The sequence below is a fragment of the Ruditapes philippinarum genome, unplaced genomic scaffold (genome assembly GCF_026571515.1).
Source record: "Ruditapes philippinarum isolate M1 unplaced genomic scaffold, ASM2657151v2 ctg1406_1_1_1_1, whole genome shotgun sequence".
Taxonomy (NCBI): domain Eukaryota; kingdom Metazoa; phylum Mollusca; class Bivalvia; order Venerida; family Veneridae; genus Ruditapes; species Ruditapes philippinarum.
In genome coordinates, this window is record NW_026856946.1 from 63,016 (window position 1) to 124,413 (window position 61,398).

General features: G+C 31.8%; 4 protein-coding genes and 2 non-coding genes across 10 annotated transcripts; 3 read left to right on the plus strand and 3 right to left on the minus strand.

Annotated features, from left to right (window-relative positions):
* Positions 1-3,622: 3,622 nt before the first annotated feature.
* Positions 3,623-23,397, plus strand: LOC132748217 (solute carrier organic anion transporter family member 4C1-like). 5 transcript variants are annotated; one of them, XM_060737779.1, is made up of 13 exons: positions 3,623-4,100; positions 8,890-9,269; positions 10,131-10,241; positions 10,711-10,881; positions 11,374-11,544; positions 13,932-14,034; positions 16,918-17,039; positions 18,778-19,041; positions 19,532-19,727; positions 20,158-20,311; positions 20,671-20,831; positions 21,252-21,316; positions 21,656-23,397. In XM_060737779.1, the coding sequence occupies exons 2-13, from the start codon at positions 9,083-9,085 to the stop codon at positions 22,009-22,011; spliced, it is 2,061 nt and encodes a 686-aa protein (XP_060593762.1). In that variant the 5' UTR covers positions 3,623-4,100; positions 8,890-9,082; the 3' UTR covers positions 22,012-23,397. The 5 variants fall into 5 exon arrangements, with proteins under 5 accessions (XP_060593762.1, XP_060593764.1, XP_060593763.1 ...); XM_060737781.1 differs by having other exon boundaries at positions 3,638-3,744; XM_060737780.1 differs by lacking the exon at positions 3,623-4,100 and adding an exon at positions 4,850-4,985.
* Positions 23,398-25,715: 2,318 nt separating this feature from the next.
* Trnas-aga (transfer RNA serine (anticodon AGA)) lies at positions 25,716-25,797 on the minus strand. The gene has a single exon. It is a non-coding gene; the product is annotated as a tRNA-Ser (tRNA).
* A 1,324-nt stretch (positions 25,798-27,121) lies between these two features.
* Positions 27,122-27,203, minus strand: Trnas-aga (transfer RNA serine (anticodon AGA)). Its single transcript has one exon. It is a non-coding gene; the product is annotated as a tRNA-Ser (tRNA).
* Positions 27,204-36,717: 9,514 nt separating this feature from the next.
* Positions 36,718-48,054, plus strand: LOC132748215 (angiopoietin-related protein 4-like). Its single transcript, XM_060737777.1, has 5 exons — positions 36,718-37,175; positions 38,520-38,671; positions 46,261-46,366; positions 46,685-46,840; positions 47,589-48,054. The coding sequence occupies exons 1-5, from the start codon at positions 36,854-36,856 to the stop codon at positions 47,789-47,791; spliced, it is 939 nt and encodes a 312-aa protein (XP_060593760.1). The 5' UTR covers positions 36,718-36,853; the 3' UTR covers positions 47,792-48,054.
* Positions 40,491-43,213, plus strand: LOC132748214 (endothelial zinc finger protein induced by tumor necrosis factor alpha-like). Its single transcript, XM_060737776.1, has 3 exons — positions 40,491-40,572; positions 41,122-41,231; positions 41,590-43,213. The coding sequence occupies exons 1-3, from the start codon at positions 40,547-40,549 to the stop codon at positions 41,742-41,744; spliced, it is 291 nt and encodes a 96-aa protein (XP_060593759.1). The 5' UTR covers positions 40,491-40,546; the 3' UTR covers positions 41,745-43,213.
* On the minus strand, positions 43,239-44,961 carry LOC132748213 (uncharacterized). Its single transcript, XM_060737774.1, has 2 exons — positions 44,878-44,961; positions 43,239-43,742 (listed from the first exon to the last, which is right to left on the minus strand). Exons 1-2 carry the CDS (start codon positions 44,901-44,903, stop codon positions 43,346-43,348), a joined length of 423 nt encoding a protein of 140 aa, XP_060593757.1. The 5' UTR covers positions 44,904-44,961; the 3' UTR covers positions 43,239-43,345.
* Positions 48,055-61,398: the final 13,344 nt, after the last annotated feature.

The following is a 61,398-nucleotide window of genomic DNA, read 5'->3' on the forward strand; positions in this document are numbered from 1 at the left end:
CATAAAATAAGTCATAAATGAGCCGCGTCACGACAAAACCAACATAATGGGTTTGCGACCAGCATGGATCCAGACCAGCCTGCGCATCCGTGCAGTCTGATCAGGATCCATGCTGTTCGCTTACCAACTCCATAACAAGTAGAGAAACTGATAGCGAACAGCATGGATCCTGGTCAGACTGCACGGATGCGCAGGCTGGTCTGGATCCATGCTGGTCGCAAACCTATTATGTTGGTTTTGTCGTGACGCGGCTCAAATATATTAAGGTTAAATCCCTGTACAGTTACTGGTGAATGTCAACTGAAGCTTGAGGCCACAAAAAAATGTTTCTTTCGTTCATGACAAGGTCACTATAATGTCGTTTAAAATACTATTTTCACTGTTACATAAGGTGACCAGAATATGCAAAAAAGAGAGTATGAAATAAACTTGTTTTCTACACTAAAATGCAAATACAGGTACATGTCTATGTATGTTGAATTGCTGTGTATAATTATCCCAGAAATATCACTAGCAATAACCATAATGAATTTAAATGAAATTTCGAAGCCATTGAAGAAATATGTCAATAAATACTGCAAAATCAGACATTAATCGCATATATCATGTAAATCATTAGTATATCTTTTTACTTTCCTTAAAGCGTCAGTTCATTTTCCTCCAGTTTCACGGGGGGAGGAACTGTTACACGAAGGATGGAGTTCTTGTGATAACTTGTTCAGGAGTTCTTGTGATAACCTTTTGATAACTGTCACGGAGTTCGTCGGAAAACATCTGTATATACTACAAAAACACTCGTCAAAATGGTTATTTTCATCTTACAAAAATGAGTTTTAGGTGCTAAATTAAACTTTAATGATTAAGCTCAATTGTCTTACATATTGTATAATGTGTCAAATGAGTAAACTTTCCAATTCACAAGTATGGACCGTCTTCATTCTTGCCATACATAATTACGTAATTAAAATGCAAAATTGCAACTAACAGATTTATACCCGATTTTTCAAATGTTCTGCAGTTCTTGTGATAACTCTGAAGATGTCACAGATTTCTTATGATAATTTTTGTTATTGCTAGTGTGTTTCTTTCGCTAAATCACGGCACGTTTTAGTGTTTTTTACTATTCAATGAGATTGAATAATCGTTATAAAATGCAGTACGAACATCCTTTGCACAAAAATGTGGATAGAACGTTGGTCTTAAGTGTCTGCAAAGGAAAAACAGGTGATAGGCTGTCATCTACAGAAAAATTTGAATCAGCGGCCACTGATATTTAGCAGTATCATGGCTTTAACCGCAAAACAAAAGTGGCTCAAAATGTACACGTTGTTCTCAGTTTCACATGTTTTAGTAAGCAGACAATATAAAGGTATGCTTCCCTTACCTAAGGTCTAAGTAATTTGTATCATTTTATACCATAATAAACAAGTATATAACCAGGATAATTTCCACACCTGTCTCAAAAAAAGTACGATACATGATAAAAACTCAACTTGGCTCTCGACAAATTTGCACGTCCCACAAGTTTGACTATCAATTACAACAAAAAGTAGCAGAGTTTCCTCCACTAAGATTACGTAGGGCAATACTCATCAAACATCGACAGAAAAATATACATGAAAATAACATTTTTGAGTATGTCAAAACGCATTTTATCACGGAAGTCAATCCTCAACATAAATCATTTTTCCTGACTACAAAATCTGTGTATAAAAAGAAACGGGGGTAAGAAATAATGTCTCTTGAACTAAAATACACTCAAAACCAACATTATTTATCCCCATGTTTGTGCAAAGCATGAGCGTACTATACATTTCATAATAATTTACAACCTCATTGAAAAATAAAAAACGCTAAAACGTGCCGTGATTTAGCGCAAAAAAACACTGGCAATAAGATATCATAAGATTTTTGTGACATCGTCAGAGTTATCACAAGAACTCCGGAACATTTTAAAAATCGGGTATATATCTGTTAGCCGGTGCTTTATGTTTGCAATTTTGCATTTTAATTACGTAATTATGTATGGCAAGGATGAAGACCAGAAATAAACTTGTGAAATGGCAAATAATATGGAAATTTTACTCAAAACTATCAGATTTTAAGCGAGAGGCGATGAAAAATGGCCTATGAATTAGTTTTTGACACATAATACAAGATGTTAGACAAGCTTAATCATTAAAGTTTAATTTAGCACTTGAAACACATTTTTGAAAGATTAAAATAATCATTTTTGACGAGCGTTTTTGTAGTATATACATGTGTTTTTCGACGAACTCCGTGACATTTATCACAAGAACTCCTGAACAAGTTATCATAAGAACTCCATCCTTCGCGTAACAGTTCCTCCCTCGTGAGTTTGATTTTCTTGAACTATGTGTTGTGTAAAATAAAAAATGCTATACGTCGATATTTACGGAGTGCGAGAAAATGTTGACATGTTGTATGTTATTTCTGTGGAAAATAGCTTACGCTAGGTAAAAGTCACCTTATGTGTTCACTTGGCTACATTTTTACTCTTTAAAAAATCGGGAGGCATGCTGGCAAAAATCTGAGTAGGTTATGTGTTTTCCCGGTACGGACAAAAAGTCACAGTTAAAAATTTTAAGATAGCCGTTTAAATTGCAATTGCAGAAATCAAGTCTTTCCAGCCATTCACGCCCCTTGTAACCCTCCCACCCCCTCCACAGCGCCCAACTTAGACATAAAGTATACGTTTAACTTGGTAATTCGAAACCGGTTCCGTCGCGCATACAGTTAAAGCTTCTTGAATCCAGATGAGCGAAAATATTTCAATAAATCAAACTTGTGAAAAATATACTAAGATTTTTGGCAAAGTAGAAAGACTCAAGTAATAATTTACATGTTATGAGCGATTAAGGGTGTATTTTTCATTAAATGTAACTAAATGTCTACTGCGTTACTAACGCAGTAAGGGTATTTTTTTTTTTGCATATTTTGACCTCTTTTTGTAATAAACGTGGGTTGTAAGTGCCATTAAAAATGTGTAAAATGATTCCTTTTGGTTACTATAATATACATTAAATTTCATTTTCAAAATTTTCATGAAAATAATTAATCTGGAGGCGTGCTGCTTTAAGTTTTGATAATGAAATCACTGGGGTCATCATTGCAGTGACGCCCAGAGGCTTGCATATTAGAAACTTGCATAAAAACCGGCATTTATTTAATTACACGTGAAGGATTAATATAGAGCAAACATGCAACAGACTTTGGTTTCCTGAAGTTTTCTGGAACTAGATTCCATAGCTTGTCAGCTGTATAATTTTTCATTCTTTGATTTGACTTTTCTTTCAGTTTTTTATGCTTCGTGCACGTGTATAGATAAACGCTTGAGATATATTTTGTTATGGTGGTCTACAATCTACAATGTCAGGAACATAAGAAACACTAATGTTTAATGCTGTTGCAATACTTTTTCCAAGAAAAGGTACATTTTTCAAAAGGGTTCCTGGTTGGTCTTTAAAAGAATACAAATGTACCAAAGAACAGTTCGCTGTATCCTTTTCAGCGCTTTTTAGCTTGATACTAGTGAAAAGGTCTTGGTTGGTCTTTAAGTGTGATTATTGTCGATAATACGTCAGTCAGCTGAGTTTGCTCTATCTTTACACAGTATTTTCATTCACTGTTGAAATAAATTATACTGAAGCGCGAACTGTAAAGGTGAACAGCCGTTTAACGTAAAATTGAGATTAATTTAAGACGATTACTATTCCATTTAACGTAAGTCGTGTGTTATTTTGTTTTTACAATTTATAATTGGATAAAAAAAGAAATGAGGTTAACCTTACGAATACATGCGTGACGTTTGTCCATGCTTGATTGAACACGAAAACTGTTAATATATAATACAAAATATGATATCTGAAGAGTGTTTATAGAAATATAACCTACAGCAGATGGATATAACATGTATATCATTCTGCTTTCCTATGAAAGGCTGTGATATTTGAACTATTTATGATATAATATACATGTTACATTCAAATATTTGATGTTTCATTGATAAATGACTTGTGATAATTTCTTGATCGTGAGAATATCCAACAAGCTGAGTGAAAGTTGTGGATTTATAGCAGGTTTGTTTAATTTATTTTTATTTTCGTTTATTGATTAGTCCAGTTTGCATATACACAGATACCAGAGCATGATCTTGAAACACCCTGACTAGAGCATCTGTAATATAGAACGTAAAACAAGAGTTCTATTCTGTTCTGTTCTAGATCTCGTGTATGTAAATAAAACACATAAAATCTTGAAGGTGAACGACCCAATTTCATACACACTTTAACCTCTAACACATGCTTCAATATTTCTTTTGTTTAACCGATTTTCACATTTTAAGTTGATCAAACTGTATATTTCTCTATTTTAATTCAGTGCAGACAAGAAACTTGTTAAAAGTCGCGTTTAATATCAAATTGATAAAAGCGTTATTTGTTCTGCATTGCCATAAAAAACATAATAAAATTATTTTTACATTATAGAACATACAATTTTACCAATATACATCACCGCTTTGTCAATTTAAGGCCAGCCAATTAAGTGCAGCGTTTTATGTCCAGTTACATACAGAATACGCATTTTCGAGTGAAATTGCTCCATCCATTTATTTTCTTAAACAACTAAACTAAATCTCCTGTCATACAATGTTGTTATTTATACTAAATGAAAACTTTGAAAAATACATGTAAGATAAATTTGAAATACTTACATGTTTATTTTAATTGCTGTGGCCTAAAATCATTAAATTATTAAACTGTTCAGTGTTGCATTTCTGAACTTCGTGAGAAAAATGTTTACGCATGAAAAATTTGGTTTTGATTCATATGCCGTAGGGCCATTTCGTAACGAAATGTCAAGACAAGAAAAATTGTTTACGTTAGAATGAATATGTAGTTTGTAATATTGTGAATGAGAAATTTACATATTTAGATAAACTTTGTTTAATTTGCTTTATTCAGGTAAGTAAGTTTTATATATGCACGTATACGTACAGACGTACGAGTTACAAGTACTTTCTTAAATCCAACAATTACGATTATATATTTTTCTAGTAGATTAACTTGTTAATATATATACAATGTTTTCATACCGAAGGATATATCTATTGTATAAGGTATTTAATTTTTACATACACAGTCACAATAAAATTATTTCTGTAAATCTGTAAGAGATATTTTGAATGATAAAAGTGACGATTTTCGCGTCAAATAAAAAGAATGAATGGTACCCTTTCACGAGATAGGTTACCTTTATATTTAAAGAGTTTTTCACATTTTTTATAGTGCATGCATATTGCTGATTTAAAATGATTTGCCTGTTTTACCAAAAAAAAAGTGTCGTCCGTCAAGGTTATATAACCATGCATAATGTATGCGTTTTTATTTTTCGAGGACGCTCTAGGATGGCCCGACTTGAGTGTACGGTCGCCCATATGGGCTTTCCAGCGGCGACCTTAAATAAACGCATTAAAATGCGTTTTTATTAGATACACAAACCAAGTAAAGTGCCATTTTAAGTATTCGTTAATTTTTCCTTTTAAACTGTACGTCCTTAAGCATTAGCTGTGTGTCTGTAAGGACAATTCAAAGTGATAGTCTTTTTTCTTCGTCCGGAAGTGACCCATTTCTGAACTTTAAGGAAATTTCAGATCTGTGTTATTTTTCTCTCTCCACTTAAGAGATATGATTTAAACTATGACGACAATGTAGCAATATTCGCACAAGAGGCTGATCAAGTATTAAAATATTTCATGATAAGTTTAAAAAAAGGTTTTAGTGATTTAATAAATCAATTTATCACTTTATTCTGAAGCACCGTAAACCAATTGCCCCGTATGTTGTGCTGTTCTTAATAGGTTTTAATCTTTTCAGACATCTTTTGAACTACTTCCGCACAAAATGCTGTACAAGTGTCATCAATCTGTGTTAAAGATTTCGAATACTTTGATATCTTTACATTGAGACGAATATTATTACAGACAGACAAATAAAGTTGTTTTGTGAAGCCGTTTCTTACAGTAACACGACGATTTGTTGACGTTTCAAATTAATATTAGTTTACTCGCCTCTTTATTTATGCAGGGTCTTTCAATTTCTATTTGAAAGACCCTGATTCTCAATAAATGGCGCGACTTTTCTTCCATACTATTTTTGAAATACACAATACTTATTAAATTTAGTAGCTTGTATTTGCTTGCAAGTGTTGTCACGAACTGAAATTTGTTAACGTTCCTCCATACATTTTAAAACAAACAGTTTCCAGATACACACCTGAACAAAATGTGACAGATATATTAGAACGTGTGACATGATAACAAAATATTGAGAACATGTTAATATGATATTTCTGGTAGAGTAAAGTCACGTATTATGAGAATTAGTTACTGATATACATGTACATGTATATTATTTAAGGTAAACAATAGCAAAAGATTGTGAAGAATTTGTCAGTGAATGCATTAGCTAGAGACTTGAAATGTGTTCATCAGGTCATCATAAATATGAAAGATTAAGAGATTTTACAACTGAAGCTGGTTGCACAATGCCAGATCTATTATCTTCAGTTCCAATTTAAAGAACGCTAATCAAACTGTATGCAAATAAGATTTTCATATTTGTGTCTATGCTTTAACGTTTTTTAATGCTTTCTTAGTAGTTACAGTGCAATATCTGCAGTGTTGCCGCCTCAAATTAAATTTATCTACAGTAAAACCTCTTGGCAACAACCAAAGTCTGTCTCTCAATGGCGTTAATCTGCAGAGGTTGTACTGTAATGAGAATTTACTTATTCGCAACTTTCGGTCATTTCCGTCAAACACTGGATAATTAAAAAATGCAAAGTGTTCCGAATGAACTACATGTATGTTACCATAGAACTTGTGAACAAATTGACAAACCCGTGAGAAAATATCAACTGGTCGCTAAACGAAACTTAAAGGGAAATTATTGATCCGTTATCGCCTTTATCAACAGATGTCTCCCTAAAGGTATGTCCCCATACCATACACTGTCTTTCCGCTAAAGGTATATTCCCAGTTTTTGCTTTGAAAAAGTAACAGAACAGAATAGAATAGTATAGACATAAATGAAATGGAATTGGATAGAATTGAATAGAAAATAGAGTATAGTAGAATAGAACATACAATATATTTTGAATTTGTGTAGATTAATAGATACATGGAGCTAAATATATCTGTGATAAATATTCAAGTCTAAATTAAATTAATTGTAGAGACTTCCCACTTAAAACACATTTTTTCTCATTTATAAAGTAATAGTTCATTTCGTGCATGTGTGCACTTACCCAGCACACGATTATATTAGAGAATCGTGAAATGAAATGAATTTTTAAAACTTTAAGGAAATGTGCACAAAACTTTTTTAATACACTTTGAGAAAAAAGTGCTCGGCTGTTCTAAATCTATAAGGAAAAAGCTACACGGTGGTATAAAAACCTTTAAGGAAATGTTCCTTGTTTAATTTATGTTCTTTTTTTGCGACCTCCTTTACATCTGTCAAGATCGCGTTTTGTATATGGAAAGGCGTTTTCCTACGTTGCAGTTTTAACGTTCTAACAATAATAATAATAATAATAATAATAATAATAATAATAATAATAATAATAATAATAAAACACCCACGAAATTGCCAATCATAGTGGCTGATTTCAAACAGACATTAAAATTGTGCCTGATTTCAGATATACTCATACAGTGTATTTGTAACAGTGACTGTGTAATACGTACAGTCATTTATTTTTTGTTTAAAAATGATTAATAATAAATATTTACTATCTAAATCGTGATATTTCATATTATTTTAACATGATTACTGTTATTTTTATCATTTAACAGGGATGATCTGTTCCGGTAAACACTTGCATTTCTACAAATTATAACAGCTGACCTAAAGTAAACAAAAATGCTTACAGGCCAACCCCGACCGTGATGTGTAATGCATTTCGTTCATAAATAATATTTTTATTGTATGAGAAGATAACTATATATTTTTACAGTGTAAGTGTAGTTTGACCTTGATACCTACTGGTTTAAATGAATGTACAGTGTACCTACATAAAGAGCTATACATTTTACATTGAATCGTGTCATACTTTTAAAATAGCCATATATTACGAGTATAAACACACTTTTTCTTAAAAAACACATACTCTCTCGCTTCTTCACCCGAAGCCGCGCCTATTTTGCGAATTAAACAGCTTTATATATCATTTTATTGACAAATAACAAAAGTGTCTTTCAGGTTTTATTACCAAAGGTATACATGTGTTTATTATGTATGCATTAACAACCCGGAAATATAATATCGAATATTTATATTATGTGAATAATTCGGATATTATAAAACATGTAAATATTTATAAACGTTTGTGTGTGTAAAGCAAATAAGGTATGGAAGAGTCATTTCAGTTCAGTTCGGATTGTGTTGGGTATGTTTTTTTTTAATTTTCAAGTAAATTATAAGCTATGCAAAGAGAAATATATAATATATAGAAAGGTTACTGTAAATAGTACACATCATATCGATACTTTTCGGTAAATTCCGTCATGTACCTTCCATCATAATTTGAAATATTGCCGAAGGGTTCCGATTGGTTTAACGTACATCTCTATTAAACGTAAACTCTTTACGTACCCTATAATTATTTACATTTAAACCCGTATTTGAACCAGTCAAACCCTTTGATGTACCTGTCAGTGTTTACGGGTGTTTGCTTGGCAAACAGGAGAGAAAAAGAACATCCATGTAAACAAGATATATTATCTTACCATATAAAATTACACCGCAAGAGAAAAAAATAACTATAAAAGGCTATATATATCATCATTGCTGTTTTATATTTCAGGCTCAGCTGTTAACCGACTATTTAAAAGACAGAACTGCCCAGTTTTGAAGGAGACTTGTGCGCAACCAGGGAATTAATCAAGATAAGAACTTATTTCATAACTGTGTTCAGTGACGTCACATTTTCTTGAAGAACAGCATACCTTACTTGATAAAAGTTTTGCATAAAGTATTTTTTTTGCACAAATGCTAAAATGGACGCTAAAAATGGAACAGTATATCAAGTGAACGAGAAATCGACCAAAGAGAATATGCCATGTGCCGAAAATGACGGATATGACGTCAGATGTGGATACGGAAGTTGTAAACCGGAAGTGCTTCAGAAATGTAACAATTCTAAGCTGCTGCTAGCCCTTCTGTGCATGTTCTCTCTTAGTCAAGGTGAGTACTTCAGTGATATATATTTTGACTTGTTAATACATGTAGCTCCATGAAAATTTTCAAACAAAAAAAAAAAAAAAAAAAAACATCTTAAAGCAGCACGCCTGCAGAGTCCTGTTAATTTTCATAAAAAAATTGGAAATGTATTTAAAAGTAAAACATTGTGAGATGAACAAATAAAGTAATTTATATATTGCAATCGGCACTTACAATCCACGAAAATTACCAAAAAGTGGTCATAATATGCAAAAACAGCCCCTACTTCGTTAGTAACTCAGTAGAAATATGGTGATAAAATACTGAAAAATCAGTCTTAAACCGCACAACTTAGATCTTGAAATTTGTTACCTTTCTTGAAATTTTAGTACCTTTTTACTCAATATTTATTTTCTTAAAAATTTGGCTCACTTAAAGGCGAGCGGCTTTAAGATTATTTCTTTCTTTTGCGATTGTTGCAACATTAGTTAGTCTTATTTAAATCGGATTATCCATTATATATAGTATTTTTTCAACTTATTCCGGAAAACAATCAGATGAATGAATTTCAAGGATTCCATTGATGTCCAGTGTTGATACGAAAAGTTCACTTGGAAAAGTTTCCAGTGAAGTTGAAAGGGTCAGTTGATAATGTGAAGAGATTTATTACCAAAATGCTGCTGTATATATTAGTCTCTTCAGTCTGCGCGGAAGTTCTCGCTGACATTGACCTTTACTTCTGACAAAGGCCAGTCTTTATTGGCGATGTAAAAACAAAAGACAAGTACACATTAAATCAGAATGTTAATATGTATTCAGTAAATTTTATTTTTTATATTAATCAATATGTGAATATAACTCTAAGAAATATTTTCATTTTGAAAGGTTTTGTCATCAACGGTTTAAACAATGTCAATACACAATCTATTGAGAGGAGATTTCATTTGCCGAGTTCAAGGTCGGGCCTCATTTCCAGTTCGTATGACTTCGGGGCAGGTAAAAGCCTGTTTTTCCATTCATGTTTCATAGATAACATACATGTATCCTTACCTTTCCAAACTATTTTCTTAGCAAGTATCACTTCGTGAAAATATAATATATATATTATTGTCATGAACATAAACACAACATTTTCTGCCGTCTGCATTGAGTGATAAACAGCGAACAATATAGAAAAATATAGGTTTTATCTCACTGGTAAAATTCAAATGAAATATACATAAAAACTAAATAAATATACATTATTCTATGGAATTATTCTTGAAAAAAAAAACGGAATAAATAACTGCTTTCTGTCACGAAAGTATAATTATTACCCGTTTGACCCAAAAAGGAATTGCATTCAAATTTTACATTTTTGTTCACATGCCAGGGTATGCAAATTAGCGCTGCTTTAAGTTTGTCATAGAACTTAGGGCTTTTTATGGAGAACGTCTTTAAGTGCTTTTTCTTTCATTTTTTTCAGCTATATTTGGTGTGTTTATAAGTTTTATGGCGTCTGGCCGGTATAAAGCTCGATGGGTGGCCGGGGCAACCTTTGTGATGGGGCTCGGATCTTTGACGATGGCGCTCCCTCATTTTACCACAGGACTGTATGACTGGGGCCAAGAAAGTGCGACAAAGACATGTAATTTAGGTAAACATATTTTAATTTGTGGTTTTTAATTTTACTAATTTTTCGGCACACTGATTTAGTCAAAGAAAATCAACTTTCGATAAACAGTTTGTGTTCTTGTTGTTTCGTTTTAAGATAGAAGATTGTTTCTGTTATATGTCTTTTACTGTTTGGAATGGGAAACTGGGGGTTGGCTGGAGAGTGCCAATCATTAATAGATTTCTTGTTTACCAGGTGCTTGCTTTATAAATGAATCAAGAACAGTAGCAACTTTTTTCCAGTTTTTAATTTTCCAAAGTGTCGTACAAGATCATAGAACTATTGTAAGAAGGGACAGTACAACCTGAAGGTATCAAATATTACCAAATTATTTTTTTTCCAAGAAATGAAAAGGTAAAAAATATGCATGTTTTAAATTTTAATATTTGTGCTTTAATAGTGTATAAATGCCTTTATATAACATTCATGTTCAGTGAACACAATTTTTTAATTATATAACGTTTTTGTTTACAGGATCGAACATGACCGAGGATGCACTATGTGTAAAGACAGATCTTCGTGACTATCTTGGCGTGCTCATGTTTGGTATGATACTCCACGGTATTGGCGGCTGCATCATGTACACCGTGGGTGTGGGCCTCATTGATGACAGCGTGAGTGAGGTTCGATCTCCACTATACCTTGGTTAGTGTTTTTATGTTTACGGGAAATGTTTTGGCAGAGATTGTGAGAACATATTTGTCCTTACTCTTTTCCTTCCTTCTTTTATTTTTGTCTTTTCTACCTTTTTTGTCCTTTGCTTGCTTCCTTCTTTTCTTTGTTTTCTTCCTTCTTTCATTTCTCATCTTCGTTTCTCCCTACGTTCGTTCCCTCATTCCCCTTTCTTTCTTCCTTCCTTCCTTTGTTTCTTCCTTTGATCGTTCCTTTGTTTCTTGCTTGCTTGCTTCCTTGCTTGCTTCATTGCTTCCTTGCTTGCTTCCTTGCTTGCTTTCTTTCTTTCTTTCTTTCTTTTTTTCTTTCTTCCTTCTTTGTTTTCTTTCTTATTTTATTTCCCATCTTCGTATCTCCCTACGTTCGTTCCCTCTCCCCTTCCTTCGTTCCTTCCTTCCTTCGTTCCTTCCTTCCTTCCTTCGTTCCTTCCTTCATTCCTTCCTTCCTTCCTTTCTTCTTTCTTTCTTTCTTTCTTTCTTTCTTTCTTTCTTTCTTTCTTTCTTTCTTTCTTTCTTTCTTTCTTTCCTTCCTTCCTTTTCTTGCTTGCTTGTTTCCTTCCTTCCTTGCTTGCTTGCTTCCTTCATTGCTTGCGTCCTTCCTTGCTTGCATGCTTCCTTCATTGCTTGCTTGCTTGCTTCCTTCCTTCAAAACTCTTACAAAGCGTGTTCAACATCCTTAACAGTAGATGCAATGCAATAGGTGTAAGCTTTCTATTCTATGTATTAATGTCTGTTTTAAACGTTATTTAAAGATAGATACATATCATGTCAATGATCAAAAAACATCTGTAGCCTGACGCGCACTCGAACCTGAGACATTGTGACTATAGATATCATTTTTTGTGTCGCCTCTACGGAGTAGTGGCGACATATAGGGATCACTTCTCTGTCGTCTGTCTGTCTGTCTGTCCGTCTGTCTGTCTGTCTGTCCGTCCGTCCGTCACAAAACTTGTCCGGACTACTCCTCATAAACTACTGGTGCAATTTCATCCAAACTTAACAGGAATGATCAGTACCAAGTCTAGTTGTGCATATTGACAGCTTTTTCCGGTTCAATGATTTTTGTCAGAGTTATGGCCCTTTAATAATTTTTAATTTTAAAGTTTGTCCGGACTACTTCTCTTATATTACTAATGCAATTTCAATGAAACTTTACAGGATTGATCTGTAGCTCAAGTCCTTGCGCATATTGCACGGGTTTTTTTTCGGTTGAATGATTTTTGGCCGAGTTATGGCCCTTTGATAAAAAGGTATTTTTTTTCTGTGTGTTGCCAGATACACAAAAGCTTGTCCGGACTACTCCTCATAAACTACTGGTGCAATTTCATCCAAACTTTACAGGAATGATCAGTTCCTAGTCTAGTTGTGCATATTGTCAGCATTTTCCGGTTCAATGATTTTTGTGAGAGTTATGGCCCTTTAATAATTATTATTTTAAAAGTTTGTCCTAACTACTTCTCTTATACCACTAATGCAATTTCAATAAAACTTTACAGGATTGATTAGTAGCTCAAGTCCTTGCGCATATTGCACGGGTTTTTCGGTTGAATGATTTTTGGCCGAGTTATGGCCCTTTGATAAAAAGGTATTTTTTTCTGTGTGTTGCCAGATTCGCAAAAGCCTGTCCGGACTATTCCTCATAAACTACTGGTGCAATTTTATCCAAACTTTACAGGAATGATCAGTACCAAGTCTAGTTGTGGACTGTCCGTCTGTCTGTCTGTCCGTCTGTCACAAAATTTGTCCCAACATGAAATTGGCCATCATGAGGCGACACATGTGATTACTGATCGCTCTTGTTTTTCAAAACTTACAAATAGTCAAACTAAGGATGATATTACATGTTTGTTATATGGTTAAGGTAATGAATATTTCTGATATAAGAATGTTCAATGTATGATGAATCGGAATAGATATAAAATGAGAAAAACTTAGTTTCCAAATATTTAAACACTCCTCTACAATTTGATAAAGTCTACATTGGGAACATATCAATGCTGATGTTTGATGATATCAGTCTTTGGTTTGGGTGTTGTTCGTATGGAAGCAATAATGTATAGAGTGGGGGATTATTACAGTGAATAATTTGAGCTGCGTCATGACAAAACCAACATACTGGGTTTGCGACCAGCATGGATCCAGACCAGCCTGCGCATCCGCGCAGTCTGATCAGGATCCATGCAGTTAGCTTACAAACCCTTTTACAAGTAGAGAAACTGATAGCGAACAGCATGGATCCTGATCAGACTGCGCGGATGCGCAGGCTGGTCTGGATCCATGCTGGTCGCAAACCCACTATGTTGGTTTTGTCATGACGCGGCTCAATTTTCATTCTTCTTAACTATATTTTTTAATTTTCAGGTATATTTTACGGGTTTGCTGCATTGGGACCAGGATTAGGCTATATTGTGGGCGGCCAACTGTTGAACATCTATGTCGACTTTGACAAGTTGGACGCAAGCACGTAAGAGGTCTTCAATTAAATCTTCCCTCATATTTTATATATCTCGAAAGTAACTTTGATAATGATATTGTAATTTTAAGATTGTATGATTCCATATTTATAGTATTTGCTACTTTTTGTAATGGTTGAAGTTTAAGTATTTAAACAAAATTGTAATTTATCTAAGATTCAAGCGTTCGGGATGTATCGAATTCAGTCTTAAAATTTCAATTCTTGACATAAATTTGTGATAACAAACTAGCATCATTACATTTTAATTGTATTAGATAAACACAGCATGTTCATGTGTTTTTTCTTTTTTTTATAAATACGAGATTTATTTTCATCACGTGGTATGAAAATAAATATCTTACGCGTGGCCACAGCCGTAAGTGAAAACCCATGAGATAAAACAAGTCCAATATTTGCAGGGAAAATAACTTTACTTTTCTGTTTGTAATATGCCTTTGATCTTTTTTTCCCTTATGGTTCAAAAGGCTTCCATTAAAATTTGTGTATTGGCTGAATTTAGAAGAATGTAGTCCAACAAGACAGCAGTACTGGACTTTTACATAAAGTGGACATCATAATATCGTATACAAGAGAGAACTATAACCCTTTGTATGCTTTAAAAATTGTCGTCTGCTAAAATGTTGTCTCCCCGCCTTTTCGAAGAAAAAAAGGAAGATATATAGAAATAGGCTTAACCATATTAACAGCAGGCTAAAGATTAACTGTCTGGGTTATATGATGAATTTATAGGTCGACTTTACAAGTATGCTTGAAAAGATGTCCCCCCCGCCCTCACATCAGCACATTAACACCAGCGTCCATATTTTAGTTTATATATTGATGAAGATCTTTAAAGCGAATTTACCTGTATCTTCAAACTACCTGTATTGTTACCTGTTATTATGACATCACAAATTACTAGCTAGTTTATATAACCATGTTCATACTTCATACTGGTGATCCTATTTTGAACCTGCCCAACTTCAGTGTCTTAAAATGTCCATTCAACAGTTTCAGTTTATAGTTTAAAGCTTGGTCAGACTGCATTTTGACGTCCATTAGGATTAATGCTAAAGAATTATCTGTATTTTTGACTAAAAATAATGGAAAATTGCTGTTTTTATACTGTACTATATACATGTACATAATAATGTCATTGTCAAAGCAAATAATTTCAAACCTTTAGTTGTTCTTTGACCTTAAACATTTTATTGATGACAAGCTTTATTACGCTAGGACCTATATCTTGATATTTATTCCCCTTAGGACCAAGCTTTTCAAGTAGAATTATCATTTTACAAAATCTTTTTCATCACGAAAGTGGTCCATTTAACATCTTATATATTAGATAGATATTTCTTAATTTAACACACAACATTTTAACAAGTTCTATAACTCTGGCTTTTATATTGCAAGATTTGTTCCTCTTTCAACATAGGACATACTTGAATGATATTATCGTGTATACAAATTTACACTACTTTATTATTTTCACAAGTAAAGCTTAAATATCAGCTTTTTTCTAGTTTTACATATTACACACTTCAGTTAATCCAGTATCGAAAAAGTCGAGTCTAACATCTTTTGTTATCTTTGTAATGAATCATAAGCGGTCATTTTCCCCCACGAAATATGTATGTGCTGTATAAATAACTTATTATTTACTTTTTTACACATTTACAGATATTAATAGCTAAATGTAGGTATTTGCATGTTAAATTACTATCATATGATGTAGGTGATGAAGTATCTGAAAATGTCATCATGTTACATGTAAAGTTAAAGTTTAAATATATTCATCTAGGCTTGATTTTTAAACAAGTTCTCGCAACTTTAGAGTATGCGTCGTGTTTTATATCATATAAGGAAACAGTGTTCCTGGTACTTGGTCATCGAACCCTCGAACCCCTGCATTAAAGGCAGACCACAAACCCACACCTCTCCCATTTAGATATGTTACGCGATATCAATGAGTTTTTTTTACCTGCATACAAGTTTAGATTAATAATATTATATTTATGCAATATCTCCGCATTGCACAATGCAGAGCGTAAGAAAAAAGTCTTGCGATATATAAAAAGGTAACTGATACCTGTGAAAGAAGACCTTGAATGAAACACTTCAAATTGTTATTACGTCCAAGTTTGAAATTTTATCTAAGCTTTACACTTGGTATGCTTTTATGATGTACCGACGTTATAATTTGGTTTAATTTTGACTGTATGCTTAGGTAACATACCATCTACACAAGAGTTTTCAGCATAGGCGAAAATTTGTGAAAAATTCTATACTGGGGCCAATCAACTATGCATAATTTTATTATATATTTGTTGTTGTTATTGAATTCAATCACGTGAATCTCTGTCTTATAATATTCATCATGGTAAATGCCGAATGACTACAATTACACTACATCTTGGAAGTATAATAATTTGAATAGATTGCAAATCATTATCTTAGAAATTTCTTAATAAGACATGGCGAAACTCCCGCTGGCTTAGAAATATTTATACATATCCCCCTTAAAAATGTGCTCCTACATATCATCACTTTGGAAACATCCTCACAGGATATAGCAAACTCTCGATCTTTTGGAAATAACCCTTAAACATAAAACAAATTGATGTCTTGGAAATGTGCTTCCTACAAATCACCATTTTGGAAATATCCCCAAAATACATGGCGAATCTCTCGTTCTCATTATATTATTTCAATGGCTATCTTGGAAAAAAAACTGAAACGTATGGTGCAACGTTATCTTGGATATATTAGTCGATGTAGAATTATTTTTCGAAGTTTTCCTTATGTCAGAATTCCAGTTAGTCTACTTAAATACACACGTGCATAACGGTTTTTTTTCCTTTCTCAAATTACACGTGCTTTTCCTTTCAGGATCAACTTGAAGACGGATGATCCGCGTTGGGTAGGCGCTTGGTGGCTGGGGTTTTTCATTACAATGAGTATATTCTGGTCACTAACCATTCCCTTCTCACTGTTTGGTGCTGAAATGCCGAGTAAGATATTATATACCTTTTTGTAATTTCATGAAGTTATATGTACCCATTTTAACTTACATTGAAAGCTTTTTTTTCAAAATAGTGATATTGTGTCATGGAATTGAGCCCTGACATACTCGATAAGTAACACAACTTGGATTCGGACATTTTTTTCAAGTTTGATATTTTTCTATATCATTTTCAATTAGGTCTTTTGTTACATCGTATCGGATTGTTACTGTTTTCAAATTGCAACATATTTTTATTGTCCTAACAATTAAAACATTTTTTGTGTCGCCTCTACGGAGTAGTGGCAACATATAGGGATCACTTCTCCGTCGTCTGTCTGTCTGTCCGTCTGTCCGTCCGTCCGTCACAAAACTTGTCCGGACTACTCCTCATAAACTACTGGTGCAATTTCATCCAAACTTTACAGAAATGATCAGTATCAAGCCTAGTTGTGCATATTGTCAGCATTTTCCGGTTCAATGATTTTTGTCAGAGTTATGGCCCTTTAATAATTTTTATTTTTAAAGTTTGTCCGGACTACTTCTCTTATACCACTAATGCAATTTCAATGAAACTTTACAGGATTGATCTGTAGGTCAAGTCCTTGCGCATATTGCACGGTTTTTCCGGTTGAATGATTTTTGGCCGAGTTATGGCCCTTTGATAAAAAGGTATTTTTTTCTGTGTGTTGCCAGATACACAAAAGCTTGTCCGGACTACTCCTCATAAACTACTGGTGCAATTTCATCTAAACTTTACAGGAATGATCAGTACCAAATTTAGCTGTGCATATTGTCAGCATTTTCCGGCTCAATGACTTTTGTCAGAGTTATGGCCCTTTAATATTTTTTATTTTTAAAGTTTGTCCGGACTACTTCTCTTATACCACTAATGCAATTTCAATGAAACTTTACAGAATTGATCTATAGGTCAAGTCCTTGTGCATATTGCACGGGTTTTCCGGTTGAATGATTTTTGGCCGAGTTATGGCCCTTTGATAAAAATGAGTTTTTTTTCTGTGTGTTGCCAGATACACAAAAGCTTGTCCGAACTACTCCTCATAAACTACTGGTGCAATTTCATCTAAACTTTACAGGAATGATCAGTACCAAATCTAACTGTGCATATTGTCAGCATTTTCCGGTTCAATGACTTTTGTCAAAGTTATGGCCCTTTAATAATTTTTATTTTAAAAGTTTGTCCGGACTACTTCTCTTATACCACTAATGCAATTTCAATGAAACTTTACAGAATTGATCTATAGGTCAAGTCCTTGTGCATATTGCACGGGTTTTCCGGTTGAATGATTTTTGGCCGAGTTATGGCCCTTTGATAAAAATGAGTTTTTTTTCTGTGTGTTGCCAGATACACAAAAGCTTGTCCGGACTACTCCTCATAAACTACTGGTGCAATTTTATCCAAACTTTACAGGAATTATCAGTACCAAGTCTAGTTGTGCACTGTCCATCTGTCTGTCCGTCTGTCACAAAACTTGTCCTAACATGAAATTGGCCATCATGAGGTAACACATGTGATCACTGATCGCTCTTGTTTTATTTTGTTTTCATTTGCTCTTCTTTTTTGATTTTACGAACTTGAAGTACCAGTATTTAATAAATGATAAATGGCAGTTCAGAACGCTTTTGTTTTCATATTTAACACAAGTACGTTCTGTTTCAGATGTCGTCTGCTTATTATATATATAAAATAATGACACAATGAAAATTAATGTGTTTTTTGATTGTAGGTGCGCAAAAAATCAGAGAATCGCGTATTTCACAGATGCACAAGGGAGACGTTGATTCTTCTCATGGCCACGGCACAAATAAACGTCTACCAATCAAAATGTTCCCAAAGGTCACGTGTGCATTGATCAGAAACGCACCATTTGTGTTCACCATGCTAGCTGGGGCCTCCGAGGGTATATTGACGTCAGGATTTGCTACATTCGTACCTAAATATATACAAAACCGGTTTGGCGTCTCGTCTGGGTCTGCGGCTTTTTATACAGGTTATAATCTTGAATGAACAATTTTCGGGAAAATTATCATTTTCCAGACGCTCATAATATAAACAACTTCATTATACCACATTTAAGCCTGTAATCGATTGTTCTTATTTTGATATTTAGAAAACTACTTTAAAATGCTAAAATTAAGCTAAATTAATGTCAAAAATATCTAGATCTGAAGCTTGCATTGACTCTCCGGACTTTGTTAGACTCTTATCGCACAAGCGCGGATGCGTAAAGTGTGGTCCGGTTTAGTAAAATACACGAGAGATAAAAACAACTTTCAAATGAGTATCCTTATACGTGTGCCTTCTATCTTAAGTATGCATAACGGAATGGCCACACGTCAACAACGTCACACGGGTTTACACTCACACGCGTCCGAACAGTGTTATTTTCTTTCCGTCGGATCGTTTTTTTTTTTGTTTCCTTGACGCGATTATAAAAAATATGTTTTTGCATTTGGTCTTACTTGCTGTTAATATTTCAGGTGCTGCGGCCGTACCAGGAGCTGCGGGTGGTATGTTTTTTGGTGGTTTTATTTGTAACCGGATGAAGCTGAAAGTTCGGGGAATGTTCCGGTTTGCAATCATCACATGTATACTCACCGTTTTAGCCGTCAATATACTCTGGATATCATGTGACCAAGTCAAAATGGCCGGTGTTAATGAAGCATATGAATCGGGGTAGATTGCAAGTCTATATTAAATAATAGATAAATGTTATAATACTTTTTCTACTCCTTAAAAACATCGGACAAAACTTACACACGTACTTTCCTTTGTTATTTTGTTTGATTTTTCTTTGCACCTTTTTATTGACGATATATTTGTCCCATAGGTCATTGTCGATTCAGACATGGTCAAGGTCACTCAACAGCATGTAACCGTCGTTCTTTTTTTTATAAATGTCTTAGGCATTTGATTAAATAAATACTTTCTTTGTTTATGTGTGAATTAGTTATTTTAGGTAGGTTTTAAGTCGGCTTAAGTCCATTTGATTTCCTTTTTGTAGTAATTCAACATTGCAACTAAGTTTACATAAAACACTAGCATTCTATATACTCTGATGAACTTTGCGGTTCTTTTACATATACATAATGTGATATTTTTTTAGAGGCAAAAAGGATGACATCATCTCGTCATGCAATGAAGGTTGTGCATGTACTACCCGTTACTATGATCCGGTTTGCTCTAGCAACAATGTTCAGTACTTCTCGGCCTGCCATGCCGGATGCCAGAATATGACAACCAATAGTGACGGTGATGAGGTAAGTCGTACCTTTTAGCATTTCTTTACAATTTTAAACATAGGAAATCTAAGGTAAAGAAGATTTGAGGACGAAAAACTTAAAAAATCTATATTAGACCCATATACAGTATGTTTCATAATTAATTGAACAAATTAAAATGTTTCATATACTTTTAATGGATGACTAATTGGAATATGTCTTAGCTACTCCCAATATTTTGTCCAAATCAAGAATGCTTTACGTCGAACAAACAAAAATAAATAGATAAATAATGAAAAAAGAAATGCATTTGTATGCGAGTTATTTTCTTTAGTACGATTATTTTTTACATTAGTGATCTAGAGATGTTTAATCAATTATCAATATCTATTCCTTAGGTATACTCGAACTGCACGTGCTTATCTAATGTTACCATGGCAGCAACTTCCGGCACGTGTGATTCCGGTTGTGGACTACTATATTTGTTCCTTGTGCTATTTTTTGTTGTCATATTCTTGACATTCCTACCGTCTACACCTAGTGATGCTGCCACCCTCAGGTAATTTATCTTATATCTTAACATGCACGTTTAAAGTCCTCCCGCTTAGTTGATAGGGGAAGTGTAATTCGGGGGTTGATGATCTGATACTCGAACGAGGCTTATAGACCTTGGACATTGAGGCGTAAGGCCAGGAAAGCTGCCTTGGTGGACCGATCACCAAAATAAAATTTAAAAAATGCGAATAAAGATTGATTTGCATAAGAAAAACATGAGCGTGAACTTCTCAGCTCAGATTATTTTAAATGCGATTTTATTTATTCATTTTAATAAGAGAGTTCTGTTGAATTTATACATGTAGACATATATACAAGTTAGCAAATTTTAAATATATGATGGCTGATAAGTACAAATGTATGAAAATATATTTTAGATGAAATTCATATTTACTTCCTCAAAGTATTTATTTTAATTTTCTAGGTGTATTCACGAGGACCACAGAACATTTAGTATGGGGTTAAAATGGCTCTTCATTCGATTGCTAGGTACGTATGTTACTGAAAATAAAGTTGTTAAAGTCCTGAAAATTAATTGGTGTCTGCTAGTAAACAAACTTATATCGCCGTCATTTTGTGTTAAAACTTATTTTTGCTGGATGGTCCAGACTTACAGTATGGTAATGTTTTATTTCCATTAAAATTGTAGGTAGAAGTAAGGTTTTGTCTTTATTTATTTATTTATCTTTTCTAAAATACTCTCTCATATTCCTGTTTCTAAGTTAAAGTGAATGTTGTCGCTCAATAACAGCATTATAAAATCAAATCCTCGATATAAAATACTCGTTTCTAAAGCATTGATATGAGTTTTTCGATTATTATTTTCAGGAACAGTTCCTGGTCCAGTTATATTTGGTGCGGTTACTGACACAGCTTGTCTTGTATGGCAAGATGAATGCGGGGAACCATCCTCATGCTGGATCTATGACAATGACGTTGTTAGCCGGAACTACTTTCTTATTGCAATGGCAGCAAAGGGTCTTTCAATTCTCTTCTTTACTCTGGCGTATTGTTTATATAAACCCCCGGATGAATCTCAGACTGAAGTTCATACGCGAGAGAGCCAGAAACGACAAATGGCGTTCATAAATGGTTCCTTTCGGGACTCTGAATTTGAACATTCTGTACAGACCGTAGACAATGCTCAAAATTCTGCGAATAATGAAAAAACTACAGATTTATAAACATAAATGGCAAACAAAATCATAAAAAGGAGGTTGTTACTGGATAGCAGCTTATTTATAGTATGTGAGAGAGCATTAGAAGATTAGTGCATGGCAACATCGCTCATTGCTACAGGTATAGGGGCAAACTAGTCTACACATTTGTGTATTCTGACGTTTGTGGATAATTGTCGTTATGAAATCCCAAAAACTATTGTTGGACTGTTACAAGTCCATTGTCGGAAGGATTTTAAATCAGGGAAATTAGTGCCTTTTGTTAACCATTCCGTCAATTTTAAATATGCATAATATTTAAATGGTAGATTTAAAAAAAAAGTATTTTGAAGCATTACCTATTGTTTGGTGCGAGTAATATGTAAGGACTTGGCTAAAGGGTCAATCTTTTTTTAACTAAGGGAGACCAATGCTTTAGCTAGGGGCAAAATAACATATCAAGAGTTGTCTGGATTGAACGAATGATCTCAACATGTGCATATATTTTTTCCTGTGAGGTTGGTATATTTTAGACCGGTGATTTGTAAGGAGAGACAAAATAAGATTTCAACATTAACATTCCAGAAGAATTGATAAATGTGATTTAAACACAATATTATAAGTTTGTTGTCATTATTCATGTCATTGTATCATTTCATTATATCATTATATAATTCCATTGCATCATATTATTACAACATGTCATTACATCCTATCGCTATATCTTGTCGTTTTTTACTGCCATTATATAGCATGTCATTATGCCGCTGTATTATCTCACTGCAACATGTCATTACGCCATGTGATTACAACATGACATTATATTATGTCACTGCAACATGACATTACGTATTGTTATTACATCATCTCATTACACCATGTCATTATATCATGTCATTACGTCATATTACACCATGTCATTATATCATCTCATTACACCATGTCATTTCATCATTTTATAACAACACACCATGGTATATCATGTCATTATAAAAATGTTATAACATTTTATCATGTCTATATATTATATTTCTCGATCGACAAGACGTTGCAAATATTATTTAAATTTATTTATACTATTTTCGCCTTGTCTGTCTAACAGTTTGTTTGTTTCACTGTGTCTTAATTTTCATCGGTCATAAACTATAAATTCTATGTTTTATATTTGAACACAGCTTACCTACATGATGACCACTAAATGACACTGACATTTAAGGTCATACTTCTCAAAATTCAGAAGTTTTCACCATAACTCGGTTTATTAGAAGAATTTGAAGGGGTCTTAAACTCTTTGTTTTAAGACAACTTGATATTGTTGATATTATTTTCTATATACTTTTATTTTAAATTCTACAGGCATGAAAAATAGATATATAATATGCTTGTTATAAATAATAAACTTATAAATGCTGATTTATTTTATAATTTGTGCTTTTAAAAAAAAACAGTTTATTTTTTGTGTTGAGTAAAATTCGGACCACTTCGCAGATTACCAATAACCATCGTTATCCGGAAAATGAAGGAAACGTTCTAAAAGTTGGTTTAAACATTTTTACTATATACTTTTAAATGAAATATTGAGAAATATTGATGAAATAAAATGCGTATTTTCATTTTCCGTATTTTCACTCTAAAAATTTATTTTTCACTGCAGTGAAACATATTTTCCGTATTTTCACTGGTGTCTTGCCGGACTACTTTCTTTTAAATTCTGCCAGTACTCAAAATTTAAGGTAAAGTCTTTCAAATTTTAATGTCCAGAAAGAGAAAAATGTATATAATAAACAGAAAATTCAAGTTTTTTCTATAAATACATGATTTATTTTCATCTTGTGGCATGAAAATTACCATATTTCACTCGTGGCTACCGCCACTCATGAAATATTTATTTTCATACCACTCGATGGAAATACATCATGTATTTATAGAAAAAACTTGAATATCCTCTATATATTCCCAACAGTATATACAAAGTTCATACAAGTAAACAACAAACAAACTATTTTACATAATGGAAAAGTATGAGAACGAAAGTTGAACTTCATAGAATTCTTCTCCTTTGGCGAACTATATGGTTTGTCTGAAATAAATTAATATTTAGAATGTACTAGACAAAGGAATACGTATTATATAAAACGTTTAACAGTTTTCACGTATAGATATATAAAATACAAGATAATATGTAAAAGAAGAAAACGAAATAGTGGAAAATAGAGAGAACAGAGGGAAGAAAGAGGAAAAGAGAGGATTGTAGTCTCATTAGGAATGCGTCCTAAATAAATGTAAATCTTTTCGTTTGTTCTATACAAGTTTGTACATGTGTTAATATATTAGCATTGTCCTAGTATGTAAGAGATGGGTCACCATACAGAAGTATATTCAGGTTTATATTGAAGTGTTCTGCGGAAGGCATCATATGCACAACACTCGGAAATGAAATGATGGGTAGTTTCAATTTGCCCACAATGACATATAGGGGTAAGAGCAATGTTTTTCATAAAGAGGTGGTGATCTGATTACATGACTGCAGTTCGTTTGAAGCCTTGTGTGAAGGACCTGCATTTTACGTCTACCTATATAAAAGTATTTTGGTATCATTTTCATGTTCTTGTTTAAGAAAGTTCTAAATGAAGAAAGTGTTGACCTGTTCCGTATTATTACTGGTAAACAGTTCCAATCACAAATAAATGATGGCAAGAAAGAATAATAGTATAGTGTAGTCCTTGACGCAATTGTCCTGATACTTTCAGCGTTTTGTAAGCTGTATCGTGATTGATCTGGATTTGGTGTAAATAATTAGAGCTATTGATGTGTTTTATTTGACTGCATTTTGTAAAACAGTTTGTGTCTATATCTTCTTTCGAATAATGACTCCCAATGATTTTTTTCTGTAGAGTTTCTAGGGAGATAAGCTTAGTTGTAACAGCTGCAATGTGTGTACATTCACTGTGTATCCTACCAAGTAGTTTGAGTTCACATTGGTTACAATTGCACCAAATTACATCACCATATTCCAAAGTATCATGTTAATAATTTTCAAAGATGTACGATCCAGAGAGAATTTCAGTTTACGCATTATATTAACCCTTTTTCAAGCTTTATCTGTTATGAATGCAATATGTGTGTGCCATGTACATTCAGCAGAAAGAAAAAATACCTAGTTGTTCGAATAGTTGCACGTGTAACGGCTCTCGTGCAGGTTTATACACATACCAGTTGCACGCGTTTATCAACTTCTTATTGTTAATCTTCTCCCACGATTTTATAAACCCCGAAGAAATCGAAACCGCTTTCTATATACATGTCAGTTTTTTAGCATATATTTATATCTGAATGACAAGAGAGAGAAAAAGAAGTAAATCCCTTAGCCCCTTTTGATAGAAAAGTGAAAAATAAATCCTTAAAATAAGAGAAAACCGCCGTTAATAGAAAAAATATATCCGTAAAAAAGAGAGTAACTCTTTAGATGCAAAATAAGGCTTTAGAGAAGAAAATAACCAAGAAAATAAATCCTAAACAAGAGAATAATCCATGAACTTGAATTATCCCCAATAACTAGAAAATTAGTCTTTAAAAAAAAGAAAACAATCCCGGTGTGTCAAAGAAGAGAATTGCCCTTTTAATTAGAAAGTTGAAACAACCAAAAAATAAAACATATAACAAGAAACACAAAATGAACTATGTTTGTTTATCATTTTTATTACATTTCGCATCGAAATGTCAAATATTTTCGTTGTCGGCAGGATTCGAACCTGCGCGGGAAGATCCCAATGGATTTCTAGTCCATCGCCTTAACCACTCGGCCACGACAACTCTTGTGTAGATAATACTGTTGAGCAAGAAACACTACTCTTCTATAAAATATACTATGTTTTTATCAATAGATATATGAACAAATGTGAAGGTCAGTGGGAAATAAAGTATTAACATACGTTTGAAGATGGTTTTTATACTTTTTTGCGCCAACACATACTTACTGTCGATTCAAATATGATCGAGAATGGGAAATCTTAAAATTAAATGTGCAAAGGGTGGCAGGAAAAAACCATATACGAAAACGCATTACCAGAAAAACAGGTAATTGAACATTATCTAGACTGATATATTTTCCATGTTTTATTCGCGAGAATGCTATAGCATTTATGATATGTTACAATTCAATTCAATGCAACAATTCAAACTATGTCTTCAACTTCTGTGGCACTCCTAATTGCGCTGGTTCTGGCGTGTTCGTCTCCAATGCCAAGAGAATACCTCAACAGGTAATTACCACAGATAAATGAATGCGAGGTTTTCATTAAGTGGCTTAATCAAAAGCTTATCCAGTATATTCCAGCAAACACTATCATGGTAATAGACAATGAAGCTTATAACACTATTTGCAAGTACAAGTTTCTAACAGGATCAAGTACAAAAAGTGTGATGGCGTCCTTCAAACAGCGCCATAACATACACTTCAACCAAATAGCTCAGGACTCGCATGCTCGCAATAAATAGATAATTTTCGTTGTAAACCATTAGGTCACTTGTAGCACTTAGCTCATTTGGATTGTATTCAACATGAGATTTCATTATCTTGTATTTGGCTGAACTGATTTATTCTTATAATAACTTTTACTTAATATAAAATCTTATTAGTTTCGTCTTTTCGAGAAAAAGTAATGGTTTCCGTAAAATGTCGAATGCAAGTTTGTTTATCGTGTTATTTATATGCATGACACACATTTGAGAGGTACCCGTGCATTGAAAAATATATTATTAAAAAAATGAAATTGCTGGGATTTGAACCAGCATAAGTATAGTTGATAGACCAGCGCGCTACCACTACACTACAATGTCTCACTGCAAATAGTATGCCCAATAAGTATTACAATACTACCCATACACCTATACATACTGACCATGTTATGTTAACAACGGTTCCGAAATAAATACACTTCAACAGTACCATATTTGTAATAATGACAACTGTTTACTAACCTTATTTAATAGATGGTTTGTTTCATAACATTTTTGAATTTTACATAAAAACTTATGTTTCAACTTTATATTTTGATTTCGTTAGCTACAATATTTAAATGCCTAAAATCGTTTTGTTAGCTACAATATTTAAATGCCTTAAAATCTAAAATATTTTCGTTGTCGGCAGGATTCGAACCTGCGCGGGAAGATCCCAATGGATTTCTAGTCCATCGCCTTAACCACTCGGCCACGACAACTGTTATTATGTGTTTAATATAGATCTATTATAACATGTATTTTTGATGTTCGATGACAAAATACCATAAGCCTGTATCAGACCAACACTTCAGTACCGTCTCTTAAACGACATAGATTAAAGCTATACACGTCGCAGTAAAATAACAATTTTCAGAAGACTAAATTATGCGATAACCACTGCAGTTCGTCCCCGTATTGAGCTGTTTAGCATAAACCATATAACAACTCTCAGCAACGACGAAAATCTTTGACTCCTAATGCATGTTGCTATGCAAAAGCTAAATAAGATTTTTGATATGGGCATGACGGGACTGGAAATATATTTTTCAGATATTTGAGTATCATTTGATTTAGTTCTGGACAAATAACTTCCAGAATAATCAGTGATCTGGGGAAAGCTTTTCACGCATTTGAGCTCACAATCGCACAAAAATGATATTCGATTCAATTATGATTTCTTTCTCTATTACCATTTGCAAATGTTTCCATTTCAATTCTTTCACAAGCTACTTAGAATTTAAATTTTGTGTCTTTAGGCTTTTGAGCCTCATTTAGACGAGTTTTAACGACTTTTCCCTCAAACAGTGAAAAATGCCCCATTTTGGCTCCAACTGTTTCCGTTTTGAGAAATGTTTTAGAAAAGTGATCACATTTTCGGTGTCGTCCCCTATAAAACAGTACATTAATGAGGTGCCAGAGGGGGATATGCCAACTTCTGCTTGGGGTGTTTGAAGGGGGTCAGCAGCCCCCTCCCCCTTCATAGTTAAGAAGATTTTGGACTGGTGGGAAGCTAAAAATGCCTAACTGTCGGTCTGGACGTAACGTGTAAGCAACGACTCTATCTCAATCCATTGAGCACTTTGAAATCAGTTTTGAAAAAAACCCCACTCAAAATAGTGATTGTTGGCGATTTTGATGGTCCAGTCAATACTTGTGCCAAGTTTGAACAGTATTGAAGCATTTTTTATAGTTTCATAGCAGGTTGAGCTTGTTGTAACAGAAGGCTTTTCAATGAAAATAGCTATTTCTCATAATATGCTCATGCAGTAAAAGGTTAAACTGTCCAAGGAGCAGCGCGCTCCATGTTTCTCAGTGCCGGATAGTAATCTACACATTGCCACAGTGACCTTGACCTATAATATAAATAAGGTGGGCCGATAGAACTCATCAAAATGCATAGAATTAAATACACAATGATGATGCATGTCCATGCACTTTGATTTAATGATCAATTTTATGTTTGTTCTATTACAGCTACCATTGACCTTTACTTTTGATCTTCTGATCTGAAAATGGGTGCAACAGGTAGAAATCATTATGGTGCTTCCTCATATTAAGCTTAAAAATAATTTGTTTGTAATTATTAATCAATTAGTCTGGCAAGTTTATATTTTATAATATTTATCAACATGTTTATAATGTTGCTCGTTTGTATAACCATATAAACGGCTGCTGTCGAATTATGAATTTTTTTTTTAATAAAAGGAGTTTTGCTGTATTATAAATTTATTTTAAAGATTCTTGACAGATAATATAGTCGTATATAAACGAGTGTTTGCAATATAACCCGAGCCGCGATATGCAAATTACCGTTAATATAGAGCCATATAATCGTCAAAAATCTTTATTACTAATATTCTATCCGTTACTAACAGAGTTTGTGCCATGACTTATCTTTATCATGACACATCAGGAGGGTGAACCTCTCATTTGTTTATTTCATTATAATGTTAATATCCTCAAAACTTTCAAAGTGTCATAAAAAAATCATGAGTATCTTTAGGCGTGCTGCTTTAAATTAACATTTGAACATATGTTACGGTCTTAAGTAGATCAAGGCTATCAATAGTATTAGAGACTACATGCCTCATTTATACAGGAGGTCTCTGCCAAATTGTATGGAGTGAGTATATTAGATCTGACAGTAATGTATATCACAATATAAAACTTATGCTGGTGAGAAATATGTATATATAGTAACTTCCTATTTTTTCGCATCTGAAAGTAATTGCAATAACGTCGCTTGAAAAAAGTTTTGTTCTATAAATGCAATTTTGTCGATTTTGAGGAAAAAGCATGAACATATTTAGTATTGCATAACTTTTTTATTTATTGTCTGATTTTGAAAATTTAAAAACTACTAACCGTGGCGTCGGGAGAACATCTCAATATCGTTAAAGATATGTGGATTTTAATATTTCCCTGCTTAAAAACCTAAAAAATAAACATTTGGAGATAAAACAGTCCTTGTAACTTATTTTTTCAAAAATTGTTAAAATGTGACTTAGAATATTTTGTCTTTTAAGTTGAATTGATTTATGTCACATAAAACAGCATGTTTTATCTTTAAAAGGCTTCCAAAATTGCTCCCTATGACATTTGAAATCTTATTACAATCCTTAAAGGGACTCACTCCACTGAGGTTTTTTGACATGATGGGGCGGAAAATATTTTTTCCAGATAAATGTACCATTTGATGTAGGTTTAGACCACTAATATTTGTGCAAAATTTCAGATAATTCGCGCACTTCGTATTTTCAGAATAATAATTCAAATTATAAAAAATGACCCAAAATGAAAAGCGTTTAAACGCATTTCACTCAAATCGGGCTAGGAAACACATAAAAATACGATTTTCAATTTATTTCAAAGTATATTTTTTAACTAACTTTGCATATATTTCTGTCTAAAGTGCCCCAGCTCATTTATGTAAGAAATTCAAATGTTATGTTTTTAGGTTTTTTAAACCTCAGTGGAGTCCCTTTAAATCTATTGTTAAATGACATTTAAACAAATGATTTAAATAAATAAAGATAAAATGCCCACATACATTGTGTAGACATCTATAACTTTATCCATTACAATTCAATACTTTCAAAGCGATTCAATGTCTGGAAAAAGAAAGCTGTAGCCGCAAACGGGATTAGAAATCTTTCAAATCTTATAGAATGCTGGAAAAAATCTTTCTGCTAGAAAAGACCTTTAAGGTAGAAGCAAGCATGACTTATATTTGAAAAATGTCATAGTTGAAATGGTTCATGTACAAAACATTACAAACATAATGCTATATAAATATACATTTTGAAATTCAAAGACAAATTACAAGACAAACTAAATATACGTAAAAGAATATTTTTCTTCCTTAAAATGTTTTTACTTTAAAGTAATCTATTAGTTTTAAAATATTAATAATGCATTCTAAAACATATATTATATGTGAACGTATAATATCTATAAATTTTCTTAAATGCCTTTTATGCCCTAGAAATGCTTTTATCTTTATCTCTCAAAAGCCTGACATTTGCAGTTCTGTTAAAGATTCAAAAAAATGTTCCACAATGGCCATTAACCTTTTACCCCATGAGCATATTACGAAAAATGGCCGTTTTCATTGAAAAGCCTCCTGTTACAAGTTCCAACTGCTATAAAACTATGAAAAATGCTTCAATACTGATGAAACTTGGAACATATGTTGACTGAACCATAACCTCTGTAACTCAATGCTCAATCTTAAATTTCCTGTTACCATGGCAACGGGGGACGTCTCAAAATTGCGGAAAATTACTATTTCCCATTATTTTTTTCCATCAAAACTGATTTCAAAGTGCTGCAACTTCACATTGCAATGAGATAGAGTAAAGGCTTTTCAGCGTTGGTTACACGTCACCTTAAGATCGACCTGAGGCCATTTTTAAGCCTGTCACATGATCAAAAGTTTCTTGGCGATGAGGGGGACTACCGCCCCCTTCAAACCCACCAAACAGAAGGGGCACATCCTCCTTCTGGCAACCCCCTGATGTATTATTTTGATAGGGGCCACGCCGAAAAAGTGGTCACCTTTTGTAACAACATATTTCAAACGAAAAAAAGTGTTTCGGGCCTAAATAGGACATTTTTGCACCGTTTCAGGCCTCAAAATTGGTGGGGCGATAAAAAGCCGTCAAAACACGCTTGTATGAGGGAAAAGGTTAACCTAAACCATCTTATGCTTTTGTTTCTTATGGGCAATGAGTACAGTAACAGTAATTTAGTATTTTGAATGCAAGTCAAAATACTACTGTGTTGACATTTTTCTACTTTTATTATAAATAATTTCTCATTCATAAGTATATAATACAGGAGAAAAGCATATAGCATGCTTTTTATCAATAATTACAATTTTTAAAACTCATATGAGTCTGTTATAAAAGTTAAATAATTGGTTTCTGAGACATAATGTGCCTTTAATTTAAGAAATTTTAGAACATATAAACATCTCCTTTTTACGAATTTGTTTGATGAAATTGTATGATCACAGTTGTTTTTATCCGATAATACACATGCGAAATTACTTGCAAATCATGATCAGTTCTGCTTGCTGTTAAATCACGTGCTGTTAATTTACAGGACTAATTAATAAAATGTCAATGTTTGGAGGGAATCAATGAATGCATAACATACTTCAATACTTACATTTAGTATTAATATATGAAATAAACAGCAAACCAGCTAACAAAACGTGGCGGGTGTCCTGCTATCACGTGATTTAATAGGTCACCTGACATTTATCGATGACATGATTGGTCCAATAAGTTAGAACAGTCTATTTATCAAGATATATTGAATTTGTAGAGTTAGAACAGGATGGTTTCGTTGTAATTTATTTATGAAGTTCTGAAGGACTAATATAGCATGCCAAGGAGAAATAACAGTCCATTACGGACAAAATTGTGTATTTAACTTGTTTTTGGAAAATTTGGAGATAGAACATTACAGTTTTCAAGCGACGAATTATTAAGGTAATATTGTTCTAAAACTTTGATGCTAGAATTATTGTGTCACTTAGAGGTCTGACTGTTTAATAAATTAATAAATTCGTCTCCTTGCGAGGAACTTATATTGATCAAAATGCTGAGAATAAAACAGCACTTTTGTTCGAAAGAATTCGCATTTCGGAACTAATCTTTAAGGCTAAAAGCATATGAAGACATTACATTTGTATATGTAAAATCAATCACACTCTTACAATTTCCATGAAACGTTTCCAAAAAGTTCGAGTTTAAAATTAATGATAATTTATTATTATAGTTTATTAACACTTATTATCAATTTTATCTCTCATTTGAACCCCCTCCCATTTCCCTTTAACAGGCATAAAGTTGTTGTAGAAGATTTCTTTATCAAGACTTTTCTATATGGCAATAAAAATCAAGTTACATTCGGAGTCAAAGTTGTTTGCACCCTTTTTAAAATAGCAGTCTATTACACAATACTTTTGACTAAACAATTATGGGTAAGACAATTTTGTAATGTTTCTTTTTATGACTCGATGTAAAATTAAGTAGCGAGGCCAATTTTGGTCCCGTGATCAGGATTTGAATAAACTTGACAATTGTCAAACAAATAACAAAATATCTAAGAACTAGGCATTTGTATTTATTAAAGGTATTCATATGTTCATTGTATTACATTCTTTGCAGTAGAAAGTGAAATTATATTTGATAATTTTTACAGTGAAATTATAAATAGATATATAGATATGAGTCTGTTTAAGATGTAGTAACCTCGTGGCTATGAATGAACAAACTAAGTAGTGGAAGTAGTGGTCTTAAGTACATCAAATATAATGTACATGTATATAAGATATAAAATATAAGTATAACCATTAAGGAGAAGACATTAAATGCTTTTTGTGTCCAGATTCATAACATAGATTAATCAGAAATATCAGATAACATTTAAGATCAGATTTCGATTTGGATATGAAAACAAGTGAATTTTTATATCCTGTGTGCTTTGTTTGTGTTTTTTTGTGTGTTTTTTTATATTTTTTATTTTGCTGATAAATGTATTGTCTCAGAAGGAGCGATGAAACGATGAAGGATCTGATAAATTTCCGTCAGTCGTTTTATGTATTAGGGTCTATTTTGAGGGAGTTTGTCATTTATAACGAATTATTGATGATACTGTTTTATAGAAATATATTATAAGGGGTTTTATTTTGGGTTCTTGAAAGGAAAAACGAAAAACAATACAGTAAACAAAATGTCAAAATTTTGGGCATATGGGTTTGGGAGACGATTAAGTTTTAAGATAACCTATACGAATTCTTTGTAAGATGGTCTTATTTATGACTGACTACTTACTATCGTTACCAACTGGTCTACATGCTAGCATTAATTAAGTCGGGTTCTTTTTGTTTACTTATCACTTCCTACTGTACCGAATATCTAATTGCAATTATTGCTACAGTAACCAGTGTCAACTTAATAGTATTACCCACAAATCAGTGTCTTGTTGTTAGTATTACCTACCGATTCAAGTGTAACATTAGATTGAAATACTATTTGTTGTCAAAACGATTACAAATTATACAAATTTTACTATTGATTAAGGTATAAAATCGCAAGACTTTCCATTACTAAATATGTAATAGTTTTTCTGATTGTCAAAATATTTCAACATTTGTAGTTAGATTATGGGGTGCTTTTTGTTCTGGGCCGGAATAACAGTCAGATACTTCAAAAAGGGGAGATATATCCATTACATGAAATAGCACAATTTATTATATACCTTCCCATACATGAAATAGCACAATTTATTATATACTTTCCAATACATGAATTAGCACAATTTATTATATACTTTCCAATACATGTAAGAGCACAATTTATTTATATTTTCCCATACATTAAATAGCACAATTTATTATATACTTTTCCATACATGTAAGAGCACAATTTATTTTATACTTTCACATACATGAAAAAGCACACTTTATTATATACCTTTACATACATTAATTAGCACAATTTATTATATACTTTCACATACTGGTCCATTAAAAACTCCATTTATTATATACTTTCCCATACACGTAAGAGCACAATTTATTATATACTTTCCCATACATGTAAGAGCACAAGTTATTATATACTTTCACATACTGGTACATTAAAAACTCCATTTATTATATACTTTCCCATACACGTAAGAGCACAATTTATTATATACTTTCCCATACATGTAAGAGCACAAGTTATTATATACTTTCACATACATTAAATAGCACAATTTATTATATACTTTCCCATACATGTAAGAGCACAATTTATTATATACTTTCCCATACATGAAATAGCACAATTTATTATATACTTTCCCATACATGAAATAGCACAATTTATTATATACTTTCCCATACATGAAATAGCACAATTTATTATATACTTTCCCATACATGAAATAGCACAATTTATTATATACTTTCCCATACATGAAATAGCACAATTTATTATATATTTTCCCATACATGAAATAGCACAATTTATTTTATACTTTCACATACATGAAATAGCACAATTTATTATATACTTTCACACACATGAAATAGCACAATTTATTATATATCAATTTCATTTTTCACTGCAGTAAAACATATATTTTCCGTATTTTCACTGGTGTCTTGCCGGACAACATTCTTTTTCTAAATTCGGCCAATAAGCAAAATTTAAAGGGAATTCTTCCTATTCATATAGTTAAAAAAGTGAAAGAAGTATATAATGAACAGAAAATTCAAGTTTTTTTCTACAATATAATAATAATAATATACAAGTTTCTTCTATAAATACAGGATTTATTTTGATCTTGTAGTATGAACATGATCATATTTCACTCGTGGTGGATACTGCCACTCATGAAATATTTATTTTCATACCATTCGATGAAAATAAATACTGTATTTATAGAAAAAACTTGAATATTATAATTATTTTTTTTTGATTTTCATCTATTTCTATATGTTTTCTTAATTTAATCTTTTACTGATTATTTTTACTATTATAAGATGTATTTTTATTATTGTTATTATAATCATTTTGCTAACGCAAAAATGGAGCAAAAATACGGAGCTGTCCGAGAGTAAATACCCTAAAATCATTACTTAAAAGCAGCCGACATGCAGGATGCAGGCATCTGTCTAAAATATCTTTGAATTCTTATGTATCTATTTTTTTCAGGTATTTGCAATTTTATTTATGAAAAACGTTATTTGACGGAACAATGGAAACCATAGGGCTTACCAATCTGCAAACAAAGATTGAATATAATTTAAACACTGGCGCAAAATACCGTGTTAGTTGTAAATCTTTAAACGGAAATAAACTTTATCTAAGCCCACCACCTAAAGGGAAAAAACATGTATGAATACGAACATAATTATATTTCACGATTGTCTTCCTTCAAATAAGCTGCATTAATTTATGAAATACAAGATTCCGTATGGTTATTATAGGTAACTATATAGATGCTCACTGTTCCTGGAATATTGTGGCACTAAAACGAACTAATTTAAAATACTTTGAAAGGAATGAAAGGCTATGGGTGTGATTGGAAGTTATGAAATAGTATCAGGACTCGCAAAGAAAAATAATTCATGTCTAAAATTCATTTTGTTTTGCTCTATATAGGCTTGCCTTATTTGTCTTGGCTTGGGTTTAATTGGTTAAATTTCCAGAGATTTATTAAAGAATAAGTTTATGTTTTAGAAAATAACAACACTATTCCAGATTTTACACTTAGATTTTTGTTTGCGCAAAGTGCAGCCGTGTGACGTCATCCTATTTTTGTTCGTGTTTTTTCCCAAGAAATAGAGGATATTGAAAAGTGTAGATCTAGTTCTGAATTTATGAAACAAATGAATAAAATCATATTATGCCGGCAAGTTATTGTTTTATACGGTTCAATACATTTAGTAATGAACTTACACGAATTTCAACCCAATTAAAATATTCTATTTATCTAACATAAACAATAAGAACATCTTGCTATTGACATGCCTAGTTTAACTAGCGCACTTTAACGCCATTAGACAGTGTAGGGCCGGAAGATGATAATCGGTCCGCAAACTGGCCCGAGATTCAGGGTCGATAAGTATATGACATTGGTGTAATAGAAGCATTAAACCAATACTTCAATATTCCTCTCCTCTCTCTATTGATACTTCTATTCAGTTGCTTCCCTTGTGTATATACTAAGTACGTAGACACTGGTATAAAAAGTTTTAAACCCTTTTGAGAGGATTGCTGAACTCATTCAAACAGAATTGCTCTTGGAACAGATTACCTAAAATCCAAAAGAGACACACATTCAATAATTCATTTCCATTTCCGTTCGTGCCATACCTCGAACAATAATTAGTCTTTGAAGGAAATCGTTTTCTTAAACATGCAATGATTCAACCCAGATTGGAAACCTGTTTTTAACAATATCAAAGATTGGTTCTGGAGACCACATATTGATTTTCTGTTAAAATCTACCTTGTCTTATAATAGTTCTTATAATACTGCTCGTTTGTAACGCCGTTTTACATTGGATAATTGTGATGCTTATATAGTTTTATATACAAAACTTCTGTCAAGTTACGAAGAAATTTCATTTTTGCTTTAAAAAAGGAAATTTGCTGTATTTTAAATTCCTTATAAAATTATTCACAAGTTATATTACCATATAAACGTTTGTATAAAATATAACCCCTTGCAAAGCTGCTCGGGTTAAATTTAAAACAACCGTTTAGATAGGGCTAAATAACTTGTAAAAATCTTATAATATTTCTTCTTTCTTACAGAATCACATTTTGCTGGCATCGTATAAATAACATACATTGTAGAAAATGAAAAATATTAAAGAGACAGTTATTTTATTGTCGATATGGACAGTTTTGATTTCACTCAACGTTATATCGGCGACGAATATCGCTTGGACAAAATATCGCCACGAAGATGAATCTTATGGAATCACATGTTCTTCATCCGAATATCTGTTTATCCGAAACGACGTTCCTGATGAGATGTCTTGCAGCAAAATATGTTTCCTACACAACAAATGCCTGACAAGTGTGTATCAACCGGAAGATGTTCTATGTATTGGATGTGAAGTAATGAGTTTTCAACCTTTGCCAAATACTTCAAATTCAGTACAATATACTCGAAGGGGTAAGTCATTATTATTTGATTTTGAAGAAATAATAAAATTGGTACTTTATAAATTACAGTCATTAACTTAAAAGTCATCAGGATATTTATGACTCTAAATATAAATTTTGAAAATAATATATTCTTAATTGATATTACGACATGCAATGTTAGAATGTTGTTTTTTATCTGATAGTATTGTATATACATTTACTATCATACATGTATATACTCAAATGCAGTTATTTAATTCTACTCGACATTGATCTATACTATTTTTCTGTTGCATAAATAATTTATTGTTTTTTTCTGGTCCTATAACTCTTACACCAAAACGTCTTGACATTTTGGCGTTGTTTTTATCTATTTTCCCAAGTCCTTTTTTCTAAAATATATCGGTGCTTAGGATATTAGAGGTATCGAATTTTCCATTAGCCTCTATATCACCGTGCATAATCAGTAACGCAGGCAGCCAGGGATGTGCAAATAACGCAGGAATTGTGCATTAGTAATACAGAATTGTCCAATTTAGTGGCTGAAACGAGCACCGCGATAAGTAAATGGACCAATATTTTTTATTGTACACCAAACCGGAAGAAATGAATTAGTGCATACGTTTGCTGAGTTATTGTAATTTAAACCTCATTAAAATATTTCCATGAAAATGATTATTTTTTAATATAATTCGTGAAAATGACGACCTGACTAGCGTATTGATGGCGATCTTTGGTTTCTTGGTTTCGTTGATATATTTAAATACATGTAAAATACATTAAATACGTACATTATTTACTTCATGTTTTTTTATATTCGGTGTACCTGAGACATTTTCCAGTCTACTAATGTCATTGTACACTTAACTTAGCAGATAACACGTAATTGAGACAATTTTTACGAGGTAACGCAGAATTTGTGAATAAAGCATTGAAGCAACGGAGGTTATTTCATTAAAAGAAGCTAAATAGTATATTACCAGCTTCCTTCTTTTGTTATACGACACTTGTAGTTTGACAAATGTCTTAGGTATACAGAATATGAAAAATAATGTTTTGAATGTGTTATATGTATATATTTATTTGTCTTACTCACGAAAGATCTAAAGAAGTAAACATATAACTTGAAATGCTGGTTAAATTATAATGTCATATGCGCTAATTCATTTCTTTGGGTTAGAATAAGAATAAAATATTTTGGTTCGTTTACTCACGGTGTTTTCCTTTTGACAATAACGTTGCACAAATTTGGCGTTACTTTTACGTTATTTGCTCTGTCCTGCGTTACTGGATATGCACGCTGCATATGACTGTCTGCCATTTTTCAACTTGTATGGCATTGTCTCTGTTTTTTATTTCTGTCTATTTTCAGATTTCAATGTTGATTGTAAAGACGCTTTAAAACAAGCTGTATCAAACAACATATTTGCCGACAGTGGTATATATAAGATAAGACTACTAACCGCTGAATCTATCCATGTGTACTGCGAAATGACAACAGAATTTGATGATCCAGGATGGACGGTAATTCAATTTTTATACTGTTGTTGTGTTGATGTTTTTTGTTTGATTTTACGGCGTACCAACACAGATAAGGTCATATGGCGCCGAAACAGGAAAGATGATTTTGGCTAACCGTGTTGTTACAAACTTATAGCAACCCAGGTGTCAAAACCACTTCACCTGCTGGAGCTAAGAGTTGCATAGAAACGGTTGCTACAATTCTGATGCCTCAATCCGTTAAAGCAGCCCCTCCACCACAAGGGTTGTTGATGTAATACACAATGAAATTTAATGAAAAAGTTTATTGGCTTTTAGGTCACAGGGACATGTCCTGGCTTCCTTAACCATTATATTTAGACAGTCTGTATCAGTGTAACTAACACTGACGAAGTTTGGAAACTATAAAAGTGACAATTTATAATATCTGTTTTAAGTCTGTATTAAGCCAAAAAGTGCCACGCGTGTATGAAATTATTGACGATGTTGATGTAGGACAATGGTAATCTGAATTTTCGTGCAACAGTCCTAACACCGTCAAATTGAAATGAAGCTGCATCTGATAATAATTAAAAGACGCACACAACATACAAGTCTCAATTGTCCAAATTTTGGTCAACTTTCATGAAGGTATTTTTTTGATAATACTTGTATTGTCTGAACAACAAAACAAAGCTTGTCTGTATAGTTAGACAGAACGACACTTTTATTTTCTCCAATATTTGAATAACGCTTAGGTCGGTGCTACAGAGCATGTTGGACACTAAACATATCACATAATGATCACATATTATGTTATTTATCTACATATTTGAATGCTAGAATTTTGTAGAAGAAATTTGTAAACTTTTAATGTTAAAGCAAATTTTTTTAACTCCGAAATTGCCCTTTTAATTAATAACTTTTCAATACATTGATAAACACAGATATCAGATGGTGAACTTGCATAAATAAAGTTAGAATACGGACATGTATTTTCAAATGGCTCATTCAGAAATAATGTCAATAAAACAACTTTAGAATATTACTAGTATATATTATCTTATTCTGTAACATATGTGACGAAAGAGACGATAAATGTTTGTAAAAGATTAATATGCAAAGGTAACTTATAAGTGTTAAAATATAAATGTCGAGATCATCAGCTATCGTTGATCAATATAAAGTTTAATATGTTTAATATGTTTCAAATTTAAATGATTTTCAACATAAAACATGGGTCCTAAATATTGGTTATACCTCAGAAGTTTGGTCTTGTATACATCAATAAAAGAAATCAAGTAAAATGTAATATTCAGTAGTAGGTCCCAGCTTTATGTATGTACATTATTATCAAAAGAAATTTGAGGAACGTTACCGAATGCTATCGACTGGAAGAAAGTATGAAGTTGTTAATTGAGTTTTGTCCCTCTCTCCTTTAACCGCCATTATGCCCACTCCCTGTTATGGTTTGGTGCCTTCTGGGTGCTCTACTTGGGTGTATCGCGGGTTCGGCGGGGTGCAGGTGGGGGGTGGGGGTTGCTGCGGCCTGTGAACGTTGCCTTTGCCTTGTTGATCTTTATTCTTGATTGTTTTTTTTTCAATTTTTTTTTTCGTTTTATTCATTGTGCAGGTTAGCATTTCTTTATCGTCGTAGGCTTATTCGTAATTTGGTCAAAAGGCGTTGCATTCCCTATATTTATATATCATATGGGGTTGACAGCGCGTCACATTTTTAGTTTTGTTTGGTTTGATTGGGGTTAACGTCAAACAGAAACAGTATAGGTCATTTGGCGACGTTCCAGCTTTACTGGTAGAGGAAGACCTCAGGTGCCCTCAGTAGAATCACCGACGTTCCGTAAGCACTGTCGGGTACGTGAAACGTTGCGGATTTTCCGTGTTACGGTGCTTCCATCCAAGATGTCGGATCGAGAAACAACAAGAAGGTACGTGTCATTTTGTAACCGATGTATTTGGAGATATACGTTACTTAAAGGATAGAAGAATAGTTGCATATAATGTAAAAGTAAATTCTCTATAAGACCAACCTGTTCACCATGTTTGTTATATAGGATTTATATGAATTATTTACTGAAAACTTTGGCGAAAAACACACACGTGAAATTCGAACCGAGAGGCCTGGTAAATTTTTGAGCAAACCTCCATTTCATAGGCATCAATCTTAAAGAAAACATGCTTGATTATAAGCGTACATGTATAAAAGCATTCCTGTAAATTAAAAATTGTTTCAATCAGTTTGTTGTGCCTGAATCTGTCTACTTTCTGTTTCGCCTACACACCGGTGCAGACACCTAGCAACGGTTCGGAATTTCCGTAAAAAATGAAACGGTGCTGCGACAAATTAGGCAACGGTGCATACATCTTTTTCAAAAAGTATACGGTTCAGACATAAAAATATATTTGCTAAATGAAACCAGAAATTTGAAGTTGCATGTCGCTTCACATAATTTATTTCTAATTATTATATTTTACAGCTTCCAAGCACTGGACAGCTCATTTATTGAAGAGTTTCTGTGTTACGACTGTGGAACAAAATACAGGACGAAAAGTGGTTTACGTAAACACCGAGTACTAAAACACTCAGGTTTTATTTTATTTTACAACTTTTGTTTTATTTATTCTATTCAAAACCGGATTATCTTTACTTTATGAAATATGTTAATTACTTACGACAGTCTGGAAAAAAAAACTTTCAAAAGAGTATAAATCTATTTTATTGGCTATGTGAAATCACACTGTAACCAAAAAGGAAAACTCTCTTAAATAAGTATACATTTTAAACAGGACAGTAATATTTAACTTAAACTGTAGAATCTTTTTCTTATTATGATGAAAATGAAAATACAAGCAGAGTGACTGTCTTTCCTAAAAGCTTGTACATGTAAATGTACTTATTTTCTTCTCAACTTTGTTTAATTGTTTATATATATTTTATTCCATAGATAACCAGACTTATAAATGTTGTGGTAAGTCCTATGTTGAGCGATCGTCTCTTGAAGCCCACCAGAGAGCACAGCATGATAAGAAGAAACTTGAATGTGGAAAATGCAATGAAACCTTTACTAGGAAAATAGCGCTAAACAGACATAATTTATGATAAGCCATGGAAACACTGAAAAGAAAGAATTTACATGCACCATATGTAAACGAGACTTTTTAAGGAGAGATGAACTTGTAGACCACATTAAAGGTGTGCATGAAAAGGCAAAAAGGTTCAGTTGCACTATTTGTTCAAAGAAATATGTCTGGAGAGCGAGTCTATGTAGACATCTTTCAAAGAGTCATAAGTAAATCTTCACGTGGAGATATAAGTTCATACTGTATCAAAATGTTTTCCGTACTTTTAAATTTTTATAGTTTCCGTTTTTAATAAGTTCATGACAAGATAACATTTTGATCCATTTTCTCGTGATTTCAGCTTATGAAACAAACAGCTATCCTACTCAAATTCAAGCGTCGGTTGTCGGCCTTTGTCCAACACTTTTGGTTAAAGTTGTTCGTTACACCTCACTTACTTCCTAAATCGTTTGAGGTATTGCTTTGAAACTAAAGATACTTGTAAATGACCATCAAATCCACTTCTAGACAAGATGACATAACTTAGTCATATTATGGTCAAGAATTTTGACAAAATTACGCCCCTTTTTCGTACCATCTTACTTATTTCGTTTGGGTACCGGGAACTTAACATACTTGTAAGTCTCCATTATTTCAACTTTCAGTCAAGACGATATAATTTTGTCATGGATTTTGACAAAATTATGCCCTCTTTTCAACTAAGAATTTTGGTTAAGTTTTCCGTACCCCCTCACTTATTTCCTTAAGGTATTGTTTTGAAACTTTATATACTTATTATTGACTAACATCCTCACTTTCAGGCAAGTACTTACAGTAGTCGAGCGCGTTTTCTTACGAATAGCTCTAGTTTTCAATAAAGAATAATCTATTTTAATAAAACCTGCTATTTTAACGAGCTTCTCTCCAATAAATATTTGACAGAACTAAATTTAATGTAAACTGTTTTAAACGTGATCAAATTAAGTGGTCAAAAACGGTACGTTTTGTTCTAGTCGGTTTCACACACCACTGTTTCTTAATTAACCTTCGACTGTTTTAAACATTGCACATACTTTTTTGTTAGTAAGGACTCGTTTATATATTTTGTAAGTGTTAGAATTAAGGAAAGCTGTTTGTACTTTTGAACAGTCATACATTCCGATAGTAGTAAGGTCCAAGCAGTGTGTAAGGAAGTTCTGAAATACATGTACTTATACTCCTTTTGATAACTATTGATACTGTTGCTTTGATATTGTTGATGTTGTTGTTTTACTATCATTTACATGTTCTGTGATTCCTACTGTGAAAATTTTATAGTGATTTCCTTTTATTTTACAAATGATCTCAAATGATTGTATAATATTAAAATTAATAAACAATTGTTTTCACATATCATTTATTTATCATTTTTGATCATGGTGTACATGCATGCCATGAAGACATAATTTATCTGAAATATTAACAAGAAATATTCATTTAATAATATTTTCAACAGTTTCTGTTACTGTCAAGCCACTCATATGCTGCGAAGTACCGGTACCTGAAAATGACAACATTGGTCCTAGTTAACTCCTGTAGCAGATTATTTTACACTATATAATCATGATAAAGGTGAAACAAACAGATATTTAAAAAATGGCTTTAATACCTCGTTGCGCTATAACGCATGTTGAACAGTATTTCATCAGTTACATGGCAAATATATATATGTGTTTTCAGAATAATTATTATGACACAGAGTGAAAGATTGTGAAAAGATTCTTGTAAAATATCAATATTTTCATTATTGCATTTGACTTCCAGTGAAAATGTCGTTGCATCTACTTTGAAGTATTGTCCAGTTTCCAGCTCTAAATTTGGTATAACTCCAAAATCTTTTGATAAAAGACCGATTTGACCCGTTGACGCGTTGAATGCTCTCGTTCTTAATTTGAGTTGCAGATGACCATGCTGAACAACTAAGTGATTGATACACTCTTGAAGATCCACACTGGAGAACTTACAATAGTAACACAGGTTTTCTTCTCCGACAGTGAAACTAAAACAGAAAAAAAATTATTATACGTGTAATGGGGTTTACATATTCTGATACTCGTCTCGACGAGAAAATGATAAAATGACCAAAAGTTATAGTCGTATGTTAACTTTTTTACTTTCTTTTCTCCGATAAGAAGTTATGTAGCTTCCTCGCTTTTGAAATCTTTCCATTTCAACAAATAGCAACAAGAAAGCTGAGTTACATGCATATTCAGTGATAATATTTCCCGAAAAATAAAACAATGTTTATTTACCTTAAGTTACATCTATTACAAAATATATTTAAAAATGTATGCTTCAGTTAGTGAAAAATATTAAATGATGTAGAGGATATTTTTCGTTTGTGAAAATTGGATTGAAAATATATTTTCATGACACTTGGTTAAGCTGTAATAATAATAGCCCGTAAAAGAATAAAAAAATATCAGCTGAGTGAAAAGTTACTTCATAGAACTGGACGTAATAATAGCATTTCATATATAGACAATATACAATTCATAATCAACCAACGGCTGTAATTAAAGCTGTCATTCATCATCACATATTTGTTTCAATTTAGAGAATGTTATTTTATGTTTAAGAACTGTTACTACAACAGTTTTTATTACACACATTTACATTTTATATATATTCTTTTCTTAAATGTCATATTACAGCTATAGACTAAAAGTGTGTCTGAACCGTATACTTTTTGAAAAAGATGTATGCACCGTTGCCTAATTTGTGGCAGCACCGTTTCATTTTTTACGGAAATTCCGAACCGTTGCTAGGTGTCTGCACCGGTGTGTAGGCGAAACAGAAAGTAGACAGATTCAGGCACAACAAACTGATTGAAACAATTTTTAATTTACAGGAATGCTTTTATACATGTACGCTAATAATAAAGCATGTTTTCTTTAAGATTGATGCCTATGAAATGGAGGTTTGCTCAAAAATTTACCAGGCCTCTCGGTTCGAATTTCACGTGTGTGTTTTTCGCCAAAGTTTTCAGTAAATAATTCATATAAATCCTATATAACAAACATGGTGAACAGGTTGGTCTTATAGAGAATTTACTTTTACATTATATGCAACTATTCTTCTATCCTTTAAGTAACGTATATCTCCAAATACATCGGTTACAAAATGACACGTACCTTCTTGTTGTTTCTCGATCCGACATCTTGGATGGAAGCACCGTAACACGGAAAATCCGCACCGTTTCACGTACCCGACAGTGGTAAGGTAGCTGGATAGCTTCCTCACATGAAAGAATCAAAAGTCCCTTTCGGGATTCGAACCCACAGCGATGAGGGGCAAGTGGTTTGAAGTCAACGATCTTAACTACTCGGCCACGGACGCCCCCACATTTTTTTGTGTTTATGTCACTGTGTAATGGTTACGTCACATGTCTAAATAAAGAACGTGAAACAGTGATTTTATTGCATTCGGATCGTGATAGAATAAACATTATTACACAATCGGATTTTTTTCTATATAAACAAAGAAGGCCCGAAGCGTGCATTATTCTACAACAATGCACTCGCCGTTTTTATTATCTCCCTGTGTATTTTCACATTGAGGGCGCCATTTTGTTTAAAAAATCTGATAAATTAAAAAAAAAAATTGTCGAATTTTGTTGTGAAAACTATCTAGAATGAAAGAAAAAAAAATGGTCTAACTTAGAAAATGAATCCGAACACCAATATCTTTTATTCAGTCGTTAACGCTTTACAGACGTTTCAAGAGTTGTTTACGTGACGTCACAATGTATCGCCAAACAGCACGTGCAAAACAATCAAATCATGTACGCTATTTTAATGTCGCAAACGAGTAAAGTTTTACATTTAATTCACATTTAATAATTTGTATTTCGCTTGAAAAATTATCGAGTGAAATAAAATAAACAAACAAAGTTTTATCAACGTTTTCAAATTTCGTTAGATTCAAAATGTTTCTACACACGGTAGATTTAACGAAAGTTTTTTCAACCCACTATAACATCCTTTAAAGGACTTTTCTATTGGAAACTCTGAGGCGAAAACAAATTTAACCACCAAACATAAAGTCCAACTTTATAATAATAATGATATTTTTTCTGGACGTGTTAGAATGGAAATAGATATTAATTCTTCGTGTATTATTGTATAATAATGCACGATTTTCGTTCAAATGCTTTGTAATTAATCACTCAGGCCTACAACAATGCACTCAGAAATGATATAAACATTTGACTTACTCATTGATAGACATCTACCTGTTTTGTAAAGAAACACAGTTTGGACAGACCAATGGAACAACGTCATAATAAATTTGTTTATAAATGAATAAAAATAGCACGTTAAAAACCTGCAGTTGTTTGTAAACGATTTAATGTTTAATGTAGTTATTTTATAACTTTATTGAATTTGAATATAGAGTGTAGATATTATTCTATGTTGCTTTGAAGGCATCTAGAACTGTCCTGTTTAATACATTCTGTGAAAGTATTTGGAAATTTCAAATGTCACTAACAACTTATTTTCATTTTGTTATAAAAGGTTATCCAAGTGCGACAAGAAAATAAAACGTCATTCAATCAAACCTTTGAAGCGTATGAGAATGGGTTCGGTGATGTAGATCCATCAGAAGGGGGCTTCTGGTTAGGTATTGTGTTTTGAATTTTTCTTCCCGCGTAGATCTACAAAAATATCCTTCGCTTTTGGGTGGTCATTTTTGAATATCTGTAATTTAAAACAATCTATGTTGGTAAATGGTAAACGTAGAACAATTTTTTTTCATAAGTTCTATGTCAAATGCATGTAGATGGTTTTATAACGATTTTATGAGAATTTTTTTTACATGTTATAAGCAATGATATTAATATGTTTGAATGTTTCGTAATTTTGTTAACTTAAAGACGAACCTTTTCAATAAAGATAATCTTTGCGCTTCCTTAAATTCTGTCATTTATTTTTCTTGAAGGTTTAAGATATATACAAGCACTAACAGACGCACCAAGCGAATTGTTAACATTTACCAAGAATGAAGTATACTGGTCTGGATGGGCTGTGTATAAACAGTTTAAACTGCATGGAGAAAACTACATGATATCCGTGGATGAACACCCAAAGGAGTCTGGTAAATCGTGTTTATTCGCAAGCATTTTAGTGAATAGCTTTTTTCTTTGATTTATGTTTTACTTCGCATCAGCAGTGTAAATGTCATATGACGACTTTCCAGCTTGGCGGAGAACAACCTCATGTCACGAACGGGCTCTTGTATATAACAAGTGACGTTTCGTAGGTAGACTTAGTCAACTAGTTAATCAAAAGCCCTTGGTGAGATTCGAACCCACAGCGGCGAGGACAATGGGTTTTAAGTCTACGAATATAAACACAATGTCATTGACGCCCCTTATACAGATAAGTTAACGTATTAAAATATGACATGTTTTTGAATGTAATGCCATTTTGTTCGATTAACGTAAAAAATACTATAAACATGAAATTTGAATTTTTTTCTTCTTTGAATAACATAAATGATTATTCTGGAGTAATGGTTTAAGAGAATGAGCACAAATTATTGGTCGAGAGCCACCAATCTCGAAAAATATTTCCAATCCAGCCATGTCAATAGAGCTACTTTAATATGTATGCTTTTGACTAGATTTATGGTAGATAAATATTTAGCACAGGGGCCACAACCACCTACAATTATGTTAATAGTATAGTGTATGCAGACGACAAACTAGAAACTACAAGTGTCGTCATTGTGTATGAGGTTAAAGTTTTAATAATGTACACGTTACAATAAACAATAAAAAAGACAACATATGCTTTGTATGTACATAATAATCACAATAATTTACCACTATTTTTGTATACAGGTATGGAAACAACAAAGAACCCTATATTTTCGTATTCAAATTCGAGTCAATTCGTCACATGGGATCGGGATTCAAAAATGAAGTGCGCGGCTATGTCAGGTGGCGGATGGTGGTATGCAGATAATGATTCCTGTTCATATAATAACTTGAACAGTGAAAGATTCTTCTTCAAACATGCCAAGATGATGGTGAGAAGAAAATAAACAGCAGTTTGGGAAGAACGAAACACGACATTAATCGTCTTTAATCTTTGTTGAAGATAAATATTTTTTATGTTAGTATAACATTTTTCCCAGGAGATTAGATCTCTGCTTTTTATACGAATATGAATTAAACTGACATTAACTGAATTAAAGAAATTTCATTAAATACTTATTTATTTCATTAGATTATATCAAAGTGTTATTCTTTTAAAAAAGGTAAATAAAACGCTTCATTTTAGAAACATAAAGTTACATTTTCATTATATTATTTAAGATCCTGTAACACATTTTTTCATGATTTGTTTCATAAATATGATGCTCAAATTAAGGTTTGTCAATATTGTAAGTTCCAATAAGCATTATTTATAAAGATATTACCCAATTTAACATTTCACGTAAATAAAGGGAGGTAATTAGAAATTTATTTTCTATAAATTCTAAGTCAAATTTTCCAATAAGAAATGAATGCATGTAATTTATTGATTAAATATAATGTGCACACAAATTTGCAGTACACATTTCACATATTCTTTGATGTTTGAAATGTTTCTATATCTGAGTATTTTATACTGTATGATTAATACACGACAGATGAAACCGTGAATTAAAATGTTTGTGTACTATTTTTCTAATGTTTTTTGCTATTGTCATTTTATTTGCTTTCAGATTTTTGTGTATGCTATTTGAAACTTGTCACATTTGTTTGGTCAAAAATATACATCGCTTAATAGATATATTGTATCTAAAATGCACAGATCTAATGGGTGTGAAATGTGCATTTCTGTATGAGATATGAAATTTGCATTTTGTCGTATCTAAATGAGTTACTTTTATGCAATCGGCATCACGACATCTTTAGTGATTGCGGAATAGTTATTTTATATGCAATCATTTTATATAAAATTCAAAACATGCAGTTTCAAGTAGGTCTTAAGAGATAATTTTTATGTGTGTGAGATGTAGGGCTGGGGTTTTAGGAGTGAGGCTACGGGGCTGGGGGAAAATAAGAGTCATTTTGTAAGTTATTTTAAGCATGCTTTACATATTTGATAAAGTGGGTGGCTATTTTGTATGCTATCTTCAACACTCCGTTACCTTTTGGTTTGTTGGGACATTATTATGAGGTCTGAGACGGGAAATATTTAGGCGTTAAAAGAACAACATTTTATATGCATTATGAAACCTGCTTAGATAAACGAGATTTAGGATATTTTATCATTTTATATTAATTTGTTATTCAAAATTTTATTGTAAATTAAAGATATACCATGCTCACCCCTGAGTAAAATATTTAAATCAAGGGGAATTATTGAATTCAAGAAATCAATTAAATTCTTACATAATATTTTTTACTTGAATAAAAGAATAAATAAACTGTGTATTGGAACCAGTGTCCCTATTACAGGTCAAGGAAAGTTGGTCTTTAAAAAACAAACCCCAAAAAACTGCCAGTCTTTTTTAATGACCCTAAAAATTCAAATTATGACCACCTGTGTGTAGAGTATAGAATTTTAGATATTACACATCTACTATTACTACATCGTGTGAGGTCAAAACATGATTATTTTATTTAAAAAGTTATTGTTTAGCAATTTTCAATATTTTCTATTATCAAATTTGAGCATAGTATATCTTTTAATAAATAATGTTGAATGATACAGAAGAAAAATATTTGTAGAAATTTTATCTTATTCTTTCTTTATTCCTTAAATAAAAGTTCGTTAAACTTTTTCGAGTGTTATATTTCTTTATTCCTATGATACGTATTAGATATATGTACTGAAAAATCATTTACAGCTTTTGTCGGCAGCTTTTAATGTTGTATGAAAAAAGCTATGAATTTTGAATTGATAACACCTCGTAAACGGTTGAGAATAATAATAATAGTAATAATAATAATAACAATAATAATAATAATAATAATAATGATTACAATAGTAATAATAATAATAATGATGGTGATAATGATGATGATGATAATGATGATGATGATGATGATGATTATTATTATTATTATAATGGTAGTAATAGAACTTTTGTAGTATGTCGGATAAATGTTTTCTCCGTAACATAACTCAAATCTGTTTCAATAATCTGATTCAGGACTTTGTAATATAAGTGATACAATTTTATGCTTTTTTTGTAACAGTTACTTGTTATTACAAATTATATATGTACGCAATGTTTTTGTAAAATAATTGCGTTATCGGTTCAATAGGTCAATTCGACCATTTTTATGAAAAACTCACAGTTCTCTCTACAGGGTTTAATTACTCCTTTTTTTCTATCATAAACCAGACTAAACTAGACGTAGAAAAACCGAGCGGGAAAAAACATGTAAATTTACCAGTATCCATCCGATGAGCTCAAAGGCTTCCACTTCTCATTAACTCTATGAATATTTTACATACTACTTAAAACTTTGGACATTTCCTATCTATCAATACCTTCAAAGGAGCAATTCAGCTTTGAAGAAATTATTTATAAGTGAAAAAGCAATATTCTAAGTAACGCAAGGATTTCTTTAGAAGGATGGTTATCTAAATCTCGTTAAAGATTTCATATGTTAAAGTTACGTTTATTTTGCAACATTTTGTTGAAAATTAAACTAGTGATTATACACATTTCTTCTTTACTAAAATCTGGAAAAGGGGAGATTGTCACAAGCAATGAAAACAGCATAAAATTGAAGACGCGCGTTGTTTAAGTCCGTTCATGGTAAATAAAGGAAAAGTGAACTCAAGCACCGCGGCTTTAGCGAAATTCAATATTTTGAAATAAATTACTCGGTGACAAATATAACAACACTGAAGTGAAGTAAACTTTTTACAGGTGCCATTAAACAGTTATTGTGAAGTAAAAACATCTGAAAATTGGAAGCAAAGAAACAACACAACTTTAAAACCTTTAGTCGATACATAACACTTGGCATTTTAAGTATAATGTATTTGATATAAGTAAAAAAAAAAGAATCCCACGTCAATAAGAGCAGTCAGCACGTTTTACCTCCTATGTAATGAGTTTTATTATCAAAAATAATTTTTTCATGCAATGTATGCTCGTGCCTAATACGTATTAAACCTAATATCTATCTTTTATCCATTCCAGACGGTTTCAGTTTTGAAAATTTGTAGGAAGCCAAATGTTTTGTCATTTATTTTAAAGTATAAATCTTTGGAAATACAGGGATATATATACATTGCAATTTATTTCCCTGGCTAAAATAAACTTTATGAAAATTCAGACAAACAAGTATATTCAGGGATACAAATGCGTGTCGACTTTGGAAATAGAGGATTTATTTCTTTTTTGTACTGTATAAAAGTAAAAGTTAGAAAATTAAGCAACCTGACCTAAAATGAGCATAATATTCAAACTAGGTTTACCGAGACTAACCATATTTTTTACGGTTGTGTAACTAGTTTTATATGCAAATCCGTTAACGATATTTTGAATTATATTCAAAAATTTTATTTAATAAACGATTGTTTTGTAAATTCTAGAAATCTTGCTGTTATTTTCTGGCTCGTTTTGACAAGTTTATATTCCAACGAGTATTTAACAAAATGTGTTAGTAAATACCCACGTGACTTGAATTATATTGCGAAATTGTGACAATTCGTTAAAGTCATAAATCAAATTTAAATTTAAATACTATTTTTTTTTAAAGCGTATTCATTTAAAACATACAAAATGTAATGCTATATAAGAGCTTTGAATGGCATTGCAGGTTTACCGTCCATGGTTTTTAAAATGGGTATTTATCGTCGGTTATTTAATTAAAAAAACTATGTAGGCCCTGAGACATGAGATCATTTGACTAAATCGTTTTTCAATAATAATTTAGTAAACCTAATTAAATAAATACTCCAGAACTTATGAAAATGAACACATCGAAATGATATACAAACGATGATAATGCTAACATACCCAACGATATCTATTGAGCATATCTTTTATTTTTCTGAGTGTATTTCTAAATGCATGTATTAAATATGGAGCAGTTCGGTGAAATATTATGTACATAACGTTTGTCTATTAGAATATTGTTATATAGTGTACATTTGTATAACTTACAGGGACTTTTGTACAATTATATCAATAATACAAGTTTATGTTGATAATGTAGCAGTGACTTTTATATAACGTATTACAAAACTAAAACACACACACAAAATAAAAACATTAAAAAAACATTTCACATTACCTTTTGGATCCTCAAGTAGACTTACAAAACTTAGCCATATGGCACGAGACATTAAAGGCTTCCGTTTCTCATTTTTTCATTAATAATTTACATGACTTTATTTCCATCACAACTTTGACAGAGCAGACAGAGAGAGAGAGAGAGAGAGAGAGAGAGAGAGAGAGAGAGAGAGAGAGATCATTATCAGAGGATTATCAGTCTATGACGTAATTTTTGTTTTAAGTGAAATATGAATCTTTTGAGAAGACACACACGCACGCGCGCGCGCACACACACACACACTATAGTGCACTTAGTAATTTCCTGATTCCTTTCTTTAAGGCGAACGAAACATTTTTAGACTTCAAACACCGGTAGGATCATTACCTTAAAAGTTCATCCTATAAAAAGTCTTCATAAAAATATTTTTATCTAACAGTATACAATATGTATATAATAATCGAAAACTCCATAGAGTATCTTATGTATATGCGACAATTGTAAGTTTAAAAGAAGTCAAGCAAGACACATGTTCTTCATTTTAATGTTTGACAAGTTGTCTTTAGTAAGAAAACAAAGTTGGTGTTGACCTGTGTAGTTTAACACACGTATTTTGTTGGCAAATTGCATTTTATTCCATGATATACATACATGTATATCACAAACAAATTAATATAGACTAAATGACACTAATTTTTTTTTTTACAAAAGTTATTTAAACTTTGCATGATCTTAGAATAAAAGTTAAAGTAGAAAACTTTAGTTAGAGTTATCGATCTCAGTTTTCTACAATGTGACTTTTTTGCATGAAGGAAACTCAAGTTGACTTATACATGACTTTGATTGTTTTACTTATACCCATGTTTCATTTTATTCTTGATCATATTATAGATTTTCATGATATAATCTTATTGTAATCCTATAAACTTTTTGTAATCTTTTTAATCATTTTTATCAATATAATTTTTTTCTTGATCAATGTTTTTATCTGAAATATTGAGTGTTGAAAATTGAGTACCGCTCAAGCCGGTGCTAGGGGCGTGACGGATGTCGCACTGATTCATTATCCCTCATGTACTCAATCAAACCGAGTCTGCAATTTTCATGTAATTTTGTTGTGTTTAATGCTTCCGAGGAATCACTTTGTTTCCAAATTTTCATCGATTACCGCAATATTACTCTGTCTTAAAAAAAATCGCGTTATACATATGTCTCACAAAATTAAAATAGAAGAGTTTGGCAAATATTCAAAAAAAAATACACATGAAATTGTGGTTGTTTTGTGTTACATGCGATCATTTGCTATGATACTTTGATTGGTTGTAGGGTACTTTTTCTCATTCTAAAAGTTTTGTCTTTTTAGTTTTGGCTCATGAATATTTATATTTAAACCAGGAAATGGGAGTGTCAGTAAATTCCATTGTGACTTGAGATAGTACGTAATGAAATATACGTCACAGGTTATGAAGTGGCCTGTTCAAATCGTTAGTTTGGAATATGATTAAGGTATTTATGTGTCAAAACAAATAAGTCACCAGGGGTGGATCAAATTCTTAACGAGCATATAAAAAATTATATCGGCTTGATGTTAAAAATTTATAAAAAACTTTTTAATATTATTTTTGATAAAGATGTTATTCCTGAGAGCTGGACTATAGGACATGTTAAACCTATATATAAAAATAAAGGGAATGTTAAATTACCTGAAAATTATCGTCCAATATCACTTTTAAGTTGCTTTGGAAAACTCTTCACATGTATAATAAATCAAAGGTTGAATAAATTTGCTGATAGCACGAATCTTATACATGAAACACAAGCAGGGTTTAGAAAAAACTTTTCTACTGTTGATAATATTTTTATTCTAAAATGTCTAATCGATATTGTACAATCCAATAGGAAAAAACTTTATTGTTGTTTCGTTGATTTTAAACAGGCCTTTGATTCCGTGTGGAGGGTTGGATTATGGCAAAAATTGAGACAAAATAATATAAATGGAAAATGTTTTAATGTCATTAAAAGTCTTTATAATAACATTAAATCGCGAGTGGTAACTTCTGAAGGATGTACGCCTTTTTTCGACTGTCTTGTTGGGGTACGTCAAGGGGAAAACATGTCTCCTTTTTTATTCTCAGTTTTTTTAAATGACCTTGAAAGCTATCTTAATAGTAGTGGTGTAAATGGAGTTTCTAGAGAAGCTTTTGTTGAAGGGGTGCGGGTTTATTTGAAACTTTTTATTTTACTTTACGCTGACGACACCGTCATATTCAGTGATAATGAAGAAGATCTTCAAATTGCTTTAAATAAATTCAAAGAATACTGCGATCAATGGAAATTAAACATTAATGTAAACAAAACAAAAATTATGATTTTCAGTAAAGGCCGTCCTAAAAGTTGTAAAGTGTTTACAATAGGAGAAAACGTTCTTGAAGTTGTAAATGAATATAAATATTTAGGTATATACTTTAATAAAAGTGGCTCTTTTTATAAATCTAAAATTGCAATTGCAGAACAAGCAAATAAAGCTATGTTTGCATTGTTAAGGAAAATTAAATTGTTAGCTTTTACCGTTTGATTTACAAATTGAACTATTTGAAAAGACAATCAAACCAATTTTATTATATGGAAGTGAAATTTGGGGATTTTGCGATGTTTCTGTTTTGGGAAAAGTTCAACTGAAGTTTTACCAAATATATTTTTAATTTAAAAAAGTCTACACCGTCTTATATGGTGTACGGAGAGACAGGCATTTTTCCTTTAAAAATTCATATTAAAAATAGGGCTGTATCATACTGGACAAGACTGATTGATAATATAAATAGTAATGAAACAGCGAAACTATCATCAAAGTTGTATATTGTTTTAAGGGAACTACAAAATAATTATTTAGTTAAGTCACTCTGGATAGAGAAATGTTAAACAATATTTATGTAAGACAGGTTTTTCTGGAATATGGTATGCTCAATGTTTTAGCAGTAGTAAATGGCTTATTAAAGCAAACTTTCAAAAGTTAAAAGATATCTATATTCAAAGCTGGAGAGCTGAAATTAACAATACGTCAGACTCAAATTTGTATAAATATATAAAAGAAAACTTTTGTAGAAGCGCTTACATAGACACATTACCTCTGTATTTTGCTAGGAAATTTTTTTATGTTTTTAACAAGGAACCATCGACTTCCAATTGAAACGGGACGTTGGCAAAACATACCCATAAACGATCGTAAATGCACTCTTTGTAGAGATATAGGAGATGAATTTCATTACATTTTTAAAACTCCAATGTTTGAAACGCAAGAAGAAAAATATAGATAATTTTTACCGACAAAGACCAAGTATGTTTTAAATTCATAGAACTATTAAACTGTAGAAATATGAAGAAATTAGAAAAGTATCTGTTGTAATAAAATCATGCAATATTTTGTTTTTTCTTGATTATTCTCTATGTTACATATATTGTCTATGTTATGTACACTGTAGATTAAGGTATTGGTAGATGAAATATATGTCAACATACTAATATACCATGTTTATGTATTAGATATTAATGATTTCTGTTTAAAAAACAGTATATTCTGTAATTTTTATTCACATAGTTCATATAGGATGTTTATGAAAGGTTCACTAAAACTGATATGTCACATTGTGAAACATTAAAATACTACATTTTTTAGAAAATTTTGAATATTTACTATTCTTCTGAAATGACATTACTGACAAAAATGCTCTTTATGCTGCAAATATATTGCATTATTTTCATTTTCTTGTGTATCATGAAAGAGTTAAGTTTATATTGTTAAATATACAAAATTAAGAATTATATATTGACTAAAGCATATAAATATATTTATTTATTTGGCATTTGAATTATTTAAAAGAAAATTTGTTTCTTTGTTATACGTACTTAATATAAGTCTCTCTCTATCTTTCTTAAAAAGGTTGAAATTATGCAACATGTAATCAATCACCTTTGTTGAAATTTGAAAAGTAGAATATCTTAAGATATTTGAAATACTATGTCATCTCGGCTATATGTATAATTTATTACCCTTCCAGATTTTTTCCGCCTTTTTGATTGGATATTGATCACCCGAAAGAAATTGATATAACCGAGCCAGACGGGTAATATACACACTAAATTTCCCCGTTGGGTACCCAACGTTGTAAACAACATGCGCTGAGGTGATGCGCGTACGGTTCGATTTTACGCGGTGTAAATTCCGATTTACGAGCACTTTTTAACTGTCAAATCATAAATATTTACCAAAGTAGAGTTATGATACATATTCCCATCAGTATTGAAAACAAATATGACCTTGTGAAAGCTTGATATTAATTAGAAAAAAGTGCGTTCAATAGACTACTCCTTTTCTCTTGTTTACATTCGTGAGGTACGGGAAAAATACGTCATGTATTTATGTGACGTCATGTTGTGATGAAGAGGTACCCTAAAGGGAATCTTATTTCGACGTTTCAAAAACAGCAATGGTTTTTTAAAAAATCGTCTAAACTCGGCAGGGGAAGGGTAATAAAATTATTATTTTGGTTTTGGAGTGATATATGTGGATATATTACCTGCCAAGATAAAATATCACCCTCGCCTAACGGCTCGGGTGATATAAAATCTTAGCAGGTAATATATCCACATATATCACTCCAAAACCAAAATAACATATAATATATAATTTCACACTTTTACATTAAGTATTAAATTACAATCTTTATGCTATAAGTACGTTTTGCACATTTTATTTTTCTCTCAAGCAAATCTAAGATTCAAATATGAAACTTTCTGTTTCATTACAAACAATTGATACTGAAATGAATGTTAAATTGTTAGAACCTATTTATAACCTGGATATCTTTCGTGTTTGTTTTTTCGATAGGCTTTCGTTTCGTTTTGTTCAGGTTATTATGAAAGGTGTAAACATTCTATTTGATCCATTAGTCATACTAAATATTTTACTATAATATATATTTTTTCTCACCAAATTGTAACTATATATTACTATTATCCTAAAAATGTAATATAGCCGTTTTCCATTATGTATTTGTATATGTTTATGTATGTATACTGCTGATGTTTCCCGCTATTGTGGGACTTGTGCATTTTGTAAATAAATTGAAATTGAAATTGTTTTTTAATCATTGTATTTATTGTTAATTATAAATTCTTATATAGAAGCGGTCATTTGTACTCTTGCATACCTGTATATTGATATTTCGCCTTGCCTGTTTTTAAACTTTTTATTCGTTATTGCAAATAAATAAAAAATATCTAAGTAAATTCAAATGCCAAATAAATAAATATATTTATATGCTTAGATTGAAATTAGAAAATTTAGAAATAAATTGAAATTGAAATTGTTTTTTAATCATTGTATTTATTGTTAATTATAAATTCTTATATAGAAGCGGTCATTTGTACTCTTGCATACCTGTATATTGATATTTCGCCTTGCCTGTTTTTAAACTTTTTACTCGTTATTGCAAATAAATAAAAAATATCTAAGTCATTTTTACAGTTATCTTTTTAAGGTCAAGAAATATACAGCGTAGTGCAATTAAAGATCTCTTATATCGGATAACAATACAGGAGTACCTTATATGGTCCGTAAATTGATAATTTTCGTCATTAAAAAAAATACTGTAGAATTTTTTATTCTCAGTTTTCTTAAATGACCTTGAAAGCTATCTTAATAGTAGTGGTGTAAATGGAGTTTCTAGAGAAGCTTTTGTTGAAGGGGTGCGGGTTTTTTTGAAACTTTTTATTTTACTTTACGCTGACGACACCGTCATATTCAGTGATAATGAAGAAGATCTTCAAATTGCTTTAAATAAATTCAAAGAATACTGCGATCAATGGAAATTAAACATTAATGTAAACAAAACAAAAATTATGATTTTCAGTAAAGGCCGTCCTAAAAGTTGTAAAGTGTTTACAATAGGAGAAAACGTTCTTGAAGTTGTAAATGAATATAAATATTTAGGTATATACTTTAATAAAAGTGGCTCTTTTTATAAATCTAAAATTGCAATTGCAGAACAAGCAAATAAAGCTATGTTTGCATTGTTAAGGAAAATTAAATTGTTAGCTTTACCGTTTGATTTACAAATTGAACTATTTGAAAAGACAATCAAACCAATTTTATTATATGGAAGTGAAATTTGGGGATTTTGCGATGTTTCTGTTTTGGGAAAAGTTCAACTGAAGTTTTACAAATATATTTTTAATTTAAAAAAGTCTACACCGTCTTATATGGTGTACGGAGAGACAGGCATTTTTCCTTTAAAAATTCATATTAAAAATAGGGCTGTATCATACTGGACAAGACTGATTGATAATATAAATAGTAATGAAACAGCGAAACTATCATCAAAGTTGTATATTGTTTTAAGGGAACTACAAAATAATTATTTAGTTAAGTCACTCTGGATAGAAAATGTTAAACAATATTTATGTAAGACAGGTTTTTTTGGAATATGGTATGCTCAATGTTTTAGCAGTAGTAAATGGCTTATTAAAGCAAACTTTCAAAAGTTAAAAGATATCTATATTCAAAGCTGGAGAGCTGAAATTAACAATACGTCAGACTCAAATTTGTATAAATATATAAAAGAAAACTTTTGTAGAAGCGCTTACATAGACACATTACCTCTGTATTTTGCTAGGAAATTTTTTATGTTTTACATATATTGTCTATGTTATGTACACTGTAGATTAAGGTATTGGTAGATGAAATATGTCAACATACTAATATACCATGTTTATGTATTAGATATTAATGATTTCTGTTTAAAAAACAGTATATTCTGTAATTTTTATTCACATAGTTCACATAGGATGTTTATGAAAGGTTCACTAAAACTTATATGTCACATTGTGAAACATTAAAATACTACATTTTTTAGAAAATTTAGAATATTTACTATTCTTCTGAAATGACATTACTGACAAAAATGCTCTTTATGCTGCAAATATATTGCATTATTTTCATTTTCTTGTGTATCATGAAAGAGTTAAGTTTATATTGTTAAATATACAAAATTAAGAATTATATATTGACTAAAGCATATAAATATATTTATTTATTTGGCATTTGAATTATTTAAAAGAAAATTTGTTTCTTTGTTATACGTACTTAATATAAGTCTCTCTCTATCTTTCTTAAAAAGGTTGAAATTATGCAACATGTAATCAATCACCTTTGTTGAAATTTGAAAAGTAGAATATCTTAAGATATTTGAAATACTATGTCATCTCGGCTATATGTATAATTTATTACCCTTCCAGATTTTTTCCGCCTTTTTGATTGGATATTGATCACCCGAAAGAAATTGATATAACCGAGCCAGACGGGTAATATACACACTAAATTTCCCCGTTGGGTACCCAACGTTGTAAACAACATGCGCTGAGGTGATGCGCGTACGGTTCGATTTTACGCGTGTAAATTCCGATTTACGAGCACTTTTTAACTGTCAAATCATAAATATTTACCAAAGTAGAGTTATGATACATATTCCCATCAGTATTGAAAAACAAATATGACCTTGTGAAAGCTTGATATTAATTAGAAAAAAGTGCGTTCAATAGACTACTCCTTTTCTCTTGTTTACATTCGTGAGGTACGGGAAAAATACGTCATGTATTTATGTGACGTCATGTTGTGATGAAGAGGTACCCTAAAAGGGAATCTTATTTCGACGTTTCAAAAACAGCAATGGTTTTTTAAAAAATCGTCTAAAACTCGGCAGGGGAAGGGTAATAAAATTATTTATTTGGTTTTGGAGTGATATATGTGGATATATTACCTGCCAAGATAAAATATCACCCTCGCCTAACGGCTCGGGTGATATAAATCTTAGCAGGTAATATATCCACATATATCACTCCAAAACCAAAATAACATATAATATATAATTTCACACTTTTACATTAAGTATTAAATTACAATCTTTATGCTATAAGTACGTTTTGCACATTTTATTTTTCTCTCAAGCAAATCTAAGATTCAAATATGAAACTTTCTGTTTCATTACAAACAATTGATACTGAAATGAATGTTAAATTGTTAGAACCTATTTATAACCTGGATATCTTTCGTGTTTGTTTTTTCGATAGGCTTTCGTTTCGTTTTGTTCAGGTTATTATGAAAGGTGTAAACATTCTATTTGATCCATTAGTCATACTAAATATTTTACTATAATATATTTTTTCTCACCAAATTGTAACTATATATTACTATTATCCTAAAAATGTAATATAGCCGTTTTCCATTATGTATTTGTATATGTTTATGTATGTATACTGCTGATGTTTCCCGCTATTGTGGGACTTGTGCATTTTGTAAATAAATTGAAATTGAAATTGTTTTTTAATCATTGTATTTATTGTTAATTATAAATTCTTATATAGAAGCGGTCATTTGTACTCTTGCATACCTGTATATTGATATTTCGCCTTGCCTGTTTTTAAACTTTTTACTCGTTATTGCAAATAAATAAAAAATATCTAAGTCATTTTTACAGTTATCTTTTTAAGGTCAAGAAATATACAGCGTAGTGCAATTAAAGATCTCTTATATCGGATAACAATACAGGAGTACCTTATATGGTCCGTAAATTGATAATTTTCGTCATTAAAAAAAATACTGTTACCAATGACAACATTGTTAAAATGACATTATTTGTGTGTGTGTGTGTGTTTGTGTGCGTGCGTGTGTGTGTTTGTGTGCGTGCGTGTGTGCGTGTATGCTCTTGTAAGGACCAGCAACTGAGGACATTTGTCAGGAATAACAGCAACGAGTGAGGACATGACCGACAATTGAGCCCATCCTCAATTGACAAAAATATTTTATACTCTAAAAATGCTTATTTTTTGCTAAAACATGTAAAAAAAATGGTAATCAAGTTGTGTCCTCGGTTGGAGGTCTCATATGATGGGTGTGTCGGGGCTGTGTGTGTCGACCTAAAAAAGTAGCCATTTTTGAACTTCCACTCGGCGAATTATTGCGTCCTCAATTGCTGGTCAGATTTGACAAAACTGGAATACAGCATTTCTATTGGTTGAAATTAATGCCAAAAAATGGGAAATATTATTTAAGCTGTTAATTAGTAGATGTAGACACTTTAGAAAGATTTAAAATCCACTATGAATTTATAAACAGGTAAAATTTGTAAAGGTTATCTGCTTACTTACCGGAATATCATTTAAAGGAAATTTGGAATCGGACATTTTTACTGCGTGGTACAGTACAGGAATGCGGAGGCAGAAAAAGGTAAAAGAATCTAAATTTTGATGCTATATTACTTCTAATAATTCATTGCAGCTTAATAGGCTTTACAGTTGTACTATTTGTTTTTCTATATTGTTTAGTCCTAAAGTTTAGACAGCCTCAATTGATCATAGTACATGTACA

Coding starts and splice junctions, on each gene's coding strand:
- LOC132748217 (XM_060737779.1), top strand. CDS start 9,083: ATGGACGCTAAAAATGGAACAGTATATCAAGTGAACGAGAAATCGACC. Junction 17,040..18,777: donor GTTTGGTGCTGAAATGCCGA/GTAAGATATTAT, acceptor TTTTGATTGTAG/GTGCGCAAAAAATCAGAGAA. Junction 19,728..20,157: donor AATGAAGCATATGAATCGGG/GTAGATTGCAAG, acceptor ATATTTTTTTAG/AGGCAAAAAGGATGACATCA.
- LOC132748215 (XM_060737777.1), top strand. CDS start 36,854: ATGAAAAATATTAAAGAGACAGTTATTTTATTGTCGATATGGACAGTT. Junction 38,672..46,260: donor TTGATGATCCAGGATGGACG/GTAATTCAATTT, acceptor TTGTTATAAAAG/GTTATCCAAGTGCGACAAGA. Junction 46,841..47,588: donor TGAACACCCAAAGGAGTCTG/GTAAATCGTGTT, acceptor TTTTGTATACAG/GTATGGAAACAACAAAGAAC.
- LOC132748214 (XM_060737776.1), top strand. CDS start 40,547: ATGTCGGATCGAGAAACAACAAGAAG. Junction 40,573..41,121: donor GATCGAGAAACAACAAGAAG/GTACGTGTCATT, acceptor TATATTTTACAG/CTTCCAAGCACTGGACAGCT. Junction 41,232..41,589: donor CCGAGTACTAAAACACTCAG/GTTTTATTTTAT, acceptor TTTATTCCATAG/ATAACCAGACTTATAAATGT.
- LOC132748213 (XM_060737774.1), bottom strand. CDS start 44,903: ATGTCGGATCGAGAAACAACAAGAAG. Junction 43,743..44,877: donor GATCGAGAAACAACAAGAAG/GTACGTGTCATT, acceptor TTTCTGTTTTAG/TTTCACTGTCGGAGAAGAAA.